The following is a 60,948-nucleotide window of genomic DNA, read 5'->3' on the forward strand; positions in this document are numbered from 1 at the left end:
AACCCTTGCTTTGAGGTGGGTTGTAATGATAAGCTCGTACCAAATTTTAGATCTAAGTGGTGGGTGAAGGCAACACATCGTCTGTGCTGTGGTTTTCCTCCTCTTCTTTCGAAATGTTCGAAAATGTAGCTAAAGCCGCAACATGTATTGTGATATTTCATGTTACCATTAGCTGTTTAAATGCCAGCTTCCGCTTGACTTGGTTTGAAACATGAAGTTCTGCTTTGAGGTTTTTGTTTTTTGATCTGCAGGGACTGAAATACTCCTTCCAAACACATGACCGCCTGTGCTTTGTCATGGAGTATGCAAACGGTGGTGAGGTAAACTAGTTTAATCATCGCTAAATGTGCATCTGTAAATACTTTGGATGTTGAGTGTGTTCATTTCTCACTTCCTTCTTGACTGAAAAACACTCTTATTTGTCCTCTGCGTCCCTGTCAATCTCTCCCACATCCCCTCAGCTTTTCTTCCATCTTTCAAGAGACCGGGTGTTTTCAGAGGAGCGTGCGCGGTTCTACGGCGCAGAGATAGTGTCTGCTTTGGACTACCTGCATGCTGAAAGAAACGTGGTTTATCGGGATCTCAAGGTAGGCGGGGAAATGTGTCCTCACTTCCTATCATCCTAGTAGTCAGCCTCCCTTTCTCCACCCTCCTCCCCTTCACTTTCTTTCTCCCTCCCCGTGGCAGGATATAAATAGGATCTGTCTCCATCTAGAGCAGTGGCCAGGCCTTATTGATCTGCCTCCCCCAGATCAAACTCCAGACCTCACTGCAGCTGGATGGAAGTCCGGCCTGTACATTGCTGCAGCCAGACAGAAATAACTACCACGGCCCCTTTGAACAGATCACCACCAACCAGTCATTATAGTACACACAAAGTTCTCAGTGGGTGATATCACCGCTCTGTGTGTGAGATTGACGTCATTCTTTGTGTTAGCTGTTTTCTTTAATGGAGGGGGAAAAAGCCACACATCTTCTCAGAATGAAGAAGTTTGAGATTTCCAACTGCTTCTTGTTTTGCATTTGAGTTTAAAAGCTAAAGAGAAGTGTGCGAGGGAAGATGACATCGGAGATGGATGCTGCAAATTGATAAGGCATGTTTGAGTTTAAGGCTTTGGGGAGGTTATCAGTTGCAGTGGGCTTCTGAAGCCCTAATACTTCCAGCTGATAAAACTATACCAGCCAGGTCAGCATAGCACTCCCTACCTCCCCCCCTCCCTTTCCTCCCTCTCTCCCTTGGGTTTATGAGCCAGGCTCCCAGCCTGCTAGGGTTCTCCTGAAAATGCCAGGGTAGCAGGATTGGAGGATGTGCTGACTCTGGCCGGGCGCTGCTGGCCACGTGTGAGCTACAGCTGCCAGGTGACTTTAACTGAGGGAGAGAGACAGCGAGGGGAGGGTGAGGACATGCTGATATTAAAAGGCCATGTAACCTCAAGTCATGACACTGCATAGTGCATGTTTTTCAGTCAGGTTTACCTGCGTATGTGTATCACCAGGTACCTTTCCATATTCACGCTTTTTATGAGCATTTTCACAATATTTATGTATCGAACTGAGAAAAGAACATTTAAAGTGTAGAGATCAATTTTTTTTTTTTTGCTTTCCCTCACACGTGGTTGACCTGGAAAAACTTTCTTGTAAGCCATCAGTTACCATCACATGTCACCACAAAGCACAAATGACTAAGAAGTGGGGAGGAAGAAGGCCGTGAATGTTGCAATTGGTAATTTACTTCCACGTGAGATGCCTTATTTGGATGACACGCAGTTACTTCCAGCCTAAGGTGTTTAATGACTAAATAGTTTTCAGTTAATTAATTACAGACACCAGTTGATGTTTTATTTTTCCACAAATTCCTGTAAAAGACTTGTTTCTGATAGATAAATATATGTTTGATCATTTAATAATTTATATCAACATCACGTTTTTGGGATGTTTAACCAAAGAAGTAATTTTTCTCAGCTGGAAAATCTTATGCTGGACAAAGACGGACACATAAAGATCACAGATTTCGGCCTGTGTAAGGAGGGGATCAAAGATGGCGCCACTATGAAAACCTTCTGTGGGACTCCAGAGTACCTTGCACCTGAGGTAAAAACACAACAGTGGTTCAGCCTGCAGGTGACTTTAAGTGACCTTAGTGTGTGCAGAAAAGCCCACTTTCTGTAGTTCTCTATAGTTCAGTGACAAATTAAAGGAAGCTGAAGCAATAATTTGGTGTCAGGCCACTTTAGAGCTGCAAACAGCTTTGAAATCTGGTGTGTGTTGGATGGTGGTGAACACATCGTCTAATGGTGTTCACTTGGGTTGACATTTGGTGACTAATTTACTCGTCCAGCTGTTCTTTCACTAACTGAAAGAACAGGAAGGAATCTGCATTTCTTGGTTTTCTTTGGTCTTTTATTCAAGTTTCTGTTTTAATTTTAAATATGTGTGTATATTGGTGATATTTTTCAGATGTGCTGAGCCAAGAGCTCTCTACCTTGCTTTAAAGTAAATAAAAACAAAATGATTGTATTTGATTGAACTGAATAAGATGAGCTGGAGCCCAGGATTGAATGCTAGTCGTGGTGCATGTGACATTTGTAGAGAAAGGAATGGTGTGTGGTGTTGAACATTAGTAGAAGAAAAGGGCTGTTATCCTGAAATGCCTTTCTAATCTCCAGTTAAGGTTGTGTTAATGAGTATGCCGTGTGCTCAGGGTAGGGCAGCCTGCTCTCATGTTATATGGCAAGGGGTGTGGCTACCCTTGTTGCGTGCAGGTATGACAAGTGTTGGAGTGGGTTGTGTAACACGAGAATTCATTGTGAATGTTTGTGGTGGTTGGGTGGGTTGGTGTCACTAAGTACATGTGTGTTTGCATGAGCCCCTTGCCTGCTGCCATTAAGGGGAAGAGGGGAAAAAAAGTTTTCCAGGAGAAGGCGTCCATGTTGACACAGTTGCTGTATCGTTGTTTTTAGTCTGCATTTGGAATTTTCTGGTTGGGGGAGGAGGAAGGGTAAGTGGCTGGCAGCGTTTCAGGAAACGTGAGCTTCCGCACTCTGAAAAGAGAAGAAAGACAGACAGACAGACCACATTGGCTACAGCTGTTGTGTGGCACCAAGGGAGCCACAGCCCCCGATGCTGCCTGGGGTGCCTCACCTGACCTGGGCTGACTCAGAGCTGGTGTGAGGACACTATTACAGAGTGCTTCAGGGCGCCTCTCGGGAACGTGTACCTGTGCTGCTTGTCGAATCAGATGGAACTCCCATCTAATCATCAGCACCAGGTAAAAGTCTGAGCTTTAAGTGCGTTTTCCATACATTACTTCTGCCCGTTCCAAGCTCAACCTAACCCACTTCGCTCCACCACCGAGTTGCATAGCCCATGACAGCTCCAACCTCGGCAACCAAGAGCAGAGAGACATCAGGGGGCGTTGCCATGGCGACGGGGTCGCTGGCAAGCGTCTCTGCGGAGTGCGGGCCAGGCAGTGTTACAGGTTGTTCTGCAGTAAACAATGACCTTGTTGTGTGTGCTGCACAGGAATGCTGTAACGTCTGGGAATATTCCACCCAGAGCAGGGGGTGGGGGTGGAGGACAGACCCGATCTGCAAAAGCCTGATCAGTTTCTCTCTTCAGTGAGGAGTAGGAAAGTCTCATTCAGTCACTTTTTATTAAGTAATAGAAAACTATTATTGGGATTTGGCTTTTAGGGAACTGCTACAAAGAAAAATGTAAACAGATTTAATCTAGCCACTGACACTGATCTGGAGTCACCACTTTAAAAAATTAATGGCTTTGAGCAGAAAAAGTGCAGTATACAGAGCAGAGCTCCAAAGCAGCAGCAGTGTGTGCGCTTTTTATCCTCTCTCTCCTCACTATCTCTGCTCCTTTGGGGAAGTGTAACAGTATTAGTTTGGGGCTGGGGTGCAGGCAGGCAAACAGTCCTGGTTACGTATATGAGGGATGAGCTTGGCTCCTGCGCTCCTGGCAGCTTCACAGCTGTGGTGCTCTTCTACATATATGGGGCAGCTGCAGGCCCAGCTGTCGCACGGTGTGAATCACACGACAGCAGCGCTGGAAATAGAGACGGCCCAGTAATCCTAGCCCCGCACCGGCTTCACGTTACTGCCCCTGTCCTCATAGCCGTCCTCTTCGATGATCGCCGCTCACCGCAGCACCCGGCTGTTTGCCCACAGACACGTGCACTCGGCTTGCGCGTGCACATACAAAGTAGTTTTGTTCCTTTTACGGACACATGCGTCCATCTGTTTTCCAGGACCCTCTGTGTCCAACACGGTTGCGTCCATATCCAATTCTATTAATCCACTCATCTTTTTACTTAAGATTCTATTCTTGGGTGGGAATTACCTAGCATCACACTGCTGAAGGTTTAAGAGAACAGACTGTTCTCCTTGTCTCGATTTCACCTTCAACATCCGCCTGGTGAGGTAGAATCCAGTACATGTCCCCGGAGACCTTGGAACAACTCCGCTCAGCAGCACATTAGTCATGCAACAGGTTTTGCTGTTCACTAAGCACAACACTGGAGGAGTTTGTCTCATTAAGAACTGTCAAGAAAGTCACTTTATGGAAAGACTAATACTAAATATTTCTCTTTCTGAGACTCTGGCTGCGTTCATTGAAGTGGTTTGTTTGTAAGACCCTTGTCTGTTTGGTGCCACACATAAGCGACCCACACCTCTGCTGCTTGCTGATCTGTATGTGTGGAAGGCCCTGTGGTGATTAAATATGCAGGGCTCTGGGGGAAACTCTATCCTTGCTCCTAATGTGAGATGTGAGTCAGTGTTGGCTGGGGCTGCCTCAGAAGCCCAGACCAGGGGGAAAAGCAGGTGATTTTTGTTGGGTGGCAGTGAGTTGGTGTACGGGGGCAGCCCAGTTACTTACAGTAATTGTATTTGGTTTACAAAGCTGCAGTTCTCACAGCCTTTGATGCCTAACCCAGTTATGGTTGATTAGTTGTGTAAGGACTACTTCTAAGATAATAGCACATCATAAATCTGCGACAGGAAGTTAAAATGACTCGAACATCCGAAAAATGAAATAAAATCTTGCTCACCTTTCTCCCCAACACAGGTGTTGGAAGACAATGACTATGGCCGTGCTGTGGACTGGTGGGGTCTGGGTGTGGTGATGTACGAGATGATGTGTGGCAGACTGCCTTTCTACAACCAAGACCACGAGAAGCTATTTGAGCAAATCCTCATGGAAGACATCCGCTTCCCCCGGACCCTCGGCCTCGAAGCACGCTCCCTGCTCTCTGGTCTTCTGAAGAAAGACCCAAAGCAAAGGTGACAACCTTTCTATTTAGAGTTTGTGCAAGGAAATATGCGTTCCTACTATGATATAAAATGGTTGGAATTATCTACATAATTAATGTTGTCATCATGCGTCTGGGTTTGATCTGTTTGTACTTGTTTGCAGGTTAGGTGGAGGACCTGATGACGCCAAGGAAATCATGCAGCACAAGTTCTTTGCCAGCATTGAATGGCAAGATGTTTATGAGAAGAAGGTGTGTTTCTGTAAAGCTTCCTCTGACTGTCGTCTCTGTAAGAACACCAAACTTGGTCAGCTATTGCTATCTCGAAAGTCAATAAAGTGACGCCACCCATTTAGGCATGACATGGATTGTCATCAGACTGGCAAATGGTACCAAACTGATTGAAGGCTCTAATGTACTGATTCTTTTGTGTGTCTTCTCCTCCACAACAGCTGGTCCCACCATTTAAGCCCCAAGTTACATCGGAGACGGACACGAGATATTTCGATGAGGAGTTCACAGCACAAACCATCACGATTACGCCACCGGGACAAGGTAGCGTTAAACACGCACACTCTGGGCACCCATACAGAGTTTTCTACTGTGAAATATGATTAAATCAAATCTGTTCATTTACTGTGCAATTGTGTGACCTTGCATTTGAGCCTGACCACCTCGTGGTCAGGCTTTTGAATGACTTTTAAATTGATAAAGATGAAAGCAGATATCTGGTTCCTTCACCTGTTTAAAAAGGTTATACTTGTATTTTTTTGAAGAGTTGGAAGTCATTCACCCACAGAGGTTTTTCCCTAGAGTCTTGTACTCTATCCATGTGCTAATGCTTCATTTAGTGGAGGAGGGCTCATAAATGTGAGTGCAGAAACCTTCCTGCAGGCATAACTAGCTCCCTTGAGAGCAGCCTGCCCTCTCCTGGAGAGTCGGGGCCATTAAAACACAGCGTTGTGCCTCATGAAATTCTCAGATGCACTTCTGACAGCTAGTATATTGATGGCAATGGAGTGATTATGGGTTCCTAGCTATGATACTGGAAAAATGAAATGCATACATTTTATTTATTGAAACATAAACAAGAAATGAAGGTGAGAAATGTGCATATACCATATAGTGCCATAGGACAAAAGGTGTGGTATACTCTGGATAGGTTGACTCGCTGTCAGTTTTATTCATACCTATGGACCCTAGAATTATTCAACCCATGCGTGTTTTTGCACGAGAGGGCCCAGCCTGTTGGTGGATTTAAACCCAGGACCTTCTCGCTGTGAGACAACAGCTAACCACTGGTCCATTCTGCTGTCCTTACTAAAAGATGACGTTTGAATATCTGTAGAAAATGTTTTTCAGAGCTGGTATAATTTACACGCCTCCATTACCCTGACATGGACAGGCAGTTATTTTAAAAAATGGATGTATTGTATTGTTAGATATTGAAAGTACTAGTTGGTAAGCTTTCATATATATATATTTTCTCCTGAAAAAAAGTGACCATTTATTTCTCCCTTCATTCACAGATGACAGCATGGAGTCCTTTGACAGTGAACGGAGACCCCACTTTCCCCAATTCTCCTACTCTGCCAGTGGGACGGCCTAAACGACTTTCAACCATTCCTCCGGTCCGACCATCTCGCTTCTCCCCACCTGACTGCACTCTCAGAAGACCGGGGGCCCAAACCCTCGTCCTCCCAACAATCGTCTGCAGAAGCTGTCTTTGGATGCAACAGTCGCCATCTCCAAATTACTTTTTCCAGGAAGAAGGAAATCCGAGACGACATACCTGTGTGGCCTTTGAAGACTGACCACGGAGATAACACTACTGTTCATTTCCTGGTTGTTTATTACTATACTGAGCAGGAAACCATACACCGTAATGAATGGGGAGATGTAGCTATGCACAACTTGCGCTACTGCTGTAAATCAGATTTTTTTTTTTTTTTTTTAAACACAATTTGATGTCACCATAACCATGTCAGTTAGAAAATGGGCATACTGTGGACCAAATACATCATGTGGGAAGAGAGTATTGTTTGAGTGGGTGATCAATCCATGTTTTAGTCCATTCAGACTTTTTTTTTGCTTCATAAGTGAATGTACCATATTAAATAAAGTTAATATCCTTGCATACTTGTGTGTAACACATGGCTAATTCTCCTAAGACTGAAATGCCATCATGTGGAAAAGATCTTTAACACTTTCCTACTGCTGGAAAACCAACTCTTGTCAGTGTGTTGTACTGTCACGCCACATCATGGTAAGTCTGGTGAACGGATTGTGAAAAGCAGTCTGATGCGAGGAAAGGCAAATGTGCAAAGAATGCAGCGCGATTAATCATTAAGGCACAAACTGGCCTGCAGTGAATCCTTTTTTTTTCTTCTTATTTTGGTAGCTGTTTGCACGCCAGAGTCATTGAGGAGACCCCCGGTTACCTGTTCAGGGTAATAAATAGCCTCTGCAGCCTCCTCCTGAAGTAAGTGCTTATAGTTCCTGATGCCTTTTTATCTCCACGCTGTGCCACAAACATCACCTGGTTTCCCTCTGGTGAGGGTCGCTTGGCTTCGACCCTCCTCAGAGTCTCTGATCCTCTCCTCTGGGTTTTTCCTTCATGTACAGTACACTACTGGGTGTTTTCCCCACCCAGTGCATTCGCTGCAGCCTCAGTGAGGTCACTTTAACATAATACACGTCTTTTAGGAATACTTTGCAAACAAACAGGGCTTCAGGGGATCCGTCATCTTTGATTCGCCCCTTTCGGGGTCTTATATCCCTTCACAAGCTTCTGAGTTATTTATGAGACCAGCATTGATTATAATAAGTTGTACTGTGCCAATGACATGCACTTTTTCTGCCCCCAAATGATTACGTTTGGACTCTTACTTGTACTTTAAGGTCGGAAAAGAATAAATTTGCTTCTTTTTATAATATGGATTCAAATGTTTGTGAATGCAAATAAAACCAGATTTGCTTGTCTGGTTTTTGTTTTTCTTCCTTTTTAAAGAAGGCTCAGGCTTCTTTTAAAAGCATGCTCAGTTTCCGAAAGCACCTCAGTATATTTAAGATGACAGATAATCTTTTTTTTTTTTTCCTTCAAAGTGCATAATACATTATTGAATGTAATGGTTTTTATGTTTTCTCTTCAATCGTTTGCAGACCTTTTGTTCGGTTTTTGAATCTTACTTTTTCCTATGCACGCGCCCTTTGCTGTCACCTTCTGAAAATAGGGAAATTCATTTTGTACTTTTGTTTTTAATTTCAATTTCTTTTTCTTTTTTTGTACCTGCCCTCCTGTATTCCTGAGACTGAGGACACCAGCTTTAGTAAACAATAATATAAACTTTGTACACTGTTTTTACTTGTCTCTTTCAAATTGATGAAATAAAAGGTCTTAACAATAGCTTTGTGGACTTTTATTTTGAAAGGGATTTCAGGCAAAGACAGTTAAAAAGCTCAGAACCCAGCGAGATGACTATACAGTATTATTAGACCAGATAAATAGTACTGTGTTGTGTTGGCAATATTTATTTTTGTTGCTTAGTGGAAAAAATAAAGTTGGACACCTTCCCAACTCTAATACTTGTTTGGGGTTCAGATTTTTCTTATTTCAAGCAGATCTTGGTTGCAGTTACTGTGGTTTTTTTCTTCTTCTTCAAAAAATTAACTAGCAAATTCTGAAAGTCCATATAAATGATAACTTTCCTGTATCATTAACACCAAGTGTATCATGTTTTATACATGGGTTTTTGAGATGTTTGCATTATTTTTTTTCTCTTGAAAAATCTGAATAAATCCCACAATATATTTTTAAAATGATAAATTGCACAAATACCAAATGTCGCAAAAATGGTAAAAAGAATATCAAAATCAATTTCTCTTTTTTACATGCTCAATAAACACAGTTTTGAAAGATTTGAATTTTCTGGGATTATTATTTCATGGTTCAGGCTTTACAGGGTTAAACTATAGTTTGACTCTTTAAAGTCATAATCCGACTTATCTGCAAACGTCTTGAGCCACCCTTTGTTTACATTTCTCCTTTCAAAGAGCCACACTGTCTTAATTTTTAAAGCAGTCCTGAGCAATAATTCTCTGGACTTTCTGAAAGTCTTTCAAAGTTTTTCTGGCTGCCTTTTTGCTCATTTTCAATTCAGTTTAGTTATTTAACACTCACCTATGAATCATTCAAGCTTAAAAAAAGCAAAAAATAAAAAGATGGACCAGTGCTCTGTTTAGACATAACAGGCAATTTATCAAAGACCCAAGATAGCACAGTTTGACAGGCATAAAATTGTATTTGTGTACCAAGAAGGTAATTTCCAAAGAGAACTTGGCATATTTGGGCATGGTGTGCAGTGTGTTCTTAAAATACAGCGGCTTGCAAAAGTATTGGGCCCCCTTGAACTTTTCCACATTTTGTCACATTACAGCCACAAACATGAATCAGTTTTATTGGAATTCCAGGTGAAAGCTCAGTCAGATTAGATGCACAGAGTTTGTGAACAGCAGTTTTCACATCTTGCCACAGATACTCGATTGGATTTAGATCTGGACTTTGACTGGGCCGTTCTAACACATGGATATGTTTGGTTTTAAACCGTCCCATTGTTGCCCTGGCTTTGTTTAGGGTCGTTGTCCTGCTGGAAGCTGAAGCTCCGCCCCAGTCTCAAGTCTTTTGCAGACTCCAAGAGGTTTTCTTCCAAGACTGCCCTGTATTTGGCTCCATCCATCGTCCCATCAACTCTGACCAGCTTCCCTGTCCCTGCTGAAGAGAAGCCCCCCCAGAGCATGATGCTGCCACCACCATATCTGACAGTGGGGATGGTTCAGAGTGATGTGCAGTGTTAGTTTTCACACATAGTGTTTTGCATTTTGGTCTCATCTGACCAGAGCAGCTTCTTCCACATGTTTGCTGTGTCCCCCACATGTTTGCTGTGTCCCCCACATGTCTTGTGGCAAACTGCAAACGGGACTTCTTCTGGTTTCCTGTTAACAATGGCTTTCTTCTTGCCACTCTTCCATAAAGGCCAACTTTGTGCAGTGCACGACTAATAGCTGTCCTATGGACAGATTCCCCCACCTGAGCTGTAGATCTCTGCAGCTCGTCCAGAGTCACCATGGGCCTCTTGGCTGCATTTCTGATCAGCGCTCTGCTTGTTCGGCCTGTGAGTTTAGGTGGACGGCCTTGTCTTGGTAGGTTTACAGTTGTGCCATACTCCTTCCATTTCTGAATGATGGCTTGAACAGTGCTCCGTGGGATGTTCAAGGCTTGGGAAACCTTTTTGTAGCCTAAGCCTGCTTTAAATGTCTCAGTAACTTTATCCCTGACCTGTCTGGTGTCTAAATCCAATCGAGAATCTGTGGCAAGATCTGAAAACTGCTGTTCACAAACGCTGTCCATCTAATCTGACTGAGCTGGAGCTGTTTTGCAAAGAAGAATGTGCAAAGATTTCAGGCTGTAGATGTGCAAAGCTGGTAGAGACAGACCCTAAAAGACTGGCAGCTGGAACTGCAGCAAAAGCTGGTTCTACAAAGCATTGACTCAGGGGGCTGAATAAATACGCACACCCCACTTTGCAGTTATTTATTTGTATAAAATGTTTGGAATCATGTCTGATTTTCGTTCCACTTCTCACGTGTGCACCACTTTGTGTTGGTCTTTCACCTGGAAGTCCAATAAAACTGATTCATGTTTGTGGCTGTAATGTGACAAAATGTGGGAAAGTTCAAGGGGGCCGAATACTTTTGCAAGCCGCTGTATTTTGAGGAAACTGGACAAGTAGAGAATAAAGGAAGAAGTGGCAAGCCTAAAAAATATATCTACAGATGATGAACAGTATTAACAGGACATGACAGATCCATCTAGCCCTTCAGTTGATCCATCCACTGTGGAAGGGTTGCTGACAAGAAGTCATTCTTAATGTTGAGGTCTGTGCTCTGAGGAGGCCAATCCATGACTGGTAATGTTTCACTGTGTGTTTTTCTCTCCAGTGTGTTTTTACTGTTTTTACAGACACTCACACTGTTATATCTTTTTCTTGAAATTCTCCTTATTGTGATTTGCACCACAAAATGTAACATTTGGATTCATCATTCAAAAAGGCTTCATGTCACTGATTTTTATTTCAGTTCTCGTCCAATTCGGCATACTTGAACCTTTACACTCTGCTTCTCTTCCTTAATGGAGCAGTGTGGGAACAGAACAAAAGGCAGCCAACATCCAAAGAAGAGCTTTGAATGCCCTTCAAGAAGCCTGGAGAACTATTTCTGAAGACTAACGATAAGAACGCTTATCTAAGAGAGTTCAGGTTGTGCTGAAGAATAAATGTGGTCGTAACAAATACTGACTTTCAAATCTCGTTAGAGTCGTAAAACTCTGTTTTTGCCTCATACTTTATTTCAATGAGTTTGCACTTTTGAAGAAATTGCTGCATATATTTCCCATTTTCCAAAGAAAGAAAGAAAGATATGCGTGTCTGAAGACTTTTACACAGAGCTGTAAATACATTACGTTTTTGAAACAAAAATACTGATTCAGCTGGAGATGATCTGAATTACTGACATACTGCTGTGTAGATTTACAAATAAGAAGTAACAAAAGCTTTAAAATAAACTGGTATGTAGTGGTAATCTGCCACTACATAGTGAAAGAAAGAACTGATGCAGGAGTTTTGTTTGTCTAAACCTCACTGTGATCACACCCCACAGATAAAACATGGCTAAGTGTGTGTGACAAATGTTCCAGCACTCAGCGCCTCTGACTGTGTCTTGGCCGTGTTCTCCACCTCTGCAAGACTGCTCAGGTCCACGTCTGGAGCTCCACAGCTGGTCTGAGACGAGGAGAGATGCTCCCCCCGGGGCCTCGGGCAGATGGTACAGTCTCTGGAGCAGATGTTGACAGCCAGGGCTCACAGTCTGTCTTTTGGCCAGCTGCAATGCACAGCGCCACACACTGACTGCGAGGTCTGAACCATTGTGGAGCTCACCTGACAAAAAAGTCCCTTACCTGATTCCAAGTGCATTTCCCCAACACACATGACAAAGTGTGGTGGTGATGAGGTAAATGTGGGTGAAATGCACATTCCCACATAGATTTGTCTAAAGTTCTCTAAGCTGTATAGACAGATAAACAATATTAAAGTGCTGACCTAACGTGAGATATGCAAAAGCAGAAAAAGTGTAACACCAGCTGCACAGAAAAAGAACCACAGTTACTGTCTGGTTCATGGGAAATTCACACTTTTTACTCTATCCAGTTTCAGTTTCCATCCAGTGATGTCACCGTGAAAGTATATGCTTCTCAGAGATTTGTCTCAGTGCTGACTCATGGCGTCTGTGGAAGAAAGTGGTGAATTGGTGAAAGAGCAGGTTTTAATCGTAACAGAGCTGGGTGTTTTCTGTTTAGAGGGAAAGCCCTCGGAAACCGGTCAGACCTGCTGATTAAAACCTCTTTTAGGTGGAGGGCAAATTCAGCTAAACTCAACCACATTTGCCTCACAGTGAACTTAGTGTTTTGGAGCACATAATGCATGGCCAGTATATGAGAACATTGTTTTCATTGCACTCAAATGCACCATGATTCAGTAAAATATGAAAGTGTTAAAATAAACTGGATGGTTTATATACCCAGTATAAACACAGAAAGTCATTGTGACCTTGTGGCTTCTTTGAAATTTCCTGAATGAATCTCGTGATGAAATCTTTCTTTTTTTTTTTTTAACCCGGAGCAGCTCTACTGTAAATTGAAACTAGAGCGCCATCTAATGGGTGCAAGGCTTCTGCCTTTGGATTAATATTTTTTATAGCCTGCCATCATCTCCAGAGTTCTGTTTCAGCGATTATCACCACCTGTTGCAAAGTTAAACGGTGGTATTTTGTGATATTGTTTTTTTTTTTAATTTAACATAGTTTATGAGTTAACATGCGCTTTGCACACTTTTAACTAATGAGCTGATTTTAACGACGACCTCCTATTGTTCGTGCTCTTACAGGCTGTTTCTCCCAAACGCCTTCATTTCTTCTATTTAGACGGGAATGCGTTGCCAAAGCGAAACACAGGATAAACAAAGTCCGGTCGGGACACGAATAAAGCCGTAGATCGTCTATAAAAGCGGTTACTCACCAGATGGCGACTAGCGCTATGTTGTGCTGCACATGCGCGTCGAAGTTCTGAATTTATTTAGCCAATAGATAACCATTTACTTACGCTACAAACGTCAGATGTTAGAACTTTTCAACTGTATATAAAATAAATTAGGCCCATAAAAAGTCTTAGAAACCACGCTAATAAACATTACACATTTAACAAATTCAGGGCAGCCGACATTAAAGAGAAATGTATAAATAAATTAATAAAATGAAAAAATAAAGAAGGTAGGTAGACATTTTTGATATTTTAAAAAAATATACAACACTCTTCCTCTGGACACGACCCTTAGCTTTCAGCTTGAAGCCGCCGCCATCTTTTCTGCTCCCGGAACCCGGACAGAGTGAGAGCTCTTACTCTCCTCTAACCTCTCGGAGAGAAAAAAACGCTTTTGATGGGGACTTGTCAAGCTACGTCAGCCCGACGGGAGGAGACGCGTTTGAGGTTTGAGTTTCGTCCGGTTGTCATTCCCGCAGGAAGGTAAGGGTGTGAGCGAACTTTACCTGCCCGTTGTCACCTGATGAGCTTGTTGTAAGTGAGTGTCGGTCGGACGTCGAATTTCCAAACTGCTGTGGGACGACAAACACTGGATTCACTCAGGAGTAAAACGGAGAAGGCTTTAAAGGTGAGTCCTTGTTGGGGGAAATCGTTTGGAGATAGCTTATTTCGTTCAAGCCGGAGGCTCACGAGCGTTAGCTAAACAACCTCACCGACAGACTCCCAACAGCTCCCTGTTTTATCAAATAAAAAAAATAAAAAAATAGTGGTTTATTTACAAGCAGCTTGTAATTTAAAATACAAACACTGGCTTGTATTTTTTGGTTAGCTCGCAAAGGTTACAGGAAGTTAAACCTGAGCTGGAAGTTTGAATTGTTAGCCATCGTTACCTTACTCCTCACAGGAGCCATTTGCAACAAGTTTCCCGGCATGCTTCATCAAAAAGATCAACTCTAACATCTCATATCGCCTTTATTCGATTACGATATCTGCGTTTGTTACTTGTGTGAACATACTCTGCTGTGTAGCCTTTCCTGACGAGTGAAAATCTAGCTACAAAAATGGGATCCGTTTTTTTATGGCATTAGCTGGTAGTAATACAGCCAGACACAACTGGTTGGATAAAAAGATCCTCTCATTGCAGTGAGGGTTTTTCTTTGCCCTTAAAAAAATGATATTCAATATTGTTCAGATAGTAGCAAAATATGATTAATCCCAAAGGTTTGAAAGTTCCTGCCAAAACAGAGTCATCAACTTTATTAAGTGAAATTAAACAAAATATGACCAAACAAAATAGCTGGAGGAAAAAATACACAAGAAATTACAATGACTAATACTGCCTAAAAAGCTTGATATAAAATACTGACAAAAATCAGTGAAACAAATAATTATAAATGGAATATAAATAGCCTATTTAAAATGAAGAACAAGCACAGCAAATTTCAGATAACATTAAATTAGCATAAAGATTTTTTGCCATCCTAGATCTATTTGGTTGTCGTCTTTTCCCAGGATGCCAAGAAGGTCCTGACTCGCAACCCCAACATGAGTGTGACATCATGGTTTCTGGTGAGCAGCTCTGGCACGCGTCACAGGCTGCCACGCGAGATGATCTTCGTCGGTCGGGACGACTGCGAGCTCATGCTCCAGGTGAGTGTCACGCAGAGTGTCGTACGTGACGTTCAGGATGCTCAGGATAAGTTGCATTACTCTGCACTGATGTCTGACAGGACAGCTGGTCACGCAAGTATGCGAAAAACCAGCAGGAGGCTTCTGGCATGCGTCACCTGGTTAGGTGTCTAACCAGGTGACGGTGTCTTCACTCAAAGTTGCCCCTCGCAGCCTCACAAACAATGACTTAAAAACTCAACTAAAGCATTCCCATGTGTTGCTTTTCCATGCTCTGTGTGCCACAAACACAATTTCTTTGTGGTTTTTGTGTAATATTCTCCTCCCATTTTCTTCTCGCTCTGTGTTTAGACCAGCGAAGGAAGAATGTTGCCTCGGCAGCAGTTGTTTATACTTTCCTTAGTTTGTGCGTTATGTGCAGAAAAGCCCCGCAAACCACAGAGTTGCTTATGTCCACATTTAGGCGTCGCCGCCTCATCTTTTTCCCCAGCTTGAAGCGATGCAGATATTTCTAGTGCTTGGGGCTTCTTCCTGACTTGGCACATAGCCCATTCCTGCCCTATATTGTCTTTAATGTCTTAAATGTTTTGGGTTTCTTGGGGAGTTTTTTTCCTCCCTCATTCACATTGTATCTGAAAGATTACAAGAAGAGAATCCCATTTGGCATGAGAGGCACGGATCCAGCTTAAGGGAAATTTTATCAAACCGCACAATTAAGGACCTCGCCTTGAAAGTTTGGACTTTCCATGAGTACTAGTGTTTGATCAGTCTGTATCTCCATGAGAAGTAATTAGACCGTACGCCTCTACAATGATACTGAGTGCCTTTTGTTTCTAATTCAGTGGCCTGTTATTGTTTCTTAAGCCAGAGATACGTTGTTTTCCTCTGATAAGGGGTGCAAAGGGAAGTTAAGGACTAAGAGTTATGAATTCAGATCTGTTAAACTAATCGACAAATTGATTAACCAACACTAAAAACTTAAAGTAAGTTATTTAAAAGGCGACCAATTGAGCTGATTAACACAGGCAGTACAGACTGCCTCCGACTGCTGTTTATCCCAGTTAGGGTTTGGTTTGGAACAGTTTGTGACAAGCCCATAAATTGTCCATTGAATGACAGTGTTAATTTTGCAGACAAGTTTGGCACTCAGTGAGTTCGCTTGTGCTGAGGCCCTAATGAGGAGAGAAGAAAAAGTGAGTCAGTCTGAATCACTGGCTTAGCCTGAACTTAATTGATGAAGACGCATTTTTACTCTGCTTAATAGAATAGAATAGAATAGCCCTTTTATTGTTTTTGTACATGTACAACAACATTGTGGGTACTCCACACAACTGTGTAATAGCAGATGCGTGCACAGAAACTTCAGCATTCAGAGAAGATTTTGGTAGATTAGGGCGAATAGTTAGTTTAGGGCGCGTTGGCACATCCAAAAGAAAATTCCTGTTTCAATCCCATCCATCCATCTTCTTATCCACTTCAGGGTTGTCATCGGTGGAGAGGTTGCCAGTCTATCACAAAACTAACACAGAAACACCACAACTATTCACACTTGCATTCACACCTTTTATCAGTTTAGACTTGCCGGTTAACTTGATCTTGTGCATGTCTGTGCGCTGTGGGAGGAAGCCAAACAGCTCCAGCCTGATGGTGGACCTTCTTGGTGCGAGGCAGCAGTGCTACCCGCTGCTCCATCTCATGCTTGGGTTTCCTAATGAAAATATTTGTGCACAGTTTTGTTAATTGGGATTGTGTGTAAACCAGAATAAAGGACTTTTTAGGTATCAAAAATAACTACTGCGGCACAGCAGTGCAGTGCTGTTGCCTCGCAGCATAAAGGTCCCAGGTCTGCATGCTGACTGGCAGTGACCTTTTCACTATAGAGGTGGCACGTTCTCTCTGAGTACTCTGTTTTTTCCCCTCGCAGTCCAGATACATTTATGTTAAGTCGACTGCTGATTCTAACGTGGCTGTAGGTGTGACTTTGAGCATGAATGGTTAGCTCTCTCGCTCTGTGTTAGCCCTGTGATGACCTGGCAACCTGTTCAAAGTGTACACCACCTCAACCCAAAACTGAATAAGCTGTTAAACTGACATAATTTCTGATAGACTCAGTGCCTATGGTGCATATCGGTAAAATTCGTACTGTCGCCACCTTCCAGAATCCCAGTTGTAAGCCTGGAAAATCTTACCTTGGGATCTCAATTTAGAATCTAAATGAATGATCACAAATTTCATGTCATGTAATCAAGTTGTCGGCACATCATGCACTTTTTTTTTTTCCACATTTGTTTCAGTCTCGCAGTGTGGATAAACAGCATGCTGTCATCAACTATGACCCAAATACAGATGAGCACATGGTGAAGGACCTGGGCAGCTTGAACGGGGTGAGTGGGTCTGTCTTTACTTCCAAACTTTGTACTTCAGCTTGTGCAAAAAACAACAAAAAAAGTCTCTGGTATCACCGAAGGCTCGTGTTTCAACTGCAGTAAATCCCTTAGTACAAAAATGTGTGTGTGTGCAAACGGTTGGGCAAACAGTGACCATTCCCCCCAAAAAAAGAAAATCTTTCGATCTCACCCTGTTCCCTTGTCTCTCTGCTGCTGTTGCCACTTCACTGCACCATTATCCAAATGAAATCCTGAGCTGAGCCGTGGGAGAAACCGTTCATTGTTCTCAGTGTTTCTTTTGGCCTTAGTAACTGCAGCTAAACTAATCAGAGCAGAACAGTACGAGGGCCTATAACTGAAATCCTTCCCTAATTACCTTTGTTTAGTCTGTGTAGAATGAGAGCTACTGTTTGGTGCACAGTGTTATCCTTGTTTCTTTACTTTTAATCATCTAAAGATAAATTGAGTAACTCCTCTAACCATCTGTTAGTTAAGGGAGAAGTTAAAACAAATTGATGAACAAATTGCACATGTTTCTTTCCACCTGGCCATTTTATAAAAGCTTACTGACATTGCATAACAACATAATCTCATCAGAGTTTTAACGTGTTGGTGGATTAACTTTCAATGGGAAAGGTCCGCTGGCAAAGCACCTTACGGTATCCGAGTGCTTGGAATTAGAAGGCCTGTCACCTGTGAGTCATTACCTTCATTAGCGAATGAACAGTGAATGTTATGAATTTTGTTTTGTTTTTCTGTTTTGCAGACATTTGTGAACGACCTCAGAATCCCAGACCAGACATATATCACCCTAAAGCTGTCAGATGTCATTCGCTTTGGTTATGATATCCTTTTTTTATACTTATGTTTTAAACTTTATGCATTTTTATTTTTTTTAATTCTGTTGGCTTAATCATCATTGGACGTGTATCATTCATACATTATCCAGACTTTCTGCTTTTGTTTTCATTGGTCTTTGGTATTCAACACAGAAAAGGACCAGGGGTCAGCAGCACTTTTTCTCACATTTATTACATTTTTTTTCTCCACCTTGATCTACTGGCATGAAAATCCTGTGTGTTTTTCAGCCAGGATAGTGAACTGTTGACCGGAAGCCGCCTGCGCCCTTTGACCTCAGGAGAAAACTAATGAGTGGTGAAATGTATGTTAGATAACACAAAGCAACACTGTTCAGTGTACAGATACACGTAGACATGCTTTGTCGTTAGAGGTGAAGGGGCACAGTTTCGAGAAGTAATTGACTGCTATAAATACATTTATAGCTTTATAGGTGATGTCTCTTGATGTTTATCTGTTGTCTCATCAGTTTAGAACTGATAAGTTTCGTGATAGTGCTACAAGACAGTAAACCAGTTCACTTATTTTTTGGTTATAATAAAGATTTATTTGTTGTCTTGGTGCAAACGGAGAAATGAGCAACATTTCTGATTTTTCAATCAGAAAAAAGTAATGGTCAGTGCTCAGTATTTTCCAGTCAGGACATCTCTAATATCTAATTGTTTGAAAAGAAAAATATGTAGATTGTTTCCTTTAACTCCATCTGTACATGTGCATGTGTATATCCTGGAAAAGAGTCAACACAAAGTCCCGGAGGAAGCGCTTAAAGTAAGTAAGAGTAAGCTTCCTTTTTTAATCGTCAGTGCTCGACTGTCTTCAGCGATAGCTGTTTGCTGTAGATCCCTACTGAGAAAGACTAACATTATTTTGGTATTAAATAATATGTTAAAATAGTCACAATCTTCCCAGGCCAACTCCTACCATGGCAAACTAGAGCTTAATTATCTACAATAAATTTTTTCTTTCATGTTAAATTAAATAACTTAACACTTAAAGTCATTTCTGCATGTTTAATGATGCTAGTTACTGTAGCTGAATTCAATTAAAATAAAAATGATGCATGTGTAATATTTAGAAGTTGAAGCTTGAGTCTCTGGTGGATATTCTTCCTTACAGTGTGTATATGTTAGGACGTTACAGCTGTACTGATTGTTGGCGGAAGGTTTTTCACATCCTGCTTCCCTCCTGTCTGTGTGTGTGTGCAGCATGAGAAGTACACAAGCCAGTTGCAGCTTAGCATAAAAGCCCTGGAGGCCAAGGCAAAGGAAAAACTGCACTTCCAGCACTCAGAGAAGAGCAAAGACTCTTTATCCAATGCCAAACTCCAGGACAAAGCTGAGCGTAAAGCCCACTCCCTCACAGGTAAATAATTCTATCCACACAGTTCATTTGTTAGAAGGAAGGTTGCAGGTTTTATGATAACAGAAGTAGATAAATTGTTCTGGGTGCATGAGAGAAACAGTTTTAAATGAAGTGGATTTGAATAGCTTGGTCCCACATACATGAGGAAGAGGAAGTCTGCTTGAGTCTCCATGTACTGCATGACTTTGGCCATAGATCCCTCGATAGGATGATGGCTTCTCTTATTAAGAGCTTCCCTGCTGTGGGATTAGGATGCCATGTGAGTAGAGAGGCTGATGCTACAATCCTGTGGTGTCGGTAAAAAAGTAGATCTTGACATCCCAGGGTTGCCAGAGTAAGTATACATGAGTAAGGGCTTTGCAGACAAGCAGAGGGGTAAAGAGTTAAGGACAAACAGTCTTATCTCAGTCAGACATGCCTGACGGTGGTTCAGCCACGTGCTGTAGAATTAGAAAGGTCTGTAGGTTTTTAGTCCCAGCTTGGCACTTCTGTCCATGTAGGTGATGGTAGATCTGTCACTGCTGATATTTCCAGTTCTTTCACACCCTCTTTACTCTGACATGTACTTAGTGAATTTATTATTTCACTCTATGTCAACAGCAGAACAGTCGGGGCACTGTTAAGTTAGGCATTTTATGAATGAAGCTTATTCACACCGATGAAACGTTTTCCAGCTGTAGTTAATCTAGCAAGCAGCAGCCTTGTGCTTTCTGCTCCATAATCAGGCCTTTGAGCTTAGAAGGAAAACTACAACTGTGCCTAAAATAGGACTTTTCCAGCACACGCCTCATGTTTCTCATAGCTGTGTAATTGACTGCGGCACTGCGAGAAACTCTTCTTTTGTTAGCTTTTTTTTTTTTTAGTAAACATCACTTTGGAGCAGAGTGTGATTATGTTGCCTGCAAGTATGAGTTCATTATTTGCAAGACATCTTTCAGTGCAAACTCTATATTTACTTGTTGCTACGCAGTTACTGCCTGCACTCAAAGGAGTCTGTGCTGGTGTGAAAGTGTCCACTGCTGTCGTGCTAAATCTACAGCCTCAGTGAGAGAAGTATGTTAGAGAAAATGAGTACACGCTTTTTAAAGTGTCACTTTCATTCATGTTGAGTTTGTTTGATGTAGGAAAGTCTCTTTGCCTCACAGAGACCGAGCTTGCATATCTCTGTTGACAAATGCTGATGCAAATTCAGTCTCTTTGGCTGAGCTTGTTTAAGGTCTTGATATGTTATTTTGCCTCATATTAGGTTTGTTTTCTTTTAATTCTGACAAGCCTCGTAGAGAAGGGAAAAAAAAGACGTGTGTGTCTTTTTCTGTGCTTGTTTTCCCCTGCAGCTGTACAGGATGTGGAGTGACTCCAATCCTCCAGCTGTCTGCAGCACAGGACACTTCACTTGTACAGTGTGTGACTCAGTCGGGCCTACATTACTGTGCCAGGACCCAGGGCTATTTAGTATTGAGAGGAAAAAAAGAGGGCATGAAATTAACAGTTCAGCGTTCCCAGTGGTTGCTCTTGTAGTGGCTTCCTTTTTAAAGTTTCCATACTTAACAAATCCAGTAAGTTATAACAATAGCTAAAACAAAAATTCACTTTTTTTGCTTTTTAACTACCTCCAAACACAGTACCTAATGTCCCTAATAACTGCCACCTTTATTTTGGGAGATTATGTCCCGTCTTTGTTGTACCTCTGTGTCTGTGCACAGTTTGAGATGCCAAATAATACACTTAGCATAACCTTGCTCTGTGTACTGAAGCTGCTACACTCGCCCACATTTTCTTTAGCTAAAAGGGGAAGATTAAATAAGTGGAAAGGAATCTGTAACGTGCCCCTCTGCCTCTTCGGTCACTGTGTTGATGTCTTATTGTGTGTGTCCAAGGCAACAGTGGTCAAGTGCTGCTGATACTTGGGATTGTGCAGCCACATTAAACTCAGAAGAGCTTGTTTATCCTATTTATCAGGCCAAACGGCAGCTTCTAGATGATCTGATTAGTAGAGGCTGGCTGGCTTGTGTGGAACAGTATGCCAGGTTATATGGCAAGTCTTGCTAAACACATATCATCAGCAAATTTAGCCAAGCTAACTAGTCTCAAATTTAAGAGAATATATGCAGAGACCTCTGTATACATAAAGCCTTTGCGTGCCCAGCTTACTCTATATCCTGGACCGATTTCTTCCATTTTTCCTATAAAGATTAGGATTAGCTGTACTGTCCTCACATGAGGAGGATTATGTTTTGGTGGTTTGCTGATACATCTGGCATCACAGTTTGACCTCCCTACCCCCACTACACTCTCTGTGTCATGGGAATGTGTGGGAGCTCTGAAACATCCAAAGGCCACTTGCAGCGTAAGGCTTTGTTTCTGAGCTCCAGCATTGTGTAACTTTTTATTGTTGCAACGTCAAACAAAACACTGTTTTGTCATGTGACTAACAAACTTATTGGATTATAAAACCAAGCAGTGGTTTAAATTCACGTCTTTGTTGGCTCTTTCTTTGTTCCTACCATTCCTCCCTGCACCTTTTAGTATATTATGTACCTGATTGTGTTTGTGTCTGTCTGTGGGCTTTTTCCTGCTAGCCTCCACAGATGCTCCGATATCCAAGCCCACGCCTCTGTATGGCCAGCCTTCCTGGTGGGGAGAAGATGAGGACCCGGCCAACAAAAAGGAGAGCAGAGGTGGAAAATTTCCAGAGAAGGAATCTCCAGGTCAGTGAATCTGTCTTATATTTCTACATGCAATCACTGTAAACTCCTTTCATTTGGTGTATGCCTTCAGAAGTGTTTGTCTTTACAAGCAGAATGTATTTTATATTAGTGATTTAATTGCATTTATTGGATATTCCCATGTTTGTGAATTAGATTTAAAGTTGCCTTTTTTGTGGCATTTGATGTTCTCTGTGGGTCACTGAGAGGTAGATGGTGTTAAGCCCAAGGCAGGTCCCTGGCTGTCAGTTGTGGACTGATAGCCAGGCCAAACCAGTGGCTGTCTGCCTCATGATGGATTATGACCATCTAAGCCGATGATGGTGATTGTTCTCCTCACGTTGCCCAGACTGAAACAGATTATTCCCCCTCAACTACCCTCCACTGGACTCTGAACTCCTAAAGTGGTATTTGGCCACACCCAGCTGGCATCCAAAGACCAATCACATGATTTGTTTTCCCAGCCTACCGTCTGGAACCCATCCATCCGCTTCCGCTTCTCCTTTTCAGGGTCGCGGGGGGCGCTGGAGCCTATCCCAGCTGTCATAGGGCGAGAGGCGGGGTCCACCCTGGACAGGTCGCCAGTCTGTCGCAGGGCCAACACACAGGGACAGACAACCATTCGCACTCACATTCACAACTAGTGACAATTTGGATTATCCAATTAACCTATCCCCACAAGCTGCATGTCTTTGGACGGTGGGAGGAAGCTGGAGTACCCGGAGGGAACCCACGCAAACACATGCAAACTCCACACAGAAAGACCTGATGGTGGAATTGAACTCAGGACCTTCTTGCTGTGCGGCAACAGTGCTAACCACCGTGCTGCCCCACCGTCTGGAACCTTCATGTTATTTATGGCTCTTATTTTCAGGAAATGTTTAGTGGTTATGCTTTAAGAGATTTACATAAATCTGAGTTCCTTTAACTTTGAGTTAGGAACTTTGATATAAGTGTGACAATATTCTAATATTCAGCACACTAAAAGCTTTTTTTTATTGACAACAGAACCTGCTAAAGATGTGCCCACATATGAGAGCAATGGCTCTCTGCCAGACAGTCAGGCTAAGCCCATCTTCTCCTACCGCCGGGAGCCCAGTTACTTTGAGATCCCAACAAAGGAGTTCCAGCAGCATCCTACCAAGAAACCAGAGTCGCAGGTTCATGAAGTTCCAACAAAAGACACAGCAGATGCCTCTGACTGCATCTCCTCCACCCCCACACCCCCTGTGGTTCAAAGCCACGCATCCTTTACCATCGAATTTGATGAATGCACGCCAGGTAAAATAAAAATCAAGGACCATGTGACCAAGTTTTCTTTCCGTCAGCGTAAGCAACCTTCCACTGAGGTTGCTAGCACACCTACTGAGGTGATGTCAGCAGAGAGTAAAGTTGCTGACTGGCTCGTCCAAAGCAGCGCTAGCATGATGGGAAAGAGCTCGCAAGATGAAGATGTGTGCAGCACAAACAGTGACCCATCTCTTCTGAAGACCACCAAGAGTGAGTCTCTTATACACCATCTGTTTACTCTAGTTTTAGATGAAATACTGTGTTAACTTGTTCTCCTTCCATCAACAGCAAACTACCATGAAGATGGTTCTCAAAGTGATTCGGGGCACCCAGCACTCAATGGAAATAACTTTCTCCAGTTAGAACATCAGGATTCTCCACAAGCCTTGAGAGCTTCCCCACCACAGCGATTTCTCTCCCCTGACTCAGTGGAGCCTGTGTCTGGCTCTCCACCAGAGTCCCAGTCCCTTTCCAGTCTTGCTAAAGCTGAGCCCCACCAAGCCTTTGTGATTGAATTCATTGACGACAACCAGAGAAAGAAGCGTTCCCAGTCCATCAATATCATGGCCCCACCAGAACCCTCCAGTCTCAGGCCACAGCTGGAGAAAGTAAAGAAAAGCTCAAGTCCGACTGGGGAGAGACAAGTCACACCTCCATCTTCCACCACTACTCCACCAACCCAACGGTACACTATCCCCCTGAAGGGCCCTGCTTCTATGGGCTCCCAAAGAGCTGGCTCTCTACGAAGGGAAAAGACTGAAGAACGGATCAGCACCAGCCTTTCCTCCCGCTCATCCTCATCTGTGTCCGCAAGACCATTTAGCAGCGTGGGCCGCAAATCTAAACTCACCCAGGAGTTTACTGCTGAATTACTGAAACAAGCAAAGGAGATCTCTTCTGCCACCTGGGAGAGAAATACTACAGCATCTAAAGCAGGGTCAGGGCCAGCATCACAGTCTGGCCAAATTACCACTAGCCCCGCTCATTTCCAGCCTCAAACTTCCTCGCCAATTCATAAACCTGTCCCCCTCAAGGCTCCTGTTATGCCCCCAGCATCTCAAAGTTTTGACGTTAAGAGCCCCACAGGCCCCAGAAATGAAGAGGAGGACAGTCTGAGTGACGCAGGAACCTACACTATTGAAACAGATGTTCACGATAAGGAGCTGGAAGAGGCACGGAGCAAGATTGACCAGGCAAGTTCTTTCACGTATGCTCGTTTTAAAAGAAATAAGGCAGCTTTGCTAATTACCGGTCTCCTCGTGTTTCTCGGAGTGAAGTCCTGAGCCATGAACATTAGCAGTCCTGCTTTGCCTCTCTGTGCACTTATCCACTTGCAATGCTTTGTTCCTGACAGGTGTTTGGTGTCGTTGACAGCCCAGAGCGAACGAACCTGAGTGAAGCAGAAACACCGTCAGCATTTAGGCCTGTTATTGTTCAGGGCAGGGAGGAGCATAGTCAGAAAAGTTGTGGGGAGGTGAGGCCAGCTCCAGAGCAGGGACAGAGTCTGGTGAAGGTAAACTTTCCTGCTCAGGGTTGAATGATGAATGGATAGATGATTGATCATTTTAATGTAACAATGATTATTTTCAGTCGGTAAGACTCAAGTGTCTGATTGCACCAATCGGGATGTAGTGCTTCCTTGATTTGCCTTCTTGGTTTTTGCTCTTTTTTCGGTGTCTCTCTTTTGATTTGTGCACTTGCCTCTTCTTTGCACACAGGCTCTGGGTTCATGATCGTTTGGGTTTTTCTTTTCTAACCAAATAAAAGAAAACAGAAAACCAAACCACGTGTTTAGTACAACATGTTAGGGTTCAAGTGCATACAGCACTTGAACCAGATTGCTCTTTTGGAATTTATAATAACTGGAACTAAGGGAATTATATTTTTAACAGTTTTGCTATTTTTAACAGTAATGAATAACTTGTATGCCATCTTTTACAGGTTCAGTCAGGAGGTGCAGTCTTACAGGGGGCTCCTAAGTGGATGTCTTGCTGGGCCAGCTTGGCAGACAGCTATGCAGAATCTGGGCCTTCGTCCGGCCTCTTTGACATCCATTCCCAGATGGGACTGTCAGAAGGGGGTAAGCCACCTAACCAGCCATTGCTCTATTTGAAATGATAATGAGACACCCTGATGAATATGAATGATATTCAGCGTCATCGTCTGTGGTTAATATGCATTAAAACTGTTCCACTTCAGCACGAGGCACAATCGTCCACAAGGCTACGCTCAGCCAAAGCCAAGAAAGAGTTCAGCGCGGCCTGCAGCTGACATCACCGGGGGAGAAGAGTGACATTCCAGCTCCCAGCATTCATGTTCATTATGACCCAAATTCAACATTTGATGTTGAAGATAACAGCTTGGGGGTCCCTGACGCTCAAGACGGCATTCACAGGTTAACTGTGCAGGACGATGTAGAGCCTGACAGCCTGAGTGATGCCAGCAAGTCAGATGATGGATCTATTGTAGAGCAGAAGAGGAAGCCTCTGTCGGACCAAAATGGAGACAAGCGCACGCTCCCGGCCAAGTCTACATCTTTTTACATCGGGTCAGAGGAGGAGGTGGTGCCTAAGGCTGAGAGAAAACAGGTGACCAAAACCTTTTCAACAGCCACTCTGACCAAACTGAGAGGCAGTCAGGAGTCTGCAAGAGTCAAACCTGTTGTATCAGCTCCTGTACTGAGCCAGGCAACACAGAGGCCAGAGGGTAAAGAAGCATCCCCGTTATTCAGACAGGAGAGCTTCACGAAGGAGCGATCTAGCAGCACCAGGTTGCCTAACATCTCTAGCCAGCCTGCTCAAAGAGATCTAAACCCTGAATTACTGCAGAGAGCTAACAGTCAGGACACGCATTCATTTCTCAAAGAGACTGAAGATGTTCTGGCTGTACTGGAAGCCAAACTCCAAGCAGGACAAACCAACACTCCATCTCCTGTTATGGACTCTCTTTCTGGGGAGTCTGATGTGGACACCTCCAGTACAGTCAGCCAACACAGCAGTAAGACAAAGCCAAGCACACTAACAAAAAAAGTGTCGGTCAGTGGCCTCCAGAGAGAGAGGTCTTCAGCTAGTCTAACTAGTCAGGATTCGACTCAGCAGTCCTCAGAAAAGCACCGTACTCAGGAAGCAGAAAGGAGCAACAGGACTGAACCTCTGAGGAGGCCAGTCGGATTGAGACGCAGTGTGGGAAAACGTGGTTCCACAGACCTAAGTGATGACCACCAGAGCTTACCATACTCTGATCAGGAGTCAAACAGCAAACAAACACGCAAATACACAATTCCCCTTCAGAAGGAGGATACCAAGAGCTCCAGAGTGTCCCAGGCACTGAGTCGTGCCAACAGTCTATCAGCCCCAAGACCCACCAGGACTTCCATGCTGCGCCGGGCTCGCCTCGGAGAGGCCTCAGACAACGAGGGCACAGAGACTGATAAGCTGTACCAGGAGGCCAACAACACCCCAGCTAAGCAGCCCCAGGAAGCCAAGAAACTCTCCAGGCTGGATATGCTGGCCATGCCTCGGAAACGGACGAGCTCATTTAACACACCCAGTGACAACGAGGCCTCCTCCACCCCACAGTGGACAGGCAGAAGCACAGGATTTTCCAACCGCAGCGCAGAGCTGGGTGTCAGCTCCACTCGTAGGGCCTCTGGTCCAGGGCCAAAGCCGGGAGAAAGGCCACAGAAGGCAGCACTCAACAGAACTCCAATCACTCGTGTTCGCTCCAGCAGTGCCAAATATGCCAGCAGCACAGCAAGTAAGTATATTACCGGCACTTACACACCATCTGTTCTTATATATTTAAGTGCAGGGTCTTATCAGCCATAAAAATGAACTCGGATTTAGCATTGTGGGAATGACATGCCTGCAATGTGTGTCAGACATGACAGAGAATTGGTCTGAAGCCTTTATAAGTCTCAGCTAATATAACCGATTTCTCAGCTCTGCAATTAAGAACTTTTTCATCAAACAACAGCTGTGTGTGAAGGAAACTAACACTAATATTAATTCTCCAATGTTCAATATCTTTCATCTGCACAGTGTACACTCATTGAAGTGAAGGCTGGATTGCCGTTTCTTTATGCAGCCGTGCTTTGAGAGTGTATTACTGGTCCTGACTTTAACACAATATGTTTCACATTACACATCAACTTGTATTATTTTTTAAACTCATTTATTCCTATCTGTACTCAGCCGCTGTACTGTGGAAGTCTAGTGTTCATTTGAGTTTGGTTCAGACCCCCCCTTAAAAACAACAACAGTAAATTGTTGGAAAGTCATGAAGACTTCCACAGCATCATGTCTGTCTCTTGTTCGGGGAAATGTTTTGGGGGTTTCTATTAAAACACTCAGTGGGGTTTTTTTTCTTTTTCTTGGTGGTTCTTTCATGGCATCTCTTTCTCTCTCTCCTGTTTTCCCAACTTATTTGTCCTTGTCTTCCAAAACTAACCAATTCACAACACCAAGGCTCTAGGCGACGACAGAAAGGCTCTGACTATACCTCTACCTCAGATGAGGAGTACGACTCAAACCAGAGCACTCCTAAACACAAACGCTCCCAACCTTCCTCAGCTTCTCATAGCCCACGCAATCCGGTTCGGCCGCAGCCGATCGTGGCCCTGCGCCCGAAACACCGCGGCAGAGACTCTGAAGAGGAGACCAACGAGGGAGATGCCTTCCACAACTGGTCCACACACAGTGCTGAGATTGCACGGTAAGAAATATGACAGGCTGGGCGTTTCTGGTGTGAATACTTGGGTTTTCCAGCAAACGCAAACAGTTTTAAGCATTTATTTTTGTTTCATTAGTTAAGGGTTGTGTGAAAAATCACAGTAGATGATGATTTTTATCTGTTCAAACGGTTAATTTACTTCACTGCAACACTAAACTTGAATATATATTATTGGATATTTCCTTTAGTTTCTTGCAAAAATATTTGCATTGACTTTGTTGTGGAGAATTGGTTTAAAAGGAATACTTAAATTCAATACAATATGGATTTATTAATTTTTTTATTGAAGGTTGAGTCAAGATCTGGCCAAAGACTTGGCAATATTAGCCAGAGAGATCCACGATGTAGCGGGTGATGGCGAGCCCGGAGAGGAGTGCAGTGCACCAGGCTCCACGGCGGCTTCTTATGAACAGGTACCGTTGTTACCTTAAACTTCAAGTGAACGAGTGAGGGCATTTTTGACGGCAGTCATGTGTTAACATGTGCTGTTATGATGTTTTTAATTGTAAAGCCATTTCCTGCTATGGATTTGTTTACCTCTCTTACAGCTTTGGTATTTGTTTTAAAGGAATTGGCTCATAATTGAAAATTATATGGGACCATTTATGACTTAAACATTTTTTTTGTGGTTTCCACCACATTTTAAAATTTTACAGTGATTCATAGCTTATAGACCGATATTAGCCCAAAGTGACGATGAAAGAGCTCAGATGAAGATGATTCTAGTCATCTCTTTTTAAATAAAATAAAGGAAAACCATAGTTACACTAAGTCTTCTAATGCATTTACCTGCCATTAAAAAAATAAAAAACGTATTTCTTTATTTCATCTTTTTCTTGATCAGCATGTTTCAGAGGCTAACAGTTACCAGAAAGTCCCCCCAAGTTCTGCACCATTAGGGGAAGCTGAGCAGAGCTGGAGTGACCGTGAACACAACTCCAGGAGCAGAGAAGAGGTCAGACATGATCAGTTGCTTCTCCTTTAGATATCCTGTAACGAGAGCTCTTTTATAAAAGTGTTTTATTGTTGTCCCCCTCAGGGCGTTGTGGACACTGCGATGCTGAATCCGGTGTCTCAGGTCATAATTGCTATCAGAGAAAACACGGAGCAGCTCGCTGACAAAATGAAGTAAGATACTAAGAAGAGCAGACACCATGAACACTTAAACTCCTCTCTTTCCATTCCTGATCTGGCTTTGATGAAAAACTTTATTGATCCTGTCTGACAGCCAGACTGCAGTGAGCATCAGCTCTAATTTAATTACTGTAACTTAGTGAGTCAGCTCACAGACAGATTGGCTGACGATATGGGACCAAGAGCAGAGATCTAATCTAAGTAAATGAGACACAGATGAAAAAACTGTTTCCTCTGCTACATGCGGCTTCAGCTTGTCTTTTCCTGGTCGTTATTTGGTAATGTTTCAGACGTCAAACGAAAGCTGTGGCTTACTTTTGCTGTGATAAATTCTGCAAAATGATCAGTGTCAGAGAGCAGAACGTTGACTGAAAGGCACCTCTGCACACAGGGTGATGTTCCAGGACAGAGTGGATATCTGGGAAGAGATTGAGGCCAAGGTCGATTCTGAAAATAATGTCCCGTTTGCAAAAACATCCAACAAGGTTAGTGTGCTTTTGGTTGAATGACAGGATAAACACATGCTGGTAAACACTGCATGTTTGAGCCAAGTTAGACGTCTGTGTTTCAGGAAATCTCATCTATCTTGAAAGAACTCAGGAGAGTTCAGAGACAACTCGAAGGTGAGTCATTCAGACCCTTTAGAAACTATTTAAATGGAAATAATTTTAAAATAATTTTCTTGTGGCTGATGACTAATTTCAATTATTTTTTTTTAATATTTAGTCATTAACACAGTCATGGAGCCCAGCTGGCAGCCTGGAGCTACCAAGACCTCAGCCACTGCAGTCTCCTCCTCATCTGGAGTTCACACTAGCAAGCATTCTTCCTCACGAGACTGGAGAACGGTGCACTCCATTTTCAAGCGTGGCGGTGGCCCGAGGCCCAGCGAGAGGATCAGGAGAGCGGCTGCGACCCCAGACGATGTCAGAGAGGGATATTTAGTCTGAGATCTGGCACAAACACGCAGGTCCAGCCAGTCCACTCCAAACAGCCAGGTGCCAGACCTCTGTGCGCACAAAGGAAACCCAAAGGAGGGAAGTGAGACTTTGTTCACAGAAGTGCATCCTCCTGCACACACAAACACACACACTACTGCACTATAAGCACACCCACCTGTGTAAGGATGTAACACACTGAGAGAGACCACAAAGCTATACTTGATTGTGTGTGTTTACAGATAGTCGTCATTATTTGCCAATGTTGTTATCACCAGCACTTTTTTTTTTCTTTAATAAAAGATCATCATAATTAGCTGCCCAGAGAAAAACAAGCCTGAACATAATCATCCCAGGGAAGTCTTCAGATACGTCAAACATGTGTGTTTAGTGACAAATCATCATTGAGGAAGTATTTTATTTTTATAATAGCAAGAACTAAAGTTAATACTCGCACATGCTGATATGCTGTGTGCTCCATCCTCAGTAACTCCCCACGCTTATTGTTTTTTGTTTGCCTCCTTCCTCTTTGTGGGGTAGAATGAAAATGCATTTTTTAGGGGATTTTTTCCTGAGACACTGGTATTTTGTAACTGACACAGCACGGCTGTAGGTACGAGTTAGTCGCCTTTTGTGCCAGAATAGTTTGTTACTATTACGCAATCGCTACAAGCCAATTTTGTGTGCACGCTGGTACTATTTCCCTCGTCGGCACTACGCTTTTGTCCAACAGAGGGTGAAAAAAATCCACTTCAGGAGTGTGCAATCTAAATGGAGGAACGGGTGTGCTCTATAAGTAAATCAGCAAGCAATCACAAACTCTGGCTGCAGCTTTAGAGTATTCCCAGCCCTTCTAACTTTTGTAAAATTTCTTATTTTTATATTTGTGTCAAACACTTTGGGAGCTTTGGATTGTTTTCCACGCCTCAAGCAAAATTTGGCTCCAAGGTTTGTCCAAAGACGAACACGATTTCAAGGACGAGAAATGTGTCGTCTTTATCTGTTTCTGCACGACACCTCGGCCCTTCGAGTCGTGAGAGATGTAATGTTATTTATGACCAAGTAAATTGTATGAAATTGTTAAAAAATTTTGATGATAGCAGCTGATTTGTTAACGTGTGTGTAAATGTCTAAAGATCGTCTACACGTCCTACAGGTTACCTCTCAATCTCGTCTTTTTGCACTGAGGTAGTACAGCGTCATCCCTCTTTAAGCCGATACGCTGCAAACTGAAAGCTTTGACTCTCCGGTGAAAGATTGTAAGAATCCGATGCTGACACAGGAGGCCGAAGCAGGGAACTCCGGCAAGCTTCTCAGTTTCCCTCTTCCTAGTCTGGACCATGCATGTGATTGTAACTGGGAAGTACCTACAAAAGTGCCACATTAGCTGCATGGGATAAAGTTTCATGCGGGCGAGTACAGTGGTTGTTTACAGACTCCAGCAAAATTTGAATGTTTTTCTTCTTGTCATTCTCAACCCGTTGCTGCTATTCATCTTCTGTGGGATAGTATTTCCACTTAGCTTTAGTCCGACACGGTCCGCTGAAGATTTAAAATGTGTGTATCAAATTTCTGTCCCCTGTTTTGGATCTTCAGTTTCTGTTTCCATTCCTTCCCTACCCAAATGATTTGGTTGTAATTTGATAGCTGTTATTTATGTTTGGTTATTTGTGTAAGATGTCAGATATGTTTTGTTTTTTTCCAAATAAATGTGATTAGTAAACCTGTTTTGCTTTTTGTCATCTGTTATCTCTTGTTACACTCTACCCCTCCCCATGCTACAGAACTACCCAAAAAACCTGAAACGAAACTGAAAATGGGAACTATGTTGTGATATATTCAGCATCAGAATTCACTTCTGCTCATATTTGGGGGGAAGTTTGGAGGAAGAAAACAATCAAGTTGGCTTAGAAGAAACTTTTAAAGAGTTCAATCTGTAAGTTTCTTTTCATTACTTTAAAAATGAATCCAATTCCAAAATGAAAACCATCTGGAATAATTGCAGAAATGAAGATGATTTGGTTCTTATCACAGATGTGAGCTCTCTAATTTGTTTATCTTCTGTCCGACACGGTAACTTCCTGCTTTTGGTCTCTAACAGCACTTGAAAGGGGAAAATGACCTCCTCGTATAGCAGCCTTGATGACAGTAACGATTCAAACAAAAGGGTAGGGCAGCATCAAACATTAAAAAGCAAACTGTGACCTTTCTTACTCTTAAAGCTCTCTTCCTCTCAAACCTCACCTTCTTAGACCAGCTGCGTGAAGCTACTTGCGATTGTGGCATGTCTGACTATTTTGGGAGTTTTGCTCGCCATCATCGTGCTGGAGAGACCTCCACCTCCCAAAAACCACGAGATACTCCCAGGTGACGACGGCTGGAGCAATTTCTCTACTGATCAGTGCAGGTAATAATCCAGTAATTACATCACGATCTTCTTAACTATCTGCTGCACGGCTTGAAGAAACATGTCCACATTTGCTCACTGTTTCGGAATCAAGTCGTGATTTCGCCGTGTTTGTAAAGTGGTGCGTTTTTTAACTTTATTTGGCCTCATTCTCTGATTATTTTTTTAACGCGCAAAATCTACCACAGTTTCCTCTTTATGTGTAATAAATATAAGGAGGAGGAGGCTGAGTGGCCAGGTGTTCCTCTTTATGTGGGACTGGACGTTATTCCTTATCAGCCTGACCCACGGTTTGATTGGCTCTAGCTTGCAAAGTTAAACACTGCAGCACAGACACTTCACTGGAATTTGACTGTAACCTAATTTTAGATGTGGAAAATAAAATAGGACAGACTGCGATCTTGTATCACCTGCAGACTATTTTATTCCACCGCGGTAAAGTGAGCCGTCATTTGTGAGCCGCGGTCAAGCCAGCCGCCTCCTGTCCGCCGCATAAATTTCCTTGCGCTTTTACACCAGTCTTTACGGTAGCGCCTTTTCGCTTTATATCCTGATTGAAAGCCTAGACCCGCGCGCGCGCACGCACAAATTACAATGGAACAGCCCAATACAGCCATCGTGACAGTCTGGTTGCATATTCAAAAATTCATTAAAAATCATTCTTAAAAGTTGATGCCAAGCTTTCAACACAATCCTCTTCTCGGACACCTACTTTACCTCTGGGCCAGTTTTTACCCAGATTTACTGTAATATTACTCAGAAATCACAGTAAACTCATATTCAGTGCAATACAGTCAATACACTACAATCATGTTTATTTCAAAAATTCATTAAAAATCATCCTGAATAGTTGAGGTCCAACTTTCAACACATCCCTCCTCTGGGACACCTACTGTACCTGTGTGCCAAGTTCCATCCAGATTTACTGTAAAATTCCTCAGAAAATAAAGGACATTTATATGCAATTCAATACAGCCAATACACTACAATTATGGAAATTTCAGAAATTCATTAAAAATCATCCATAGTAGTTGAGGTCCAACTTTCAACAGATTCCTTCTCTGGACACCTACTGTACCTGTGTGCCAAGTTTCAGCCAGATTCACTGTAATATTCCACAGAAATTACAGGAAACTTGTATTCAATTTCACCGTCAAATTAATAAAGCTTCTCCGATTCTGATTTTTCTGTACATATGTAGGTTATGTATTTCAGAAATGTAAATAGAGCTTGTTCGTTTAGATTTTGTATTGCATTCTTTTTCATTTTAATACCTTTTCTAAAAAATTACACTAAGTTTAGAAAATAATGTGATTCTCGCAGTTTGGGTTTGTGACCCAACCCTTTTTGCATTAGTTTTGGTATTTGTTGATTAAGATTACTATTGATCAGTGTATGTAATTCTTGTTTTTGCTGTTATTAGTTAGTACTTTTAATTTGGCGATACTTTGTTACGTTCTTCTAATTCTCCCCTAACTGCTTTTAAATTACATCATCTCATCCGCTGTATAGTAAGTAAAACATATTCCATTCTAAACCTTGCGGTAATCTTTAAGAACATATTTTTAAAAACTGAAACAAATTGAAAAATATTTTTTTTCACAAAACCTGGTCAATTAAACATAAATCAATATGGTTATTATCTGCAATTTCAATGGCGATGTATATCAGAAGTGAAATTGTTCTATAAAAGCAACAGCTTTCCTTTCATTGTTACTATTTAACACCATTAAATAGAATTTAAACACTTTGTTCATTTTATTAACTGTATTGCTTTAGGTTCAATTGACAATATTAATTTGAATTTAATGGCACCATTTAGATTGCGTTTTGGACCTAATTAATTTGATTAATTATGATTTAATTAATAGTTTCATCTATATGCTAAATGTTTAGGTATCAACAAAACAAGTCTAGAAAGGTTCCTGAGTTGTCATCTATACATTGTAATTAGGTGTTTGGACCTTTCAGAGGTCTTCAGCAAAGGTCTAACACTTAACTACAGAGTACAGGTGACAACTCAAAAACCTTTTTACACTTGCTCACAGGTTACCATTTATAACATTCAAGATCCTTGCACTTCAATAGAAAACTCTTACACCAAAGCTTACATAAAGTGTAAATGCAAAAAAAGGGTGCTGCATCAACAACTTTATTTACGGTGAGCCTTAACAAGGCAAAGCTTCTACAGGGAACACTGCATAAGGCAATATTAAATGCTTAAAGGGCATGACCAAAATTTAAACATTGGAAACAACTTTCCGAGTTTCAACAAAGTGACATTGTAGTGTGCCGTAAGATGTCAAATTCAATACAACTTGTGATTATAGTCAGATCTGCAGATTTACCACAGCAACTTAAAAATCACTGTATAATGCAATTACAGAAAATATTTAAGTGACACAAAAAGGTAAAAACGATTTAGTCCCCAGTTACAAAAATCTGATTCAGAATTATAAGTTTTCTATTATATAATAAATTTTACAATAAAAAAAAATGCATATAGCAAATCTCAAAATATTCTTAATTAAATACTAAGACCAAAAATCCAGCACTTAACTTGAGTACAGGTGACAACCTTAGAACCTTTTCACATTTGTTTGCACATACACTTTAACATTTATAACACTCAAGATCCTTGACCTACAATGGAAACCTGGTACACAAGAACTAATATGAAGTGTAAATACAAAAAAAATTGTGTTGCTTTAACAACTTGAACAAAAGCCTTCAACGAGGCAAAGCTTAAACAGGGAAACAACACTGCATAATGCAACATTAAATGAAGTGTGTAAAATAAAATGTAAACATCTGAAACAACTTTCCAGTTTCAACTAAGTGACAGTGTAGTGAGGAGTAGGATGATTTCAGGATCTACAGTTGTAGGTCTGTAATGGCTACAGTCTGCAGAAGCAGCAACTCAAACTGAAGAAAATGTTGTGAAACAAGGAAATATATCCATCTGCGTAATTTTGTCCCCAGTTCAAAAAACTCAGTTTCTGAATTATGTTTTCTTTTCCACAATCAAAAGAAAAAAAAGCATTCGGTAAATCTCTTAAATATTAAAGCTATGACAAAATATTTACAAACAAAGATCAACATATATATATATTTATGAACTTTTAAACAGTGAAACAGAGCACTTATTTTCGGAGACATTTCGATCTACAAGAGTCATTGCGTCTCCTTTTGGCAGAGTTTGTTCTTCAGCACTTGTATTTTGTTAGACAGTTTTTTGTCTTCCAGTCCCATGAGCACCTTCTGGAAGAACTCAAATGTGTAGCGACGTGGCTTTGGGTAACTCAGATTGAGGCAGTAAATTAGCCCAAACAAAAGTGCACACCCGCTCGCCACATCGTGAAGATCCTGCAAGACGGTGCATCTCTCGATAATGATGCCAACATCTTCAAGGGAGTCATCAGGCTGTGCTCCTTCATGGATTATTTTATAAACACGCCAAATCCATCCTCTCAAGCTCTTCAGCTTCCATCACGTTGAAATCCTGAAAAGGACAGATATATTTTAAATCTGTTGTATTTTGGTCATTGCATCATCTATCTATTCACTCCATTTTAGTTCAAATGGTCCACACTATCCTAATTACACAGATCCCTGAATGAGACTGAGGAGAACAGGCCAAAGAAAAATGTGGATTTAAGACTATCACCAAATAAAGACCAAGAAGAAGATACATGAAACATGGACAGAGGGCAGAAGGAGTATACATTAATAATATTATCAATATTCTGCTGACCAGGGTCATTTTCTTTAGTTTTGCATAAAACAATGTAAGTGAATGGAAACAAAATCCTAGTATTTCCCATGCACTTTATTGTTGTAAGCTAATTTAAAGAAAACTGATTGCTGCCAGATCAGGAGAATGCCTGGGCTTGTTTAGAAAATACATTTTTCAACTTACAAAACTCTGGGAATTATGACAGTCAAAATTTTACTGAGGGGTGGAATATCCCTTTAAAAATAAACTTACTGATGAGATTTTCAGGGTTCTCATTCAGGTATATAATCACAGCTTTAAGGATGCATTCACGCTTCACTTCGATTCGGGAACTCTAAACAAAACAACACATGCATGGCAATTACTTTTTTGAAGTTTTTAGAGACCCCCACAGAACTTAAGTCAATTTTTATTGTTGTTTAACCAATTCATAATTGTTTCTAAGTAATTTTAAACATGCTTTTTGCAAGCAAGTAGTATTTTGTGTTAGAGAATGAGAAGCTTACCAATTCATTCCCATAAAGATTATAAGTTATGAGTCCAATTACACTGATTGCGATACATTGGGTCGCGGAAAATGCAGCTTTAGCGTGGTGTACCACCCGAAAAGTGTTGTTGCATAGGAGTGCTGTTCAAAGGAATCAAAAACATTTTGATAGAGATTTCCAAAAATTAATGACAAAAACTACACACTGTCACGTTAATATGAGGTATGCGGGCTACCACCACATTTGCAGTATTTATACCAAGTTTGAGTGAAAAAAAAATTATCTATTGTGTCACTGAGTTGTGGCGAAATGTGAAATGTTGTCTGCCTTTGTCTTTTCTCAGTGTAGCTAATTATTCCTTTGGACAATTAATGAGTAACAAAAAAAAGAAAAGAAAAAAGCTACAATGCCAGCAGCGGCACTTATGGCCTCTAGGGGCATGAGTTACTTAGTTCTGCTTTGTGTCAGGACCAAGTCCAGAATATAAGCCAAAAGCGAGATGAGAAGTATAACGCAGGAGAGAACAAGCATAAAATGACCCAAGAAAGTTAAAAATACAGGTTAATAACCAGACCTGAGATCAACCTGCAACTAATCTATTAGTTACAGAACATTATAACAAGACAGAATACCTGTGAATTGTAGACAATGCTGCTGTGATCCGCCGCGCTGTTTCCCCTCCTTTTTTTCGTAGAATCTTCATCAACTGGTCAGAGTACTGGTCAAGACTGCTCATGAATGTGGACAGCAGTGGAACTGTGGTGATAACCTAAAAGACCAAATAAGAGAATTCAAAATGTAAAATTGCGTATTAAGGAAAAAGTAAATAATATGAAAGCATTAGGTACCTTCAACATGCACTTTTGGAGCACAGCTCAAATCTCCGCAGCTCCAAATTCCACAACCAGCAACCTGAGAGAAAAAGAAAACCAGAAAAAATGAATCGTGTACAGTGAGACACATGCAAAGGGGTAGCACAGAGATGGTCTAAACTTAAGAACAATCCTGTTTCTTTTAAAATGTATTAATAATACAAGTTAAATTTCAAATGCTCCAAAATTTCTATTACTCATTTCATAAATCTGTTCCTGTGAGCACGTTTACCATTATATACCGGAGCAGCCCAGTCTGTGAACGTGACCCTTTGAAGGTGACCCCCACTTGCCCCCAAAAATGAAATCAAGTATACTGGGTGGTTAGTGCTCCGTTTGTCGGTTTGTGCTGGTAAAATCATCGTTTGTATCGCTAGTAGGGCTGCCACGATTTGTCGACTAGTCACGATTACGTCGACTATCAAAATCGTCGACGACTGATTTAATAGTCGACGCGTCGTTTGAAGCTTTGTAAGATCGCAAAAGACGCAGGAATAATAGCAGGATTTAAGAGTGTAATAACGGACTGAAACAGAAGATGGCAGCACAGCATGTACAAGGATGCCAGCTGCCGTTAAACCCCGAAGAAGAAGAAGCAGCTGTGTCCCAGAATTCATAGCGCGGCCCAGCTTAGTTTCCAACAATGGCGGTAGCTAGTTAGTTTTAATATTACTCTTATTATTCTTTCTGGGTCACAAAATAAACGTTTAACATATTTTCAGGCGAGAATGTAGCTGTGTAAACCTCAAATATCTGCTCAGTTTATCAAGACACCACATATTTTCAAAAGCGCTCCGACGTTTTCGGAGACGTCTGTTACCCACTAGCTCGATAGTTAGCCGGGGGCTAGGTCACTAGCGCCGTGAGAACACCGGACTCCCGGCAAATTGTTTTCAAACCCACCGCCGTCTTTCGGGACTCAGGTTAAATATATAGGAGTCACTTAGATAAATTAAAAATGTTGTTGTTTGGCTTTTTTTTTTTGTATTTTATTTGTTCCTGAGTAAATCGGTTTGGCTGAGATTAAAGTTATAGTTTTTACACAGCTGAATAAACGTCAAGCAGACAGCTGATTATCAGAAGTGTGAGATGCTGGAGAATATACTCCGTTGTCCTGTTATATTTTAGATAGCAAGGAGTTTATTAAACTTCACCGAAACAATCTGCAAATTTCATTAAAATTGAATAAACTATCATCTTGTCTTTATTTTTAGTTAGCACCTTAAAAGCTTAAAGCTGTAAGCTAATGATAGTTATATAAGAGCAGATGCTGCTGGTGCAATAAGCTGTAGTTTTACGTCCAGTGGATGATGATCTGATTAGTCGACTAATCGCATAAATAATCGGTGACTAGTCGACTATCAAAATAATCGTTTGTGGCAGCCCTAATCGCTAGGTGTCAAAGATATTACACTTTTATTTAATAGGTCATTCAGAGTTCACCCCCCCCCCCCCAAGCAACACGAAAATGGCCCAAAATAGGTCAAAACATGCCACAAAATGCTCGGGCGCGAGCGAGCGTTTTCTACGACGCCTACATCACCCGGACGCTCACTCGCGCCCGTAAGCACGGGGCGCGTGCTTGACGCCCTTGACGTCACCGCGAAAAAGTAAAACATTAGTAACTGGTTAACCTTAGCAGCACAAATGTTAATTTTAACGGCACAAACAAGCACTAACCAAGCAGAGCATTTTTTGGCATGTTTTGGCCTATTTTTGGCTGTTGTCGTTTTGCTGGGAGGGGGCTCTTCAACTCTCAATGACCTATTAAATAAAAGTGCAATATCTTTGACACCGTAGCAAACAAACGGAGCACTAACCACCCAGTATACTTAATTTTGGGGGCAAGTGGGGGTCACCTTCAGAGGTCTCTTTGAGACTTGATGCGCGAAGATATGCAAACTACGCAGCTAGCGGTTCTCTTCAGTGAAACAGACGAGTCCTCAACAATCACTGCACATGTATCCCAATTCTTGTTCGGGCTAACGTTCTCCTAACTTGATAGTGCAATAAAACAAATAAAATAAGTGTGCTATTCGGAGTTCGAATGAAATTTTAAACGCAGATGGGACAATATTCAGATGTGCAGTAATATCGAATATGCAAATGAATGTTTCCAATGCTAGCAAAATGCTACAACCTACAGAACACATACTGCCCACATATTTACCGGAAAAATATACGCCATATATTATCACAAAGTACTAGTTAAATTATATTCTATTAAAAATAGGAAGAAATTACCTTAACTCCAACGGATGAATCGTGATTAATCCCTCTTTCCAGACACGTGGCCAAAGCACACTGTGGCGTAGGTGAAGAAGGTCAATGCGTATGCGCGAAGATTTTTTTCATTCTCTGCGCATGCTCAGAAAGGATGTGGAAAGGGCTCTTTGGATTTAATTGTGTTCAATAAATTGGAAATATCAATATTATTTAACATTAAAACGGTATAGAATTAATTAAATCAAATTTAAAAATATTAATTACACCCATAAGATTAACAATTTTAAGTATATTGAACATAAAACTAAGAATTAATTTTTAAAAACCCCATGTTTCATTTCTTAGAGTGTACTCAGGATGATTTTTAATCAATTTTTGAAAATTGACATAATTGTAGTGTATTGGCTGTATTAGATTGAATATAAGTTTCCTTTATTTTCTGAGGAATTTTACAGTAAATCTGGATGGAACTTGGCACACAGGTACAGTAGGTGTCCCAGAGAAGGAATCTGTTGAAAGTTGGACCTCAACTATTCAGGATGATTTTTAATGAATTTCTGAAATTTCCATAATTGTATTGACTGTATTGGGCTGTTCCATTGTAATTTGTGTGCGCGCGTGCGCGTGGGATATAAAGCGAAAAGGCGCTACCGTAAAGACTGGTGTAAAAGCGCAAGGAAATTTATGCGGCGGATAGGAGGCGGCTGGCTTGACCGCGGCTCACAAATGACGGCTCACTTTACCGCGGTTTTATGCCCACAAAGGTAAAAGCTGCTTCACTGGAATGTCACTGAAGCTGCCACAAAGAAAAGGAAGTTCTTTGTTACAATAAAGGCTGTGAAGCTATGTGACTAGCTAACCAGGTGAAGTCACTTATTCTCAGGGGATGTTGCCATCAAACGTCAGGTTTCTTTTAAGGTTTGTAGAAAGTTGGTAAAACGTTCAAAAAAAAAAAAATGCATAGAAGTACTTGATGTAATCATTTTTTGTGTGACTGTCTTTCACATTGTTTTTGATTAACTCCTTTGTTTTGCTTCATTGAGGTTTGCTGGCATTCATTTTTGCACACCTCTCTTAAAGCCCCCCATAGCATTTCAGTCAGGTTGAGGTCTGGACTTTGTGCCATTTCAGCATCTGGATTCTTTTGACTCGATGCCACCAAGGTGCAGGTCTGCAAAACAAGCCCAAACCATCACCTGTCCTCCCCCGCGGTTGATAGTTGATATGAGGTGTTTGTGCTGCTGTGCTGTGTTTGGTTTTTGGCAAACATCTCCACTTTGCTCTAGTCTGTCCAAAGGAAATTGTTCCAAAACTCTTGTTGTCTGTTCAGATGCAACTTTGCAAACCTAAGCCATCGAGATATTTTTGGAGAAAAGAGCCTTTCTCCTGGTAACCCTCAAAATCATTTTGCTAGTAGAAGCAAGTGTTTGTTTTAAGTTCATTTGCAGTAATATTTTGACTCTACAAAACATCAACTTTGACTGTTTTTAAGGATATAGAGGTTAAAGGGAAGCTGTAATACCCCTTAAAAGGGGTAAAAGCACCTCATAGATGTCAGTTAAAGCTTTGGATGAGTCTACAACTCCACATCTGTAGACTTAAAGATTAAAAGTTACTTTTTTCAATTTTTTCCACTTCAACTTCCAAAGAATTCCCTGAGCAGATGTCTTTTTTTTTAAATCCTGCAGCATGGCCCTTGTGGAGAGCATTCCCGAACATATGAAATACAAAGGCAACGTAACATTTGGGATCCCTCTTGAACAAGTCTGGAACAATCTCATCTCAGTGGCAACAAACGAAGTGGATGTGGTCTCTTTCTACTGGACGTTAACTGGGGAAGACATCAGTGTCAACTCTTCCTCTGATATGCCCGTGAGTTACCAGCTGCAGTGGATAGTTGTGTTCCTCATTAAAACATCCCTACAAACTTTTTTCTTCTAATGTTTTCATTGTGTCCTTGGCAGGGAAGGAACATCCTGAAAGAGCTTGAAGAGCTTCCTTTGAGGAATGTGACTGTCCGAGTGATAACGAGTGTTCCCACCGTCAGAACAAACTCCACCGATTTACAGATCTTAAAACAAAAAGGTTTGCTTTCTCTTCAACAAAGTCTTGTAGGCCACCAACTCTTTGCACCAGCTTGACCTTGACCCTTGTCTTTTTCTTCCTGCCTGCAGGAGTTCATGTGAGAAAGGTGGACTTTGGCCGCCTTGCAAACGGCGTTCTTCACAGCAAGTTCTGGATTGTCGATAGGAAACACGTGTTTATTGGAAGCGCCAACATGGACTGGAGGGCTTTAACACAGGTGAACGCTCACATTAGACAATCAAAGGTACTTTGCTATTTTGAACCTTTAGAAACGCTGCTAAACAATTTAAAGAGTTACTTTTAACTGCAGGTGAAGGAACTAGGAGTTGTGATCTACAACTGCTCCAGTCTTGCGAAGGACCTTCGTAAAATCTTCCAGTCCTACTGGGTGATGGGTCAACCCAACAGCTCCTTGCCACAGCCTTGGCCTGCAAACTATAACACAGACATCAACAAACAACACCCCCTGCTGGTGAAAGAGAATAACATCTCCACCCGGCTGTATGTGGCAGTAAGTTCATTAGGTTTCAGTTCCTTTTTAAAGGATACTGTTAGGTTTTCTTTATCATTAATAGAGAAAGGGTTGTACTCTGCAGCTATGTCTACAAAAACATACTTAAAACCTGTGGTTATGAATCAAGTGCTCCTGTTGATTTCTTGTGTTTCACTCCAGGCTTCTCCTCCATCCTTCTGTCCTCCATCGAGGACTCAGGACCTGGATGCTATTCTCTCCATCATCTATGGGGCTCAACACTATGTTGATGTAGCTGTCATGGAGTACTTCCCCACCACGCGCTTTGACAGGCCTCGGAGGTTAACTTAACCCTTTACAGAAAATACTCCACATTAATGATCCACATCGTTTTCCTCTGTTTTCCTCACTCTGAAATCCTCGGCTTTCACTCAGCAGATACTGGCCGGTCATCGAGGATGCCATCAAGACGGCCGCGTTCGAGAGGAAAGTGCAAATCAGGATGCTGATCAGCTGCGGGCGGGATTCTGATCCAGACATGTTGCCTTTTCTTCAGTCTCTAGCCTCACTCGACTCTCCTCAGCAGCATATCAGCATCCAGATAGTAAGACGCAACATGGGATACATGAAACTCCTGAAGATGATTGCCACTATTTTAAAAAAAAATTGTGTTTACGCTCCTTTCTTTTTTCAGAAACTCTACATCGTCCCAGTGGCAAACCAGTCCGATATTCCATTTTCCAGAGTCAACCACAACAAATACATGGTGACTGATAAAGTAGCTTATATCGGTGAGAAACACAGTTATTCTACAAATGTGTCGTTGCTCTAAGTAAGTTGATGGAATCTCTGACCAGGTTTATGCTCTGCTGCTACCCAGGTACCTCTAACTGGTCAGGAGACTACTTTCTTACCACCGCTGGAGTGGGCCTGGTGGTGTCCCAGCATGCATCTCAACCTGAAATGAAGAATACGACCCTGTACAGTCAGCTCAAGGCAGTATTTAACAGAGACTGGTATTCAGAGTTTGCTGTGCTCCTCGATGACCTGGGACACCACCCAGACTGTTCACTATCGAGATGACTGAAGCTCTTTTATGAATCTTAAGTGCATTTCATGACATTCAAATCCCAGTTGGGACACAGTATTCTGCTGTTTTTATGACCTTTTTGTCAGGAACGATATTTTTAATACAACTGTCACATATGTTAATTAACCTACTAAATGTGTCATGCTACAGTTCTGACTGAACATGTTTTAGTACATGTGCAGTCAGATTTACAATGTTCTTTCAGGCGCAGTGTGATCATTCACTGCTGAGCTGATTGTTTTAAAGCATGATTAATGAATATCAACCATTGAGTGCATTTTAATGTCATGGTTAAATATGTAAACATGCATGAGACTTTTGTGTACCTGTGGCTGCAGTATCTAAGTAACACTGACCAGCACAGCACTACAAGGCCATGCTTACACCTGCTGGTCTGATCAGATAAGCGCAGGTTTGATGGGGAAAGTCATCAAAGAAAGGCTGAGAAATCCACCAACTTTTGCCAGCACAGGAATATTGGTTGAATGCGCCAGCACAATCCTGGAGTTACAGGCAAGGGCAGTGGAAGCTGCAGCTGTGCAATAAGAACCTCATCTTTGTTTCTGATATGTTGCATGGATGTCCTCTGTTTGTTTGTGTCTGCAATTGTTCAGTTTGTTGGTAGATTTTTGTACTTTTGTTTGTGTTGGTCTTTGTATATGTTTCCACCCAAGTGTTGGAGATGCTGTCAGATGGGGTGAGATCTCACACTATACAGCAGCTTCCTGTGGGGTACCGCTTGGACTGCTGATCTGTTTTGCATAAAGAACAGTGTAATAAAGATATGGTGGGAAGAAAAAGAATCTGATCTTTAGACTTTTTTTATAGTGTCAGTTCACAACAGTCGCTTTGAGATGCTTTAACTTCGTGAACCATAGTGTAAGGTAAGGACACCATAGATTAGGGAGAAAACTCAAACAATCAGACGATGCACCATGAAGAGCTTTTGGGAAAAGTGGGGAGGAGGAACTCCCCTTTAACAAGAAGACACCTTTGTCAGTTAGCCAGGTTCAGGAAGACACCGTCATCTACAGTGACCTGTTGGGGATTCAAGGGAAAGAGAAGAGAAGAAAGAGAGCATAGATAGACAAACAAAAAACAAAGTATGGTGGGGAGAATGCCAAGGCTATCTTGGGGAGGTCCCCAGTTGCCTGAGTCTATAACAACATAATTGAGGGACACCTGATCCAACTCTAACTGTAAAAGTCATTAAAAGTTGGTGTTAAGCCTAATCATAAAAAAGAGAGTGTTCCTGTCTCCTGAATCCAAACTAAGGTTTCCCAACAGCACAACATCCTGACAGCTGAAAGCTCTTCTTTGCAATTTGCTTTTGGAAACCCGAGAAAAACACAAGTAAGCCTGGAGTCTGAGAAGGCAGTGGTCTATTGGGATCATATGCGACTGTGAGGTCTTAAAATATGATCGAGCCTGATCATTCAGAAATATGTAAAGTAAGATTGGTGTTTTGGGTGAGCTTTTTCTCTCTTCTTCTTTCAGTGACCTCTGTACAACAAACATAGTCATTTGTTTTGCAGGCTAGCTATAGTTGAGAGAACAATGTCACACACTACCTCTGTATCTGTATCGGGCGATCGTGGCTCAAGAGTTGGGAGTTCGCCTTGTAATCGGAAGGTTGCCGGTTCGAGCCCCGGCTTGGACAGTCTCGGTCGTTGTGTCCTTGGGCGAGACACTTCACCCGTTGCCTACTGGTGGTGGTCAGAGGGCCTGATGGCGCCAGTGTCCGGCAGCCTCGCCTCTGTCAGTGCGCCCCAGGGTGGCTGTGGCTACAATGTAGCTGCCATCACCAGTGTGTGAATGGGTGGATGACTGGATATGTAAAGCGCTTTGGGGTCCTTAGGGACTAGTAAAGCGCTGTATTTATATAGCGCTTTACTAGTCCCTATACAGGTCATTTACCATTTATCAGCTGACGGCGGAATTTATGGATATTAATGTACAAATGTTTCCTTTAAAACAGGGGTGCCCAATCCCAGTCCTCGAGAGCTACCGTCCTGCAGCTTTTAGATGCATCCCTACTCCAACACAGCTGAATCAAATGGTTTGGTTACCTCTTCAGCATGCCATCGTGTTTGGCAAAGGCCTGATAACAAGCCATTCATTTGATTCAGCTGTGTTGGAGTAGGGATGCATCTAAAAGCTGCAGGATAGTAGCTCTCGAGGACTGGGATTGGGCAGCCCTGCTTTAAAACTTCTTACAAAACAAGTGTGTCATTGCTTGTTTTTGCCCTCCCGAACAGTAGGCGGCAGTGTGAGGTAAAGCTATCGCGCACAGGTCATGAGGTCGCAGGGCGGGGCTTCGGCTTGTGCAGTAGGCTACGTGTGCTTCACAGCAGTTATCTTGCGGTTAGTGAGTTAACACCACAACTGAAGTCAGAGACATGGTGCTGTTGGAAAATGATTCGGTAAGAGCAAATATACCTCGTTAATAACTCGGCCTGTTGTTGACTATGCGATAGAAGCAGACATTGTATTCTTTAGCTGTCGTAAAGCTAGCTTGCTAATAGCCACAATGTTAGACACGCCAGTAGGCAGACTGAGATTAGCAGTTAGCTCTGAAGCTAAGACTGGTCTTAGACTTTAAAGTTGTACTTTCTGGCATAATTTGATTGTTCAGGTCAAAACGGAGCTAACCGAAATCAGTAGGTTCTCAGCCAGGTGTTGTTAACATTATCTCCAGCTGCCACTTGTTAAATTGGATTACACTTAGCTAAACTGTTGCAGTTTTGTGGAGCAGTGCAGTAGCATTAAATGCTTGAAATGTCTTGTCCTCTCGTCTCCTTTTATGTATTAGCGTAAGATTAGCAATAGTGAAAATAAGTAATAAAAATCTTATTGTTACGATTAGGATTAACGGTTTCATAAAATATTACTAGTAAGGCAGTCTGTATCATCTATCGAGGCCAATTCTCTAATCGGTACTTTTAAATAAAATAATCTGGATCCACACCGAATTTAAACTAATTCTTTCTCCACCAATGCTTCACCTTCTCACCAAGTTTCATGAAATTCGGCGGTGTAGTTTTTACATAATCTTGCTGACCATGCTTAAACTACTTTGCATGACTGTTAGCTTGATTTCACATCTTTTTTCTTTCTCCTCCTGTTGTCCAGTTTCTCACAGAGCTGACACGGCTCTTCCAGAAATGCAGAACATCAGGCAGTGTTGTCATCACATTAAAGAAGTGTAAGTGGGTTTTTCTAAAAGCGACAACCAAGCTGTGAATTTCCATGTTTCAAAATGTATTTATTTATATTTATGCAGTTTTAATAAGAGTCTTTCATTCTTCCAGATGATGGGAGAACCAAACCGGTGCCCAGAAAGGGCCACGCGGAGTCTTTTGAACCTGCAGACAACAAATGTCTCCTCAGAGCGACTGACGGCAAGAAGAAAATTAGCACAGTGGTGAGTTGCTTTAAGATTTAAATTTTGAGATGCTTTGCCGTCCCCACAGCTGGTTAATCCTGATTTTTCACTTATAATTTCAGGTCAGCACCAAAGAAGTTATCAAATTTCAGATGGTAGGTTGAGCAAGTTTTCATCTAAAATCTTTTTTGATCTCCATATAAGACTGAAACTACCATATTTTTCTTAAAGTTTTGCCTCTTTGATAAATCCACCATTTGTACTTCTTTCATTTTCAGGCGTACTCTAACCTCCTCAGAGCTCATATGGATGGACTTAAGAAGAAAGACAAGAAAAGCAAAAGCAAGAAAACCAAAGCCACCCAATGAGCAAGAGACTCTAAGACAACCTTGGGTACCTAAACTGGTTCGCACTGAGGGGAGTGGGAGAGGGCTCCATGTGATCTGCAGCCCCCAATCTGCTTTCCTCCCATTCATTCAAGGCCTCAGATTCACGGACTGCTTTGATATTATGCCATTGTTTGCATGATAACATCTCATCCCTGACTGCCCAGTGCCATTTGGAACAGAAAACTGAGGATTTCTCATTCATCATCTCCACCATTTCTGCTTCGGGACCAGATTCTCAAAAGTTCTGCTGCCTCTGGAGCCCGATGATTAACAGCCCTTCACTCTATTTAATTGTTAGAGCATATTTATGTTATGTTGCCAGCTAAAAATAAAAGTTGTGCTAGCTCATTCTAATTCAGCTGGTTTTAGATGTTTCATTTTTTTCTTTTTTCATGAAATTGGATTTAAATGTCAGTTTGAGTTTTCACGTAGAACCAAATGTCCTGTTTTGTTTTTCTGGTGGGGTCAAATGTCATGTACTGTATTTTTTTATTATGTCTTTAGAGGCACAACTAATATTCTAGTCACTGTTTTTACATACCGATACCAAGCTGTTAAACTGGCTGTCTTAAATACTTTAACACCAATATGTATATTACAGCTTCAGCTAATGTCTGAATGATGTCATGATTTGGTTCAATAGTGCAGAAAATGTTGAAAGCTGCAGATTTACTGAAAGCATGTTTGAGTTATAAATACAGAGAGGAGTATTGGCTGTAATTCAGATGCCTTTTTTTGTTTATCACAATCACAAAGCATGTTTGACTGCAGCCAGAAAATGTTTCCACCCATTTGTGTTTGTCCCACCGTGATACCAGAGTCCTGCTCTCATACAAGAGGACAGCAGCAGAATTTAAATTCAAAAATAAAGTGCTTTCTAAACAGTCACAGCTCGTTTTTGTCTGTTGAAATACTAAAGGACCAAACGTGAGCAAGACGGAAAACATTACGGTTAATACGCTATTTACAAACTGCATTTTTGTGCTGTACTGGTGATAACAGTCTGTGTGGCGTTTAAAAGAAGTGCTGTCTCATAGCGCTGTGTTTCTCTTGTCCGGTCTTTCCTTCGGGGATAGCGCGAGCTGGCGCTGCCGGGCGCTCTCTTCCTGGTATCCCTGGTTCATGAGGCTGGTCACAAACTGGAACATGGTCTGGATCAGAAACAATAAGCATTACACACATGCTGACCCTTGAAGTGTGAAGCTTTTGTCATCAGGTTTTAGCAGTTCCCTCTTCTGTGTGTAATTTAATACACACTTTCACAAACTTACTGCACTGTGAGATAAAGGTCTTTGAGAATCACCTTGTTGGTGAAAACATTTCATGTCTTTAAACTGGTGTTATCTTTGGCATTTTTAAAAAGGTTTTGCTTTGCCAATTCAGACAAAGACATGGGAACAAATCGTTTGTTTTATTTGACAGGCTTCTAGTAACAAAGGGCCTAAAGATACGATTTAAAATGAGTTCATTGCTAAATTACCTGTTATGTGTGGACATAACACTCCCCAAATCCCTCAATTTAAGCTTCTTTTTTGTGCTTGAATGATTCATAGGTTAGTATTAAGTGGCTTAAGAAACACACACACAGAATACAAAACATTCCTCTGAAAATGTTAAGGTAGGACTTGACTGACGTTTTGCAAATGTATTAGCAGATTATGAACTTTAAACTTTGCTGACGTGTGACAAACCAGCATTAGCCACTAGAGAGCAGGAGAGGGTCAAAATGGAAAAGGATGCACAGTTTTTATGTGGATATTATACTTTAGATCTAAGCATTTGGATTTTTCTTTACAGCTGTTAAAACGTTTCTCTCTGGGCAGCGTCAGCAATCTTTCATTTAAAAAAAAAACGTCTTAGAGTGATAAAACTCGTCGTGACACAAACACTTTCCACCTGCTCAGCACCCTCTTGCATGGTTCAGTGAGATGTAGATTTTACCATCAGTCAAACTTGTGTTGCATTAGTCTCCATCTTGACATATAACGCGGAGCATTAAGGAAGGGAGTCGAGCAGGAACCAGCGTTGCTGCTGTGATGGTCGCAGCCATCACATCTATTCCACGAGGTTATTTAACCAGAACGGGAGGTGGAGAGACTCACAGGTCACAGGCTCCTTACCTTCCACGCCTCCTGCAGCTCGGCCGTCCACCTCTCCTTCAAGATGGGCTGCACGGCGCAGATGAATTCTGCTCCGACATACTGGGAAAAAATAAATAAATAAATAAAAATAATAATGTGAGATGCTAATGTGCTCATGGATTGTTATGTGCTATTTGCAAGAGCGGGTGGGTAAAGCATTTTTGCAGATTGGGGATGTGCGTCAGCTAATTCGGCTGCTGTGACTTTAGGGGTCTCGTTATATAATGGCTAATAAAGCGCTACACCATCAGCACAAATTAAAAAATATGTGTACGCCTCTCCAAACAAAGCAGCATCACACACAAACAAACAGCAGCTCAAAGCTGTTGGGGATCATCGGGGGCCTTACGCTGTAGTACTTAGGCGGGGCGTTGTAATGATAATGGCTTTTCCCCAGCTCCAGAGCCAGAGCCTCCAGTCTGTCCAGCTGGTCCAGTCTAGCCACACTTTTTTCAATAAAAGACATCACCCTGCAACAGATTGAAAAACACACTCAGCTTTATCGATCCACCATTCAGTCGTGAATTAGCAGGGAGCAACTATCAGGTGATGCGCATCCACTGTAGATGACACTCGTCTGTGCTGAAAGGCTGCAGACTCTCATGCCAATGAGAATATATAAGATCGATGTGCATCTATCAGTTCCTCTGAGCTGAAAGCCAACCAGCTCCTCTCACAATACTTTATCCCTCCCCGAAGACAAATATCTCTCTACATAAAAGAACACAGTATCAGTTTTCTTTGTTTGTGTGAGTCTGTCTGTTTGCTGTAAAATATGTGTTTGATAGCCTCAAAGATGGAACAAAGGATGAGAGCTGATTTAGCTCCCTCCTAGTTCTGTCTCGCAGCCCAACCTGGACATTGGTGCCGATCCCCAACAAGTGCACCTGAAGAGCCATTTGGCTGTAGCGGTGAATTTATGAGCTGCTGGTTCAGGCTGGAATTCCGCCTGCGCCGTGGCTGCAGCAGCCCCACGCTACCCTCTGCACCTTCAGGTCCTCAGGCAGTAATTGGGTGTTTTGGCCTCATGTGTAGAAAAACACAGAGAGGCACGATGCACGCTGGGAAACAGCGACAAGTGCCAGTGATGGATGTTATGAGCTCCTTCTGCTTTGGACTGGAAAGCACCGAGTGACACTCTGATTATATGATAACCTGTGGTTTATTGTTATGGTGTGTGATATGCACAACATGGTTTAATCATCTGTTCTTGTTATTCTAGAACATAAGTCTTGTGATAAAGTTCTTTTGTGGTCTAAAAACGATCGTTGCCACATGAATGTACCTCATGTGGGTGATGTGTTTCTTTCACTTCAAGAAATATGGACATTTATTTGAGTTTGTGTCCCCCCCCCCCAACCAACACACACACCGCCCTAAATACCCATTAGAGCACAGGGTGCTTGGACCCTAGTGGATATTTCCCCTAGGGGCTATCTGGAAGATTTTTGGGGAGCTTTTTTTTTAATATGTGAAAAACAGAAATAATTTGTTTTTAGGCGGTAAGCACAATCAAGTTATGAAATAGGCCCATTTGTTGCTACACATGGATTGAACAATATTAAGAGAAGGATGCACGCGTCACTGATGTTTTATCATTTGATTTATGAAAAGTCATGCGGTTGTTTTTTTGGAATCGGAAACCTTTACCGCATGAATGAATCATTTCCTATTCAGTCGATTTCTATTTTTTTTCCACTTGGTGTGTTTTATATAACATAAGTGTCATCTATTGTGGGATTTCCCACATACCGTTACCAGTCTGCTGTATCCCACTGTTATATTTGAAAATGCTCACCTAGAACACAAGTTCAGCTACATTACCTAAAGTGTTATTTCTGCAGACTGTATTTTCAAGAGTGCTTTCAAATTTATGTGAAGTGCTTCATAAAAGATCTCCATGCTGTAGCTGCTCAATAATAGTTATCTATCTATCTATCTATCTATCTATCTATCTATCTATCTATATATATATATATATATATATATATATATATATATATATATATATATATATATATATATATATATATATATATATATATATATATATATATATATATAGAGAGAGAGAGAGAGAGAGAGAGAGAGAGAGAGAGAGAGGCGGCACGGTGGTTAGCACTGTTGCCGCACAGCAAGAAGGTCCTGAGTTCAATTCCTCCATCAGGCCGGGGTCTTTCTGTGTGGAGTTTGCATGTTCTCCCCGTGTTTGCGTGGGTTCTCTCCAGGTACTCCGGCTTCCTCCCACCGTCCAAAGACATGCAGCTTGTGGGGATAGGTTAATTGATTAATCTAAATTGTCACTAGGTGTGAATGTGCGAGTGAATGGTTGTCTGTCCCTGTGTGTTAGCCCTGCGACAGACTGGCGACCTGTCCAGGGTGTACCCTGCCTCTCGCCCTATGACAGCTGGGATAGGCTCCAGCGCCCCCCGTGACCCTGAAAAGGATAAGTGGAAGCGGATGGATGGATGGATGGATGGATATATATATATATATATATATATCCTATTTTTTTTTTTTTTTTTTTTTTGGAAGCTTGAAACCTGGATCCCCCGTAGCCGGTTACCAAGATTACGTGAAGTACCCTCAGAAGGTCTGCTAGATGATGTTAATGCAGCACTACGGGCAATACCTACAACCACGATTACCGACACTAACAAGCTGATCTACAATACGGCAGCAGTGATCAGTGAGATGCTTGGCTACAAGTTGAACAGCCACAAGGGGCAGTACCCTCCATGGAGAAGGAGGCTAGAGGGCAAGATCAAAGTAGCACGGAGGGAGGTTAGCCAACTAACGGAGTTGCAGAAAGGTGCGACAAATAAGGTGCCTAAGAAATACAGCAAGCTGTCCATACCTGAGGCCTTGGAAACTGCCAAGCAAAGACTCACAGCCTTGGCCAGCCGCTTGAGGAGGTACACCAGAGAGATAGAAGGCAGGAGAATAAACCAGCTGTTCTCCACAGAACCAGCCAAGGTGTACTCTCAGTGGCAAGGGAACAATAAGAGAACAGCACCACCAAGGCTGGAGACGGAGCAATACTGGAAGAGCATATGGGAGAAGGATGCAACCCATAACGGCAATGCTCAGTGGCTAGAGGATCTGAGGGCAGACCACAGCGACCTCCCTGAACAGGGTCCAGTAACCATCACAGTGGCAGATATCCAAGAAAGGGTCTCCAGTATGAAGAGTTGGACAGCACCAGGGCCCGACATGGTTCACGCCTACTGGCTGAAGAAGCTGACTGCACTCCACGAGCGTCTGGCAGCACAAATGAACCAGCTGCTAGTTAACGAGAGACACCCGGAATGGCTAACTGAAGGCCGGACGGTCCTGATCCCCAAGGACCCCAAGAAGGGACCGGTCCCCTCCAACTACCGACCAATAACCTGCCTCAGTACTACATGGAAGCTCCTGTCAGGCATCATATCGGCTAAGATGAACAGGCACATGGGTCAATACATGAGCGGGACACAGAAAGGAATTGGCAAGAATACCAGAGGCGCAAAACACCAGCTACTGGTAGACAGAACAATCAGCCGAGACTGCAAGACCAGACTGACCAACCTGTGCACTGCCTGGATTGATTACAAGAAGGCCTATGACTCAATGCCCCACAGCTGGATACTGGAATGCCTAGAATTGTACAAGATCAATGGGACCCTAAGAGCCTTCATCAGGAACTCAATGGGGATGTGGCGTACAACACTAGAGGCCAACTCCAAGCCCATAGCACAAGTCACCATCAAGTGCGGGATCTACCAAGGAGATGCTCTGTCCCCACTGCTGTTCTGCATAGGCCTGAACCCCCTCAGTGAGATCATTAACAAGACTGGCTACGGATACCGACTACGGAACGGAGCAGTTGTCAGCCACCTCCTGTACATGGATGACATCAAGCTGTATGCCAAGAGTGAACGAGACATCGATTCACTGATCCATACTACCAGGCTATACAGCAATGACATTGGAATGTCGTTCGGACTGGAGAAGTGTAGTCGGATGGTAACAAAGAGAGGGAAGGTAGTCAGAACTGAGGGGATTGAACTACCAGAAGGCAACATTGCAGACATAGAGGACAGTTACAAGTACCTGGGGATCCCGCAGGCGAATGGGAACCATGAAGAGGCCGCTAGAAAAGCTGCAACCACCAAGTACCTGCAGAGGGTCAGGCAAGTCCTGAGGAGTCAGCTGAATGGTAAGAACAAGATCCGGGCCATCAACACGTACGCCCTGCCCGTGATCAGGTAGCCTGCTGGGGTAATAGGCTGGCCAAAGGAGGAGATAGAAGCCACTGACATAAAGACAAGAAAGCTCCTTACCATGCATGGAGGGTTTCACCCCAAGTCCAGCACCCTGAGGCTGTACGCTAAGCGGAAGGAAGGGGGCCGGGGACTGGTGAGTGTCAGCACCACAGTCCAGGATGAGACAACAAACATCCAAGAATACATTGGGAAGATGGCCCCAACTGACCGAGTGCTCAGTGAATACCTCAGGCAGCAGAAACCCAAGAAAGAGGAGGGAGACGAGGAACCATCATGGAAGGACAGGCCCCTGCATGGTATGTACCACCGGCAGATAGAGGAGGTGGCTGATATCCAGAAATCCTACCAGTGGCTGGACAAAGCTGGACTGAAAGACAGCACAGAGGCACTAATCATGGCAGCACAAGAACAAGCTCTGAGCACAAGATCCATAGAGGCTGGGGTCTATCACACCAGGCAAGACCCCAGGTGCAGGCTGTGTAAAGATGCCCCAGAGACAATCCAGCACATAACAGCAGGGTGCAAGATGCTAGCAGGCAAGGCATACATGGAACGCCATAACCAAGTGGCCGGCATAGTGTACAGGAACATCTGTGCCGAGTATAACCTGGAAGTCCCGAGGTCAAAATGGGAGATGCCCCCAAGGGTGGTGGAGAATGACCGAGCTAAGATCCTGTGGGACTTCCAGATACAGACGGACAAAATGGTGGTGGCTAACCAACCGGACATAGTGGTGGTAGACAAACAGAAGAAGACGGCCGTAGTGATCGATGTAGCGGTTCCGAATGACAGCAATATCAGGAAGAAGGAACACGAGAAGCTGGAGAAATACCAAGGGCTCAGAGAAGAGCTCGAGAGGATGTGGAGGGTGAAGGTAACGGTGGTCCCCGTGGTAATCGGAGCACTAGGTGCGGTGACTCCCAAGCTAGGCGAGTGGCTCCAGCAGATCCCGGGAACAACATCAGAGATCTCTGTCCAGAAGAGCGCAGTCCTGGGAACAGCTAAGATACTGCGCAGGACCCTCAAGCTCCCAGGCCTCTGGTAGAGGACCCGAGCTTGAAGGATAAACCGCCCGCAGGGGCGTGCTGGGTGGGTGTGTGTGTGTATATATATATATATATATATCCATCCATCCATCCATCCATCCATTCGCTACCGCTTATCCTTTTCAGGGTCGCGGGGGGCGCTGGAGCCGATCCCAGCTGTCATAGGGCGAGAGGCGGGGTACACCCTGGACAGGTCGCCAGTCTGTCGCAGGGCTAACACATAGGGACAGACAACCATTCACACTCAGATTCACTCGCACATTCACACCTAGTGGCAATTTGAATTATCCAATTAACCTATCCCCACAAGCTGCATGTCTTTGGACGGTGGGAGGAAGCCGGAGTACCCGGAGAGAACCCACGCAAACACGGGGAGAACATGCAAACTCCACACAGAAAGACCCCAGCCTGATGGAGGAATTGAACTCAGGACCTTCTTGCTGTGCGGCAACAGTGCTAACCACCGTGCTGCCTATATATATATATATATATATATATATATATATATATAAATATATATATATTTTTTTTTTTGTGTGTGTGTGTGTGCGTGTGTACTTTAAAAAATTAGGTCAAAAGGGATCCCTGTCAATCCGATTGTTCAGTCTGACGTCACTAGCCGTCTGGGTCTAAACTCCGCTGCAGGTCCATATATCAAACGATCACTGTGGCATTACTGAGAGTTGAAAAACTGTCTAAAGTCTTTCATCTTTAATAAAACGATCAGTGTTCTGCTCTACCAGGTGTAACAATTGAGTTTAACATCCAGGCATCCATGAAAACGGAATTTATGACATTTAACGGAGTTAGAAGTTACCATGGAGTTAGCTCGCTAGCTTCTATCTAAATACAATATAGCATGTCCTGACTGCGGGGTTTTGGAAACAAATTAAAACGTACAGCTCTGCTATCACTTCCAGCATAAATGAAGACAGAAAACTAAACAGCAGTGACGTTTGTAGGGTTACTGAAGTTGGGCTAGCTGGTATATAATGATGTGCTACATGACCGCTAGCGACACAGCTATGTTAGCATAATATAAACAAGCTAACTTTTTTTCCACTCGATAAAAGTTAACGTGAGTGTTCTCGGTGGTCAGGAACAAATGTAATCGCATGGCAGGATGCTGTAAAAGGACCAAACTTCAGCCAGGAGAACAACTGATCCATCCACAATACGAGGTTAGTCATTCATGTACTGCTGCATGGGCTGGGCTGCAGTTACATCCTAAGGTTTTAAAAACTGAGCTTAAATAAATGATTAGCGGTAATAAAAGGGGGAGGTCAACAGTGATCACTGACTGTTTTAGGAGCTTTTTGAGATCAAATAGAAGAAAATACAAAACATTAAACATGTTAACAACACAAAAGCCATATTAAACGCAGACTACTACTAACTACTACTAACTACTTTAGACCCGGAAGTAGGATTCGTCATGTCATCACTTAATGACCGGATAGTTATCAGACACTGAACAATGAAAGAGTGAAATAATAAAACCTGTTGCTTCAGGTTGAGTGTGTCATCTGTTGGCAGAAGATGGCTAAAGCTAACAATGGTTCTAAGAAGGCTAAAGAAGCACATGGACAACAACCAGAAACTTGAGCTACTTCAGATTAGAGGAGGCAACATGACCCTTTGTTTGTTTAAAAATGTTTAATAAGGCAAGCTGGAGTAGCTATAGTGGAGTAAACTGCAGATCTATGCTAGGTTGAGATGCTACAAACGGGCTATCAAAATGGACCTAATCTTATAACACAATCAAAAGAAGGACTGATGCATGTCAGAGGGTGCAGAGATTGTTTTTGTCACAACAGATGGATGCTCCTCCCTCAGTTTGGTTCTGCCAGACAACCTCTTCCTGTTAAAAGAGTGTTCTTCCTCCCCACCATCACCAAGTAAGAACTGTGAGTTTGTTGAAATTTTCTTATATTTTTAGGGTCTTTAGCTTACAATATAAAATGCCTTGAGATATCTGTGATTGTGAACTAGTACTATAAAAATAAAACCATATATATATATATATATATATATATATATATATATATATATATATATAGTAGCAGTAAATTTGAGTTTACGTGAAAGATATTGTCTTCCCCTTTGGTGTGTATGCTATGTTTAATTTGCTGTTTTTTCAGTGTTGTTCGAGATGCTGGTGTGTGGACGTGCTGGGATGTAGAGTCCGTGACTGACCGCAAGCCGTGCGCCCTGAGTTCTCGGCTGGTCCGCAACCTCTCCAGGTCCTCCACATCTCGGAAGAGGAAAAAGACGTCCTTGCATTCAGGATGGGTCTCAAACAACCTGTTTGCCATGACAACAAGTACAAGCAGCCATCCGTGAGCCTCTCAGAGCCACTCGTGTAACAGCCTGTCACATTCATTCCCACACCAAAACAAACCTCTCCCCCAGAGTTAAGATGATATAAACCCCAGAGTTTTAAGATGGACAGTCACACATTTATTATCCTGTTTTTGCTGTGCTGATTTCACCTCATCAGCGACGCAATTAGAGGATTTTCTCTCACCCTTGAGTCATTCTCTAAAATAGACACTTTGAATAGAGATCTGATTGTGCCTTTTGGATCTTACTCTAGTGCTGCTTATAGTCAGCGCCTTCCGGTTTTCACAGCCAACATTTGCAATCAGAAACAGGCCACGGGGGTCATGACTTTGTTAGCCTGTTAGGCCTTACACTCAATTCCACCCGTGGCTCTGGGCGAGCCGCCCTCTCAGATTCAGAGTCTCAATTAAATGAGCCACTGCTCCTTGCTTGCGTCTTCTGACTTGAACTCTAAGCCAGTTTCTCTAACCAGATATGTTTAAGCATGTTACCAACCAATCAGAGATCCTTTCAGTCTCCAGCTGAGGTAGCTGTGATTAGTCATGCTACCAGAATACACAGCTGCCTCCCATGGATGTGAGTGCTGTTGTGCTCACACTGAGATCTAAGGCTTATGGTAATTCTGTGTTTTCATCATCGTGGAAGAAAAGCATTGTGACAGGCATCTGAAATGTTGTCAGACAATCAGGGGAGGAAAATATAAGCTTAAAAAAAGAGGGTGACTGGGAGAAGCTGTTGATTTTAATTCACATCAAACTTAACGAGATAGGATAGGCATCACATTTCCACCGATATGAAACATCAGGTAATATCAGATACTCATCAAAGAAAAACTGTTTATTGTGTTTATTGTGGCTGATACCTGTGCAAACCTACAAAATGTGGGTTAAGGTAAAGTTTGATGTGCCCTGTTCTGAAGAAGACACTATTCAGAGTGTGTTAAAGCTCTGCATTACCAGAAGTAATTATGAGCTGATTATATTATCAGAGAAACAACAATAATTCTTAATTATTAGCTAACAACACAAATAGCACTGCTTACTGTGAAAATTTGTTACCTGTAGTGCTACACAGACAACTTGGACATGTACGGTGCTGATTTCTAACTCTGGGTTAAGGATTAATGGGAAATAATAACATGTAAAATGATGATGGGTGTGGCAGTTTTGCTGTTTTGCTTTTATTCCCTGTGGCCCTTTGAAAGAAAGCAATCCTGCATTTTTAAACCTGAGATTTAAAAAAAAGGGCACATGTACAACCTTGGAAGATAAAGAGATGGCTAGAGGTGCTGGGAGAGGTGTCAGAGACTCTAATGAATGCTGCAAAACATACCCATAGCTCTCTAGCTTTTACACAAGCTCACCAAAATGCCCAGAGGTCTGAGGAAGCATGCATAGCAGCATGTTTGTATGAGCTTTTAAGTACTGTTAAAGCACATCTTACTATCATGTCTCCCTGTTTCTTCCTCCAGTTTCTCTAGTCTTTATCATTTAACTGAATGCGTAGAGCTGACAAGTTAAGCAACATGTGGATACACCATGCGCTTTATTACCTACAGCATCACACATGAGAAACGTGCACGTAATTGTATCTTTTTCATTCAGTTCAGCTGCACAAAGTTGAAGAAACAATGCTGTGATATTTGCACAGTGTTACTGTTTTTGTGTTGTTGTTTTTTTTCAGTAGCAAAGTTCATCCGCGATGAGAGAGCTGGGACACTTTCCTTCTCGCTACTCATACCGAGATGCTCGCCAGCTTCACTGATGAAATTGAAGCTCTTATTTCACGACTGTCAGCACACTGGCGACACATAGACAGCTTGTTATTTTCTTCCATTGTTAATCTCTTGTGGACATGGAGTGTGCATGCAAGCATGCATAACATATGCAGACAACGTAGCACTCTGAATGGCTCAAGTGGAATTTTAATTGGCATTGCACAGACGTTGCATTCATTTCTGTGTTGTTCACAGATATGCTACTCCACCTTTGATGCACCTTACTTTGGGTAAATTTCACAGATAAAAATTCACTTGCTGAGGAGTAAAGTGAAAACACCAGTGACAAACAGGCAATTCCCATTTGTTGTTTCATTGTAACCATTGCTGTTCAATCAGGAGTTGCAGGCCATGGTGACATTTGTACCCTGGGGTGTCCCTGGCCCACGAGAGGCCCGTGTATTTTCAGGCCAACACTTAAGGTCAATCGCTTTAACTCACTCCAGGCATCTTTCATTGGGCTTCTGGCCACAAATAGTCTCTCTTCACTCTAAAGACTGACAGTCTACATCACCATATCCTCTCATTTGTCTCATTTCCCTGCCAAGTGCCAAAGGGCTAAAGATGTTTTCCCGGAAGCTAGTTATCATCCTAATTGCTAAAATGAATTTGCCTGATGGCTAATGCCTTTAATTGTATAGTACTATGGGAGACCCGGAGTTCTGATAATGTTATTGTTACTATCACGTGATGACATTAGGATGTGATTTGGAGTGATATGAAGGGAGGTGCGCGGGTGTGTGTGTGTGTGTGTGTGTGTGTGGGTGTGTGGGTGGGGGGGATCTGTTTCAAGCTTCCGGGGGACATGGAGACGGGGGAGGGAGTGATGGAGATAGAATTCAGGCATGTCATCATCACAGTAGCTCACCAAGATACTTTACAGACCCCTTCCTCTGCAGGTCACAGCGTTTCATTAAGCTCTGATTGGATGATCAGACTGAAATGAATAGACATTTTTACTTCTTTTTTTTCCTTCTTCTGCGTAACAAGCAACAACAAAGTGATGCAACCCATTACAATACAATATCTTAAAGGACTCAGTGTGACTTCATAAAACTAAAGAATTTATTATAACACCACCCCCCATCCTTACATACCGCTTCACTAAATTAGTATTTTATTCGATTCTGAATTGCCTGAAATTCTCCAAACATCAGAAAAGTCCTACCTGACGAACATAATTATCCCAACTTTGGCTATATCGTCCCGGATAACTTTCCACGAGTCTTTAATCATCTGAATCTGGTCCTCGCTGGGATACGCGGCAGCAGCAGCATCCTCTGAAGTCTTCTCTGCAAACTCGGATTTTGCTGCGAGACCTGATATTGCGCAGCCCATTCTTCACATGAAAGACGGAAAGAAGATTTTTTTTTATTTATTCTATTTTGGGGCAATGCCAATCCAGGAAGTTTTTTTTTTAAAAAAGGAAAAACGACAGTTAGATACTTCGGTGCCAGAGGAAATGTGCTGGTGGTGACATCTGGTTTCAGTGCGCGTCTGGAGCTCCGCTCCTCCGCGTCAAGTCAGTGACCAGGATGCGAGCTGTGGTTGGCTCAAAATAAATAAATAAACCCTCGGTGATGCGCAAATATGACAAAGGTTTGGTGGCTTTATGGAGAGGGTTTCTCTCTTGTGTATTTCCGGTGTAACTCGATGTGTTCATGTCCGACTTGATGGAACTTTTTTTTTTTTTTTTTTTTTAAACGAGGCGGCGCTCGGGATGACCTTTGCGGTCATTTAAAAATAATAAGAAATTAGCCAACACAAATGAACAGACTCATGA

General features: G+C 42.4%; 5 protein-coding genes and 1 long non-coding RNA gene across 15 annotated transcripts in view; 4 read left to right on the forward strand and 2 right to left on the reverse strand.

The window, feature by feature from the left end:
- Nucleotides 1-8,666, forward strand: part of akt1 (v-akt murine thymoma viral oncogene homolog 1) — a 32,625-nt gene extending 23,959 nt beyond the window's left edge. For all 4 annotated transcript variants that reach the window (XM_004540791.4, XM_004540789.4, XM_076877330.1 and 1 more), the window contains exons 8-14: nucleotides 252-320; nucleotides 462-587; nucleotides 1,963-2,091; nucleotides 5,077-5,291; nucleotides 5,425-5,512; nucleotides 5,713-5,815; nucleotides 6,790-8,666. In XM_004540791.4, coding sequence (XP_004540848.1) covers nucleotides 252-320; nucleotides 462-587; nucleotides 1,963-2,091; nucleotides 5,077-5,291; nucleotides 5,425-5,512; nucleotides 5,713-5,815; nucleotides 6,790-6,869 — 810 coding nt within the window. In that variant the 3' untranslated portion in view covers nucleotides 6,870-8,666. The remainder of the gene's footprint in view (nucleotides 1-251; nucleotides 321-461; nucleotides 588-1,962; nucleotides 2,092-5,076; nucleotides 5,292-5,424; nucleotides 5,513-5,712; nucleotides 5,816-6,789) is intronic.
- Nucleotides 8,667-13,785: 5,119 nt separating this feature from the next.
- cep170ba (centrosomal protein 170Ba) lies at nucleotides 13,786-32,170 on the forward strand. Of its 4 annotated transcripts, none has more exons than XM_076877834.1 (19): nucleotides 13,786-14,037; nucleotides 14,922-15,059; nucleotides 17,333-17,422; nucleotides 18,192-18,270; nucleotides 18,993-19,051; nucleotides 19,489-19,645; nucleotides 22,225-22,353; nucleotides 23,359-23,850; nucleotides 23,929-24,833; nucleotides 24,995-25,153; nucleotides 25,582-25,720; nucleotides 25,840-27,396; nucleotides 28,212-28,353; nucleotides 28,661-28,784; nucleotides 29,216-29,326; nucleotides 29,411-29,499; nucleotides 29,897-29,990; nucleotides 30,077-30,128; nucleotides 30,232-32,170. In XM_076877834.1, the coding sequence occupies exons 2-19, from the start codon at nucleotides 14,955-14,957 to the stop codon at nucleotides 30,453-30,455; spliced, it is 4,707 nt and encodes a 1,568-aa protein (XP_076733949.1). In that variant the 5' UTR covers nucleotides 13,786-14,037; nucleotides 14,922-14,954; the 3' UTR covers nucleotides 30,456-32,170. The 4 variants fall into 4 exon arrangements, with proteins under 4 accessions (XP_076733949.1, XP_004540849.2, XP_004540850.2 ...); XM_004540792.4 differs by having other exon boundaries at nucleotides 13,789-14,037; nucleotides 28,107-28,353; XM_004540793.4 differs by having other exon boundaries at nucleotides 13,789-14,037; nucleotides 24,995-25,114; nucleotides 28,107-28,353.
- A 73-nt stretch (nucleotides 32,171-32,243) lies between these two features.
- On the forward strand, nucleotides 32,244-44,622 carry pld4 (phospholipase D family member 4). Of its 4 annotated transcripts, none has more exons than XM_004540795.3 (11): nucleotides 32,244-32,379; nucleotides 32,545-32,611; nucleotides 32,696-32,850; nucleotides 41,861-42,044; nucleotides 42,137-42,257; nucleotides 42,347-42,474; nucleotides 42,568-42,768; nucleotides 42,931-43,070; nucleotides 43,165-43,333; nucleotides 43,424-43,520; nucleotides 43,610-44,622. In XM_004540795.3, exons 2-11 carry the CDS (start codon nucleotides 32,561-32,563, stop codon nucleotides 43,810-43,812), a joined length of 1,449 nt encoding a protein of 482 aa, XP_004540852.2. In that variant the 5' UTR covers nucleotides 32,244-32,379; nucleotides 32,545-32,560; the 3' UTR covers nucleotides 43,813-44,622. The 4 variants fall into 4 exon arrangements, with proteins under 4 accessions (XP_004540852.2, XP_004540853.2, XP_004540854.2 ...); XM_004540796.5 differs by having other exon boundaries at nucleotides 43,168-43,333; XM_004540797.5 differs by lacking the exons at nucleotides 32,244-32,379; nucleotides 32,545-32,611; nucleotides 32,696-32,850 and adding an exon at nucleotides 40,841-40,936.
- On the reverse strand, nucleotides 34,933-40,271 carry LOC105941200 (uncharacterized). The gene is made up of 5 exons (XR_002721313.3): nucleotides 40,191-40,271; nucleotides 37,923-37,986; nucleotides 37,707-37,843; nucleotides 36,839-36,920; nucleotides 34,933-36,352 (listed from the first exon to the last, which is right to left on the reverse strand). It is a non-coding gene; the product is annotated as an uncharacterized LOC105941200 (long non-coding RNA).
- A 1,446-nt stretch (nucleotides 44,623-46,068) lies between the features above and the next one.
- srp14 (signal recognition particle 14) lies at nucleotides 46,069-48,481 on the forward strand. The gene is made up of 5 exons (XM_004540800.3): nucleotides 46,069-46,242; nucleotides 46,952-47,024; nucleotides 47,131-47,243; nucleotides 47,327-47,359; nucleotides 47,483-48,481. Exons 1-5 carry the CDS (start codon nucleotides 46,219-46,221, stop codon nucleotides 47,570-47,572), a joined length of 333 nt encoding a protein of 110 aa, XP_004540857.1. The 5' UTR covers nucleotides 46,069-46,218; the 3' UTR covers nucleotides 47,573-48,481.
- On the reverse strand, nucleotides 48,076-60,662 carry xgb (x globin). The gene is made up of 5 exons (XM_004540799.4): nucleotides 60,334-60,662; nucleotides 57,242-57,349; nucleotides 50,084-50,204; nucleotides 49,714-49,794; nucleotides 48,076-48,744 (listed from the first exon to the last, which is right to left on the reverse strand). The coding sequence occupies exons 1-5, from the start codon at nucleotides 60,501-60,503 to the stop codon at nucleotides 48,625-48,627; spliced, it is 600 nt and encodes a 199-aa protein (XP_004540856.1). The 5' UTR covers nucleotides 60,504-60,662; the 3' UTR covers nucleotides 48,076-48,624.
- Nucleotides 60,663-60,948: the final 286 nt, after the last annotated feature.

This window comes from Maylandia zebra, linkage group LG19, assembly GCF_041146795.1.
Source record: "Maylandia zebra isolate NMK-2024a linkage group LG19, Mzebra_GT3a, whole genome shotgun sequence".
In the NCBI taxonomy this organism is placed as follows: Eukaryota; Metazoa; Chordata; class Actinopteri; order Cichliformes; family Cichlidae; genus Maylandia; species Maylandia zebra.

What these genes read in the sequence shown, in the direction of transcription:
- pld4 (XM_004540795.3), top strand. Translation starts at nt 32,561, where the DNA reads ATGACCTCCTCGTATAGCAGCCTTGATGACAGTAACGATTCAAACAAA. An exon ending in CCACCCGGCTGTATGTGGCA is followed by an intron (nt 42,769 to 42,930) that starts GTAAGTTCATTA and finishes GTTTCACTCCAG; the next exon opens with GCTTCTCCTCCATCCTTCTG. An exon ending in TGATAAAGTAGCTTATATCG is followed by an intron (nt 43,521 to 43,609) that starts GTGAGAAACACA and finishes GCTGCTACCCAG; the next exon opens with GTACCTCTAACTGGTCAGGA.
- cep170ba (XM_004540792.4), top strand. Translation starts at nt 14,955, where the DNA reads ATGAGTGTGACATCATGGTTTCTGGTGAGCAGCTCTGGCACGCGTCAC. An exon ending in AGGGACAGAGTCTGGTGAAG is followed by an intron (nt 25,154 to 25,581) that starts GTAAACTTTCCT and finishes CATCTTTTACAG; the next exon opens with GTTCAGTCAGGAGGTGCAGT. An exon ending in GATGGGACTGTCAGAAGGGG is followed by an intron (nt 25,721 to 25,839) that starts GTAAGCCACCTA and finishes GTTCCACTTCAG; the next exon opens with CACGAGGCACAATCGTCCAC.
- xgb (XM_004540799.4), bottom strand. Translation starts at nt 60,503, where the DNA reads ATGGGCTGCGCAATATCAGGTCTCGCAGCAAAATCCGAGTTTGCAGAG. An exon ending in CTCAGGGCGCACGGCTTGCG is followed by an intron (nt 50,205 to 57,241) that starts GTCAGTCACGGA and finishes AATCTGTTGCAG; the next exon opens with GGTGATGTCTTTTATTGAAA. An exon ending in CCCCGCCTAAGTACTACAGC is followed by an intron (nt 49,795 to 50,083) that starts GTAAGGCCCCCG and finishes ATTTTTTCCCAG; the next exon opens with TATGTCGGAGCAGAATTCAT.
- srp14 (XM_004540800.3), top strand. Translation starts at nt 46,219, where the DNA reads ATGGTGCTGTTGGAAAATGATTCG. An exon ending in TGTCATCACATTAAAGAAGT is followed by an intron (nt 47,025 to 47,130) that starts GTAAGTGGGTTT and finishes TCATTCTTCCAG; the next exon opens with ATGATGGGAGAACCAAACCG. An exon ending in AGAAGAAAATTAGCACAGTG is followed by an intron (nt 47,244 to 47,326) that starts GTGAGTTGCTTT and finishes TTATAATTTCAG; the next exon opens with GTCAGCACCAAAGAAGTTAT.